At 44.0% G+C, this 60,396-nt stretch overlaps 2 protein-coding genes across 3 annotated transcripts; one reads left to right on the top strand and one right to left on the bottom strand.

The window, feature by feature from the left end:
- Positions 1-4,083: 4,083 nt before the first annotated feature.
- HMMR (hyaluronan mediated motility receptor) lies at positions 4,084-40,443 on the bottom strand. Of its 2 annotated transcripts, none has more exons than XM_069969744.1 (21): positions 39,567-40,443; positions 35,139-35,234; positions 32,875-32,957; positions 32,183-32,260; positions 31,368-31,556; positions 24,969-25,055; positions 24,637-24,748; positions 23,950-24,015; positions 22,986-23,059; positions 21,411-21,497; positions 20,346-20,443; positions 16,208-16,294; positions 13,885-14,063; positions 12,932-13,080; positions 12,614-12,828; positions 12,102-12,206; positions 9,224-9,823; positions 8,957-9,044; positions 8,396-8,572; positions 7,618-7,780; positions 4,084-4,306 (listed from the first exon to the last, which is right to left on the bottom strand). In XM_069969744.1, the coding sequence occupies exons 1-21, from the start codon at positions 39,610-39,612 to the stop codon at positions 4,227-4,229; spliced, it is 2,859 nt and encodes a 952-aa protein (XP_069825845.1). In that variant the 5' UTR covers positions 39,613-40,443; the 3' UTR covers positions 4,084-4,226. The 2 variants fall into 2 exon arrangements, with proteins under 2 accessions (XP_069825845.1, XP_069825853.1); XM_069969752.1 differs by lacking the exon at positions 4,084-4,306 and adding an exon at positions 6,094-6,268 and having other exon boundaries at positions 39,567-40,439.
- On the top strand, positions 40,167-53,097 carry NUDCD2 (NudC domain containing 2). Its single transcript, XM_069969762.1, has 4 exons — positions 40,167-40,406; positions 45,674-45,722; positions 46,133-46,284; positions 52,327-53,097. Exons 1-4 carry the CDS (start codon positions 40,218-40,220, stop codon positions 52,408-52,410), a joined length of 474 nt encoding a protein of 157 aa, XP_069825863.1. The 5' UTR covers positions 40,167-40,217; the 3' UTR covers positions 52,411-53,097.
- The last annotated feature ends 7,299 nt before the right edge of the window (positions 53,098-60,396 follow it).

The raw sequence follows: 60,396 nt of genomic DNA, 5'->3' as shown, positions 1-60,396 counted from the left end.
TGTTGCATAGAATTGAACATGCAGCCTGAAGTTATAGGACCCCGATCAAAGGCAATACCGACACCCCCAACTCTCTCATATATTGCATCACTGTATATGATGACAAGTTTATATAATCTATGGGGGATTGTGGTCTCTGACTGCTTAGAGAGACTGAACTCCTATTGCTGTGCTACTAGTGGAATCTATACATTCAATATAGTAAAGCGATAAGAAAAACGACACATATATAAAGAGTGTTTCACACTTTCATTAACTCATTGTAATTCTTGTAAAGTTGACAGATTCTCATATTGGGTCACACCACTATTGGTTTAGATATTTTTGGCTTCTGCGCTACTTTGTTGTAAGAAATTAGGGTAAATCTCTGTGGAGAGAAAAAACAATAACACTGCAGTCTAGCAATACAATGAACAGCTTCGAAAAGTACAAAATTCATTTTCTTACTTGGAATGTACCATCTAGATTTGTGACAGCTGAGTGTTCAGAAAAAAAACAGCCTACTGTAGAAAGTGGTCTACGCACCTTTATAATTCACCTGCACTTTAAAGTTAAAGAAGCACTCCAGATTTAATTTTCTTTTGCTTATATAGTGTAGCTAGGCCATTATTGAAGAATAATGTAGATGCTTTGGTGTATTCCAGCTTTAGTTAATGTGGCATGTATAGGTTGTCTGCCTCCATGATTCCTTATTCCCCTCTGATTACAGCTCTCCTATTGCATCCTACATTTCCCAAGACTCAGATGGGTTGGGTTTTATCACTGCATTTGTTCTGAGCCCTAAATGCAGCAAGTGATAGAACAGTGACATAGATCTTCTGTTCTGAACTTCAGTGTACGTAATCTTCTATGTCTTCTCTTAGGGTCCTATTAGATGGGCCGATCAATAATGTAAATGAGCGCCGATCTGCGAGATCTGCACTCGTTTACTGATCCTATTATACTGCTCAATAATGGTATAGCAAGAGCTGCACAGACATCGTTAGCCTAAACTGTTATATATTACCTGTCCGCTACTGGTCTTCTCCTGCCTTCTGCTCACTTCCTGGTGGCTGCAGCTTCAGAGCGGCCTGTGATTGGATAAGCAGCCTGTCAGCTCAGAGCCCAATTTTAAACTGCAGCCACTGGGAAGTGAGCAGAGGTAGGAGAAGACTAGGAGTGTGGACAGGTAATGTATCACAGTTTATTCAGTTATTAGCCATGCATCACTGCACATAGTGATGCGTAGTCTGCGGACGATGATTTTAGGTCCCGACCTAAAGACAAGATCAACTGATAATTGTCATTGGCTGATCGTTGTCTGTTATGGTGTGTTTACACAGACAGATTTATCTGACAGAATTTTTAAGGCAAAGCAAGGAACAGACTATAAAGAGGAAACATATCCTCTCTTCAAATCCATTCCTGGCTTTGGATTCCAAAATCTGCCAGATAAATCTGTCTGTGTAAATGCACCAATACACAAAGCAATAATTGCCGAATCGGCCCACTATCACTCTGTGTAATAGGGCCTTTACATACAGGGGAGATTAGTGTTAGGCTGCATCTCACAGGACACACTACACAATTTGTATACAGCAGAGACAGACAGCATGGTCAGGGGAGTTGTATAACTCTGCAGATAATTGCTGTTTGGACTAACCTACTATTACATATCACTTCTCTCTCAGTCCCATAGAGATAGCCGCACAATTCTATAGATTGTATTAAAAGGTAAAGCTTGGTGGGAAAGGTCCTGAGCTGCGAAGAGGGATCTGACAGGTGAAGATGTGATTATGTAGTTTACAGGGAGTCAGCTGATCCGGACAGGCCACTTCAGGTTACACATGAAGACATGTAAGTTTTGGGTTGTCACATGACCCATCTGCAGCAGTGAAATGTATGGATGCGGCTGAGCTGGAAAGAAATAGATGACACTGCAAGATATAGGAAAAATTGAGTGCTTCTTTAAGACTGAAATAAGGCATTAATCAAAGGCAGCAATGGATCCAAAAGGAATGGGAACTAAAGAAAAAGCAATAATTTCCTTGCTACTTTATCGACTTCTCACATGCAATGTTTTACATCTTTACTGTAGTTAATGGCTAGGTAGGGGGCCTTTCTATCAGCCTAAAATGCAGTCATGATATTTTAGAAATTATATTTGTCTAAACCCAACAACCCCGTGAATTCTAATATATGAAAAAGTAGACCCAGTTAATCAGGTTATACTACTTTACTGGTTTATGCAGTTTGTCACTACTACTACACTGAAAAGGCTGCTTTTCTAGCTTTACTCAGTTTTTAGTTTAGTTTTTTTTTTTACCTTGTAGTTCCAGAAAGGCATAAAAGGCTCTTAAACTAGTGTCGTAAGTTGCCAAGAATCTGCATTCAAAAGCCGCTGTCTAGGTTTGGGCCAGTTTCACACAAAGCCTATTACAGGTGCAATTGTTGCACAGTTATTATAGCCGAGCGAAAATGTTAGTTTACTGACTCAAACTGATGCCATCTGTTCCTGATAGAATTGTTTTGCTTTAGTGGCAAGGAAAAGGGTGTTTAAGGAGTGATAACACTAGATAAAAGCCGAAACATGGCTTTAGCTTGGTGGTTCACTTTATAGGTGATCTGCAGGTACACAATATAGATGTGTATACATACACAATAGAAACAAAGTATTTGCTGTTTCTAATATTTTATATAGCACAATGTCAAAACCTTTGATTTAATTTTGCTTTTGTGCTTTAGATGCTATATGTAACTAATACTTAATAAGCCCTATAACATAAAACGTATTAGGTAAACCAGATACTATACAGCTAACAAGACATTGTCTTTTCAGCAGCACCTAGAATTTCAGCAGAAGTCTTCTTCCTGAAACACTGGTATAGAAACAAGACAATCACAACGTGATAGTAATATATTAAGTTAGACCCATCAGAAGGTGTCCTGTATTGTTTTGTAGACATGTTATTGGCCTACAAGGAGCGTTCCATCTTTGATTTATAACAGCCTGCATGCGATTTTGTTTTCCCAAAGGCTTCTACTGCTTTTAATTTTGAGTTAAAGGGGATATCAAGGATTAGAAAGACAGTTACTGGCAAAAACAGCAACACTTTTGTCATCCGGTTGTGTGTGGTATTGCAGTTAAGCTCCATTCACACCAATAGAACTGCACAGCAAAATCACTGTTTTTGGAAGAAAGGAACTTTTTTTCCAAGCTCTTTAATGTGAATTATGTTGCCCTATGTGATAGCAGGATATGACAGTGCTAGAACTGATGTCAGAGATATAGGTATATGTGATATGAAACATCCTGACAGGACTCCTGCTTAATCCACCCACACAGGGTGATTAACAGCCTTCTGTATATTTAGATGCTGGTCCTAGGGTCCAGTCTGAATTTATTTAGCATCAGAGCGCAGCTTGCGTCTCATCCTGTTCTTTGGGCAGCATAAATCACCTGACAGATTTGTAAAGTGAATGTATCAGCTAGATTATATTTTTTTACTGCTTAGAGAAAGCTACCAAAACAGGTTTTTCCTAATTTATTTCTATTTTATGATTGTAATTTCTTTACTTTTTGTACATTACTATGGGGGCAGCTTTTTCTGTACAATTCTAACAGCACTTTGTGATATGCTTTACAGCAAGCCTCATAGACCTAGATGACAAGACAGGACCTGTCCCATAATTAGAGCGAGGAGGTTCTCCCTCCAGGTTACAGAACGTGGTTTAATTAAAGTGGTATGCACTTACAAAATAGCTTGTTGACCCACAATATGAAAGTGCATAACACTTGAATTGCATTCGGTCATTAATAGTGCAGCATCTGCTCTACAATACCATGAGGGCCATTCATGTCTGTCAGCCAGCCTGTCCTTAAAGAGGATTTAGTAGCCAACTCTGCCCATGTCTATTACATTAGGCATAGGATATACAATGATATGTAGACACTTGCCTCAATAACATTACTTATAGCAGAAAATCACAGCAGATCTCATTAAAGCAGTATAAAACAGCAGGGTAACCAATATCAAGGAATCCTATAGCAAAGTATAATATAATTTGTCCAATATTTTCTTTATGTAATGCTTTAATAGGCAACGTTGTAAGTATTGTATGTGCATATAAAATTATTTCATCTACTACAGTTTGTGGGCATTTCTTTAGAGATGGATTTTGCTCTTCTATACGGGCGGATCTGTCACTGTTTATCTGTCATCACAACCGGATCCAGCAATAGTAGGTCACATGAAGTTAGACAAGTAGCTTACGTGACAACAGGAAATAGGGTCATGATCGTTCATTTCACAACTATGTAGGTGACCTGATGCAGACAAAATTCAGTTAACCTTATGGTTATTGCGTGATGGTATCTTGGGATTAGATATTTCCCTTAAAGGGAATGTGTCACCTTTTTTTTTTTTTTTTTTTTTTTAATGATTAGAATCAGATACTAAAAGTTGCTGCTCTTTTATTCCAATGTTTCTATTTTCTGACTTTATTTCACTTTTTGTACATTGTTATGAAAGCTGCCATATTGCCTGAGCTGTTTTAACAGCATTTAGTGACATGCTTTACCGCAAGCCTCATGGACATAGACGACCATAGACAGTCTGTTCCTTTGGGATTAATATGAAACACCAAGAGTGTGCTCTGTGACCTTTGGAGAGGTCATGCTACAGGGATCTGTTATCTATTGGGAACTGCAAGATATCAGGGTTATTTTATAATAGATAGTAACATGGAAAAATTAGAAAGGGGGGAAAAAAAAAAAAAAAAAAAAAAAAAAAAGTCACCAAAAATTCTTTAAAAATGTTTAACATAAAAAATACAAATAAGTTAATTTTCTTATGACACATTCCCTTAATGCCATATAAGCTCTAAAACTTGAAGGAATCAGCCACGCAATGCAGGAAACAAATATTCACCTGTCGAATACTGGTTCAAACAGAATTTAGACCAACAATGGGCGAAAAGCCCTTGATAAATTTCCCCCAGTGTGTCCTAATGCAACAGGGACTGGAGGTAACATTGAACATTAAAAGGGTCTAAGTGTTAAGTGTGATTTTAAATGAACTGGTGCCAGAAAGTTATACAGACTAGAATTACTTATGTACTGAGAGATTTTTTTTTTTTATACTGATCAGCTGCTGTATTTCCCCTCTCCAGTTTGACACTGTGCTGCCTATTGCCACCTCTATCCCTGTAAGGAACTGTCCAGAACAGATGTTTTGCAACTGCTTTGCACTTCCCGACACATAGGTGGCAACAAAGAGCACCATGTGAGACTGGTGAAACTTTACTTTCTGCATGGCATACAGGGCCGCTAAGTACTTGAAGGCTAGAAGTGATTTTCGTTTTTAAAGTAATTTACAAGTATGTATAAGTCAACTTGTGCCAGAAAAGTAAACAATTCTTCTTTGGAGTACCCCTATATATAATCCTCCATGCAGACCAGTTTTATAATGTATTCTGTATAGATTTTGCCTGCTCACCTCCTGCATGCCAGTGTGTGAGTGTGTATATGTATGTGTATGTGTATGTGTGTAATATTACATATACACATCCACATCCAATTCTATTCAGTCTCTTTCCCAGTCAATTCCAAACTGCTGCTTTCTGCTAAAGACAGAAAAGCTCACACACAGATTTTTATGTCTCCCCCTCCTCCCCCCTCCCTTCTGGGACAGTAGATGTAAACAAGCCCCTGGCTGGCTTTATCTACAACATTGTAGCTTGTTTCTAATGCTGGGAGGGTTATTCTGAGGTAAAAATTGCCAATAATAAACTCACTAATTCTCCCAGAATTACAAAGAACTATAAAGTTGCAGATAAAGCCATACAGGGACTTTCTTACATCAGCTGTCTCAGAAGGGAGGGGAGAGGAGGGGGAAAACAGAGAAAGGCTCACACACCGATTTGTGTCATCAGCAGAAAGCAGCAGCTGAGAACTGGTGGAAGTAGACAGAGACCATGGGCAGCAACATATCAAAAGTTATGTTTCAGGGTAATACCCCTTTAAGCCCTGTTAAGAGACCAAGGAAAAAAAAAAAAAAAAAAAAAAAAAGTTAAACATACTGAATACAGCAATCATACGCTAACTGCAACAAGTCTTATGCACAGGTTAAATGTTTATTTAGACAACATTAAAATATAGTATGTGAAATTAAAACTCATTTACATGATTTTATATTATACTCCATGTTTTATGTGAAAAAATATACACAGTGATACATTTTACTGTACAGGTAGGAATTATTGGCTATTCAGCACTTGTTTCTGTTTCCTGTAGAGAAACATAGGGGGAAAAAGTGGATTTAAGACTTGGAACAATAGTATTTATAAACTAGAAATTTTACAAGTAATAAAAGGAAGCAGTCAAAACAAACACCCACTGTGCAGGCCGTGTGTGTGTGTGTGTGTGGGGGGGGGCACACGTTCAGGGAAGGAACTCTGATGTATACTCACCCTGTGCTCCTGAAGTGCCACATCACCACCTCCGACAGCCGCTAGAACTAATTATCCCCTGGCTTCCTGCTAAGTTATGAATTCGGGGTGGGGGGTACCGGACCTAATGTATTGCCTGCAGTTGTGTTCTGACTTCACTGACTTGCTGAGAATGCAATCCATCAATTGGGGTCTAGGAGTGGTCACATGGTGCTACAGAACAGGTAACTATAAATGTATTATTGTTACCAGGATTTTCCGCTCTCCACTTCCTGCTCCCTTTAGGGTACAAACACACATGACTGATCCGCAGCGGATTTCTTGCTGCGAATTCGCAGCGAGATCATCTGCAGGTCCCTGCCCTGTAATGTCTATGGGCAGACATACTTGCAGCAGGATGTCAATGTCGGAAGACAGTCCCCCCGTTAACCCCCCGCCTGAGCATGTACACTACCTGCTCCGCGATCCGGCTTGCTTTGGGGGTTCCTGACTAGACGTCCTGCTCAGCCAGTCAGTGTACTGCCCTGCCGCAGTACACCGATCGGTTAAGCGGGACGTCCACCTGGGAACCCCTGAAGCCGGATTGTTTGTACCCTTAAAGTGAATCTTTCGTCACAAATATGCTCTGTGAAGCGGTGGCATCTGTGCATATATGTTAAAGGGAAGCTTTCAGCAGGTTAGAAGTCTCTAACCTGCTGATAAGTCCCAATAGTGCACAGAGCCCTAGGATGAAGGCAAATTTCTCACCTTTATCCTCTGTGCTGTTTGGTTAATTTGTAGTTCAATACATATGTGAACGAAGCTGCCCTCAGGACACAGATCCACCTTGGCCAGCCCACAGCTTCTAATGAATTATGGGGGCGGCACTCTGCAGTGACGAAACGTCGGCGCTCATCACTGCAGAGCACTGTATAAATGCTAAATGAAGTGCAGTAGTCCCACCCCCAGTGCGCCAAGCCAGACATGGCAGCAGATAATAAAAGAGCCTTATCAGGATGTATAGTAGCTTGACAGGGATTTGTACATGACAGCAATATGAACAGTTAGTTCAGGCGGACCTCTCAGGTACACTATATGATTTATACATCAGCTTGGTGATGCTGCACATTATCTGGTCACAATCCCAACAAAGCGGTGACTTATAGAGTTCTAACAAAAAGGCTTATACTAGGCCTAGTCTGATCTTACCTTCTCTTAATGGGGCTTTGGGATACACATTTTCCTTGACATCATGCTGGAATGCTTTGGATGGATCAAATCTCCTTACACCTTGTAGCTCATGCAACTGGGATTGAAGCAGCTTTTCTGTTTGCTTCTCCTTGGAAAGCTGGGCCTTTAGTTTGGCCAACTCCTAAGAGGGAGAAAACCCACTAAGTTAAAAAGCTGTGCATTATTGTATAGAAAATAGTCTATTAAAACAACAATTTTTTTTTGAGGGGTGTACATTTCTATGAATTTTATTAAAGCTTTTTCAAGCTTTTTTTAGTCTGGTATTGGGACATGCAAACCCATGAGCCTACAAGACTCATGCATGCCAAAGCTAGTTATTAGAAGCTTTCACTATCAGACTGCAGGGCCTACAGATAGTCTTATCGATACTCTGTACAACCACCATTTAACAGCACTTGTTAAGTTAAGAACCTTAGAGTGCAGTAGAGAACATAAGACACAAAACCATGTAGTATGCATTCTACATCTCTCTATGCTCAATGTAAGATAAGTTAGGACCAAAAAGGTCTATAGATACTGTAAAATAAGGGCCTGTTTAGTGTCAAGTGCTACAATGGTTATTCATCACCAAGTAAACCTCAATACAACAGCCACCAGCATGTACATGGTTACTGGGATAGCAGCATTAGTCTGGGAAAAGGTGGCGACGAGGGGGGCCACCATCAAGCATATGGACAGTGGTTGGATTTACGAGACTATACCTTTAAAGCCATAGAGTGTACCTGCCAAACAGTACCTGCTTAAGCTGAGTGTTCTCAGTCTTGAGCTTCATGACATGCTTAATCTTCTGCTTCTGATTCTGGTGACCAAGCAGCTTGGCATATGCGTCACTGAGCTTGTTTAGTTCATCCTGAGCTGCACCTTGTTCACTAAGTAAGGCGTTTTTCTCAGCTTCAAAAGCATCCAATTGTTGCTGTAGGGTGTTAAGAGAGCCGTAAACGCAGGATCATCATGAGGTTAATGGGGCAGTCCAGTATTTGCAAACCACAAGAAAAGAACCACTAGCAGATTCCATATAAGTGAATGGGTGCCTTCTGATGTCAGATGCTGGATTTTAAATGTTGTTCCCCATTCATGTCATTTACGGCCACATAGTCAGAATGAGTAGAGGGACGTCATGCAGATTACAGGTTGATGTGTATACCAGTGCAACGTGGATAACATGTGATATGGGTGTCTGTTACATTTCAGTACTAGTGACAGGCCCAAGGCAATCCACTAATGAAGACAAATGTAAACTGGGAGTATGCCCTATACACAAACAGGTGTGCAAATAAATCCTAGTAAGAAAGCTTACCTGAAATGGACGGACTTTATTTTGCAACTCCTCAAACATTGTACGCCACTGGCTTGCTTCTAATAAAATAGCCTCATTAGATTCTTTACTGTGTGAAAGAACAGATTGAAAAAAAAAATAATATAATATATACACACACACACACAAAACTTATAGGACCTTAAGCATTCTTTTAAGCACTCTGTAATGGCCATATTCAGGACACTTTTACAGAGCGTTATATTCAACACTATCACACATAGAATGATTGAAAAAGTATAATATTACCTTGAACATTCCTCTTGCAGTTCTCTGAATTGAGATTTAAGCCTCTCCAGTTCACTATTTCGCTCATCTAGTTCACGCTCTGTTGTATCTAAGGTCTTCTCGAGGTCTCCAACTTGCTTCTCTAACTGGTCATTCGTTCTCTTTGCAGATTCTTGTAGCTCACAGAGTTGCTGCTCCAGTTCTTCCATGATTTTGTTGGATGTGATGCTTAGCTTGTGAACTTCTTCCGCCAACAGTACCTTGTTTCTTCTCTCCACCTCCTGAAGGTGTTGTGCCATCTCATCTTTGGTTTTAGAAGCCTCCTTTTGCAGCTCAAGTACCTGAAGCTCTAACTCAAATATGGTTTTGCTTGACGACTCTCGCAGATCTAACAGTTGTTTCTCTCTCTCAAGCAATTGGTTTTCTAGGTCTTCCTTCGTTTGGTTGGACTCTGCTTTCAAATTACAGATTTGCAGTTCCAACCCTTGCATGTCTTTTACTTTACTTTCAAGATCTTGTTTTAGACTCTTATTCTCTTCTTCTGCTACAGTAAACTTTTCAAGTAAGGAAACATTAGTCGATTTCAAAGACTCAATTTCTGTTGTTGCCGAAACCTGAAAACTAAAATAAGGGAAGTAATTAGAAGGAGAGTTTATAGCTGAATAAACAAGAAAACACAATGTTCCTGATTTGGGGGTTCACACTATGAAGTAACTTTGGGCTTTAACCCCTAGACGACCCTGGACGTAGGGTTACGTCATGGAAGTCTGTCCCCAGACGACCCATGACGTAACCTTACGTCACGGGTGTTATTCCCGCTATGAAGCGCGCTCCGGAGCGGAGCGCGCTTCATAGGAGGTGGGGGCCGGCTGCAGTGAGCAGCCGGGACCTCACCGGCAATGACACGCTGCAGCGATCGCGCTGCCGCGTGTCATTAACCCCTTAAACGCCGCGATCACGGCGCGACCGCGGCGTTTAAGTGTAAGTGACAGGGGGAGTCCCCTGTCACTTACCGATCGGGACCCCCGCAGTGTGACTGCGGGGGTCCCGATCGGTATAACGGACTGCTGGAGGTCTCTTACCTGTCTCCATGCGGTCCGATCGGCGCTCTGCTACTCTAAGCCTGCACAGGCAGGCTCAATGAGCAGAGCGCCGATAACACTGATCAATGCTGTGCCTATGGCATAGCATTCATCAGTGTAAAAATCAAACTAATCTATGTACAAGTCCCCCAAAGGGACTTCAAATGTGTAAAAAAAAAAAAGTTAAAAACACTAATACACTACCCCAAAACCCCTCCCCCAATAAAAGTTGAAATCACCCCCCTTTCCCATTATATAAATAAAACATATAAAAATAAATAAATAGATAAACATATAATATACCGTAGCGTGCGTAATTGTCCGATCTATTAAAATATAACAAGTGTCATTGTGACCGGTAAACGGCGTACACGAAAAGAGGGGGAAAAGTGCGCAGATTACCGATTTTATGTTACATTATATATATAAAAAAATTAATAAAAAGTGATCAAAACGTCCGATCTTCACAAATATGGTATTAATAAAAACTAGAGATCATGGCGGAAAAAATGACACCCCATACAGCCCCGTAGGTGCAAAAATAAAACCGTTATAAGCGTCACAATAGTCCCATTTTATTTATAATTAATTGCCAAAAAAAAGGATTTCATTTAAAAAAAATATATAACATTAGAGAATCTGTGTAAACCTGCATATGGTTGTGTTCGGGCTGACCTATAGAATAATTGTATCATGTCGCTGTTACCATATAGTGCATAACGTAGACACAGGAACCCCCCAAACCTTACCATATTGCATTCTTTTTTGCGATTTCATCAATTTATATCTTCATAAATAATATATTTGGGATTCCATCATACATGTTATGGGAAAATGAATGACGCCATTACAAAGTACAACTATTCCTGTAACAAATAAGCCCTTACATGGCCTGTAGATAAAAAACTGAGAGTGCTAGAGCTCTTAGGAGGGGAGGAGGGAAAAACGGAAACACTAAGATCAAAATTTGCGCGGTCCACTGGGTCATTTTGGGCCTGGTCCTCAAAGGGTTAAAGAGTCACTGTCGTATTTTTTTTTTTTTTGCAGAAATCAATAGTCCAGGCGATTTTAAGAAACTTTGTAATTGGGTTTATTAGCCAAATCTGCCATTATCTGCATGTAAAAAGCCTTTTCCCAGCCCCCCCCCCCTCCTTCCTCTTTTTCATCCACTCTGAAAAATCTGAAAATTGTGACTTGTTGCAGGAGACGTACCCTGTCTGCTCTAGGGAGAGGGGAGGGGGGAGGAGGAAGGAGGGAGTTAGCCGACAGCAGAAAGCAGATAACAGAGGATTACAGTTACAGGCAAGGAGCTGGGTGACAGCTGTAATCCGAGCTCAGACAGGTCACTGGTGACTGTCACAGGAGATATCCTGTGAGGGATTTGTAGATTAACTCTTTGTTGTCCTGTTTTGGTCTTTTCTTTAGCTCTCTCCATAGGAGAACAATGAAGACAGGGGGGAGAGCTTCAAACTGCTTTTTCATTATAAAAATGCATTTTTCGGATAATAAACCCAATTACAAAGTTTCTTAAAATCGCCTGGACTATTGATTTCTGCAAAAAAAATTTTCACGACAGTGACACTTTAAAGTATACCAGTCAAACAAACACTTCGGTCTAAGTGCTCACCACACTAGCAATATAAAACTGATAAACAAAACATGAATATTGTGGCTTATCAATAATGGTTTTGCCTCTCAGAACAAAAAAAACAAAAAAAACTGAAAATTAGGTATAGAAGGATGAACAGTTTTTTTTGCATCTATAACAAGTTATATATATTCCATAACACCAATAACACCAAGACTATTGTAAATACCTTTCAGTTTCTGAAAGTTTACACAAGGTGCTGGCATGTTCTTCTTTCAGCTCTGAGATTTTCCTTTTGTGCTTTTCTTTTGCATTTTCCAGCTCTTGGTTTTTCCTGTGAACACAAGTAGTGTAAAAAGGCTTGACCTGCAGAATTTTACTGAATTCTGAGAATCAGAGTTAGAGGGCCATCAATGAGGTTATCACAACTACTTGAACAATCTTCCTTTGTTTTCTCCACAACAACCATTTACCTTTCGTCTCATTTGGAAGCCAATGTTAGTGTCAGGACTTGCCCAGTAATATCCAAGTCAAAAAGTCTTGGTCACCAGGCAGACATGATTAACCCTTTAAATACAGGGGCAACATTTTCATTGGTAACCAGAAATAATACCTGCAAGGGAATACTTTAGATGATTTTATATTTGCTAGCCAGCCTTGTTGGGGGGGGGGGGGGGGGGGGGGGGGGGGGGTCTTGAGGACTGACATTAAGACACTGCTCCAGCCAATAGCACAGCTCACCCTTTTAAAGTTTCTTCCAGACGACCAAGCTCCTCTGCCCTCTCTTTGTTCACTTGCTCTAGTTTGAGAATCATTTTCTCAGCTTCTTCCTCCTGTTGTTGTAGTCTATCAAGTTCATCCAGCACCCCCTCCAGCTCATCTTCCAGAAGACTCCTCTCTTTCGCCATTTCCTCTTGCACTTTCTGCAGTTCCAGCTTAAGAGCACTGGAGGTCTCCTAAGGTGAGAGAAGATTCATAACTACATTCAGTACCATCAGAGGTGGTGGGCATCATACGTAAACTTTCCAACAGAACAGGCATCAGTGCTCCAGATCTCACCATTTCCTTCTGCAACTGCATTTTCAGTTCTTCTTCTCGCCTTTGTAAGGCCTCACACTGCCCATCTCCTTGGCTCACTTTCTCCTTTAAGGCTTCCAATTCCACATATAAACTGTTCTTTTTTGTGTTGCTTTCAGTTAATAGATTTTCTGTAACATACAGGAATAAAGCAAATCAGTTTAGACAATTGTCTATGACTTCTTAAGCCATACCCCATTCTACCATAGAATATATATTATACAGTACAGCCTGTACCGGACATATAACCAATGTCACCGTCTGGCAGGACACGTGCAGTACATCAGCATCAAATTGACATACGCTTGTTGTGTGCTGCAGATGTCTGGTCCAGCGAGGACGTCGGCTCAGTGAAGATTAGGGGACAACTCTTGACACAGCAGGCTACTACACCTGTTTATGCCATCTGTGACTACTTCAGCCCTGAGGACCACCCTGGCATCCCACACCAGCCACAACCTCTTCCCAATTACGGTGACTTGCTGATCCCATAGAACTGCCCTGCTCAGCCAGTCAGTGGCTGCAGTGGTGTTTCATTCAAGTCAATTGGCTGAAGGGGTCAGTCCCTGTAAAGTCAACACATCAGGTGGTGACTAGTGATGAGCAAACAGTGGAAAAATTTCCACCTTAGGCCATGTGACCGAACACAGTCAACTCCCAGCGTCTGGAGAAATTGGGGGCCTCCCTAGGGCTGCCATGAAACATGGCTTTATCCATGTTTTCCAGCACTTTCCAGGTGGCATCTATTTTCTCCAGACACCGGGAGTTGAATGTTCAGTTTGTGTTCGACCACATGACTGAACATGGACATTTTTCTGATTTTCGCTCATCACTAGTGGTGCCCAGTGGGGTACCAGAAGCCTCAGCACAGCATCTGACTGTGTAGTCTAATGGTATAGCTTAAGTAAACCTGCCAGACCAACTCTGCCACTTACCCTTTTCTTGCAGCATTACAGTATACTTGTCCTCCAGTTCTCGCATTTTGGCCAATAGTTCCTCTTCCTTTTGCCTGAAGTCCTCTCCTTGGCTTACTTGTTCTTGCTCTTTCTGCTTTAAACGCTCCTCAGCTTGGTCTATGAGCAGCTTGTAGTTTTCAGCTTTCAAAAGGACATCACTGAAAACAGAGCAACACATTTGTTCCACATCAGGCATAGTAGCTTTGTTTCACATGAGGCATAGCATTCTAAAGAAACTGGAACTGCAATTTTGGTTACAGGGACTCTAAGGGTCCTATTTCACGGGTCGATGGAGGCTTGATCAATTATGTAAACGAGCTCTGATCTGCTAGATTGGTGTTTACTGGGCCTATTACACAGCCCGATAATCGTTTAGTGAGGGCTGCAGGGACATTGTTACCGATGTCCTTGCAGCCCTTGTTTAAACACCATACATTACCTAAACATGTTGCAGGTATTCTCCTGGGCTCCTTCCTCCCGGTCCCGCGCCCAGCAGCTTTAGAGCGGCCTGTCTGAGTTGACAGACTGCTCCTGGCCAATGATTGGCTGAGCAGTCTGTCAGCTCAGACAGGCCGCACCAAAGCTGTTGATGCGGGCGGGACCAGGAGGAAGAAGGAGCGCAGGTGAAGACCTGCAACACGCTTAGGTAAAGCATGGTGCTTGTGAAATCGGTCGCCCAATTATCGCTCCGTGGAATAGGACCCCAAGTCCCCTGAAAGTGAATGGGCCTTATCTATTAAAACAAAAAACGTTATACACTCACCGGCCACTTTATTAGGTACACCTGTCCAACTGCACGTTACCACTTAATTTCTAATCAGCCAATCACATGGTGCATTTAGGCATGGTCAAGACAATCTCCTGCAGTTCAAACCAAGCATCAGTATGGGGAAGAAAGGTGATTTGAGGGCCTTTGAACGTGGCATGGTTGTTGGTGCCAGAAGGGCTGGTCTGAGTATTTCAGAAACTGCTGATCTACACGCACAACCATCTCTAGGGTTTACAGAGAATGGTCCGAAAAAGAAAAAACATCCAGTGAGCGGCAGTTCTGTGGGCGGAAATGCCTTGTTGATGCCAGAGGTCAGAGGAGAATGGGCAGACTAGTTTGAGCTGATAGAAAGGCAACAGTGACTCAAATAGCCAACCGTTACAACCAAGGTAGGCAGAAGAGCATCTCTGAACGCACAGTATGTCGAACTTTGAAGCAGATGGGCTACAGCAGCAGAAGACCACACCGGGTGCCACTCCTTTCAGCTAAGAACAGGAAACTGAGGCTACAATTTGCACAAGCTCATCGAAATTGGACAGTAGAAGATTGGAAAAATGTTGCCTGGTCTGATGAGTCTCGATTTCTGCTACGACATTCGGATGGTAGGGTCAGAATTTGGCGTCAACAACATGAAAGCATGGATCCATCCTGCCTTGTATCAACGGTTCAGGCTGGTGGTGGTGGTGTCATGGTGTGGGGAATATTTTCTTGGCACTCTTTGGGCCCCTTGGTACCAATTGAGCATCGTTGCAACGCCACAGCCTACCTGAGTATTGTTGCTGACCATGTCCATCCCTTTATGACCACAATGTACCCAACATCTGATGGCTACTTTCAGCAGGATAATGCGCCATGTCATAAAGCTAGAATCATCTCAGACTGGTTTCTTGAACATGACAATGAGTTCACCGTACTCAAATGGCCTCCACAGTCACCAGATCTCAATCCAATAGAGCATCTTTGGGATGTGGTGGAACGGGAGATTTGCATCATGGATGTGCAGCCGACAAATCTGCGGCAACTGTGTGATGCCATCATGTCAATATGGACCAAAATCTGAGGAATGCTTCCAGCACCTTGTTGTATCTATGCCACGAAGAATTGAGGCAGTTCTGAAGGCAAAAGGGGGTCCAACCCGTTACTAGCATGGTGTACCTAATGAAGTGGCCGGTGAGTGTATATTGCCCATACCAACCACTTTTATTTCACCAGAGCAGTTTTGAAAGTAAGAGTGACAGGCTGTACAGAGTAGCTTTGTACATTTACCGGGTTATCCAGGCAAAACATATTGATTAGCTATCAGTATGCTCAGTGACCAGCCAGGTGCAGCCACTACACAGTGGGCACAGACTACTGCTTCCGGCCCCATTGACTGTATTCCTCAGTATGTATTGCTTAGAAAACCCCTGTACCTTTATGTACATTATATAACAAGAAATGAGCAGTAAAACATTGCAAAACTCTGCAAAAAAAAGACCCCCCCCCCCCCCCAAAAAAAAAACGAAAAAAAAAAACCAGAACTGTGAGGCTCACCTCATCTGCTCTAGAGTAGCATTCAGTTTCTTCTCAGTCTCAGTTTTCTCCTGGACCAACTTCCTCTTTTCCTCTTCTGTTTCAGCACTGTGTGAAGGAACACCACATTCCTTACATTAGTGAATGATGGATAAATAAAGCTGGGTCTACATGTAATTCCCTTTAATAGTTACTTTACTTCATAGAACACCAATAGTGATGAGCAAGCATGCTCGTCCGAGCGTGGTACTCAATCGAGTATTAGGGTACTCTATGGTACTCGTTACTCGGACGAGCATCTTGCGATACTCGAGGAAATCTCATCATCCGTTTCCTGTAAGTTTGGGCGCTATTTCTCAGCCAATCCACATGCAGGAGACTCTTTGGTACATCCTGCGATCACGTGGGACCCATACATGTCGATAGCAGCGATTGGTTGGCCAGATCAGATGACCCTGCCATATAAAACGCGCAGCCAGCAGTGCTCGCTTCAGACGTGTGCTGGAAGAGATCAGGGACAGAGCTGTTGCTTCTCAGGGAGAGCGTCAGTGTAGGATTTAGCGTTCCAGTAGGCATGGAATACTAGCAATACAAACAGCCATTTCCAGGGCTTCAAATAGTTTAAACCCTTCCCGCTAAAGTCAGTAAATGTACTGACTTGTAGGATAATAGTTCCAGCACCAGTCAGTACATTTACTGACCTGCTTCCAATGCTCGCTGTTTACACAAACAGAGCCCGGGAGCTGCAACTAAACTGTCAGCTGATAGCTGACAGTTTAGTGTAACTGCCTCTGGACCCCCAAAGGGGGTCCAGCATCGGCAATCGCAGGCATTGGTGGATCAGTAACTGTAATCGGTGTGGTAAAAAACACATAGGATTACATTGGAGTCTCTGGAAAGAAAATGACAATGTTAAACTTTTTTTACTCCTACTTTGCATTTATTCCTGTGAAATGCCTTAAGGGTGAAAAAACGGTATGAATGTCAATTTGAATACTTGAAAGGGTGAAGATTTCAAAATGGGGTAAATTATGGGGGTTTCTAGTATACAGGCCTTTAAAATATACTCCAAAACTGAACTGGTGCCTAAAGCATTTCTAAATTTGAAATTTTCATGAAAAATTAGAAAATTGCTACTAAACATTTATGGCCTCTAACATCCTAAAAAAAGTAAAAGCATGTTCACCAAATGCTGTTAATATAAAGTAGACTTCTTATAGATATGAACTAATAAATGACGTATTACTATTTTCCTTATTTGCAGAGACTTTAGAGAAATGCGCTTTTTAAAACATTTTTAACAATATTTTGGAGTTATTCACAAAAAATTTTAAAGACATCAACTAGGGCTGGGCGATAATGGCCTAAATAAATATCGCGGTTTATCGTACATGTAGCCGCGGTAACGATAAATTGACCGATAATTATAACACGCCCCTTTTAAAAGCCACACCCCTTTTGAAAACCCCATTTTCTGATGGTAATACAAACGTGAATTTATTCCATATAACAATGTGCAGCAAACTTTATAAGTAATACACAACGTTTTGGCATCTCCTACACCATTTTCAAGTGCCACTTGAAAATGGCATAGGAGATGCCAAAACGTTGTATATTATATGTGAAGTTTTCTGCACATTGTTATATGGAATAAATTCACGTTTTCACGTTTGTATTATCAGAATATTTTTTACTAGCTGATTTTTTTACGTCTGCTGGCACCCACAGTTCGTTTAGTGTGCTACCTATATTTTTTGCTATACCTATCTATCCATCTCTCCTATCTGTCCATCTATCCATCTCTCCTATCTGTCCATCTATCCATCTCTCCTATCTGTCTATCTATCCATCTCTCCTATCTGTCTATCTATCCATCTCTCCTATCTGTCTATCTATCCATCTCTCCTATCTGTCTATCTATCCATCTCTCCTATCTGTCTATCTATCCATCTCTCCTATCTGTCTATCTATCCATCTCTCCTATCTGTCTATCTATCCATCTCTCCTATCTGTCTGTCTATATCTATCTGATATCTACCCCCAGTCACTGTCACGTGCTGTTCTAACCCCCACCTCTCCCGCACATACTGTTGTTGCAGGGGTCAGGTATAGGTTGGCACCTCCTTGCTCCACCGGGCACCGCTCTCTCTCTCCCGCACAGGAAGGAATCCTCTGCGCCCCGTCACTCAGTTTTGTAGCACATATATCTGCCGGCAGCGTCCCGGGCAGATCACACATGGCTGGTTCCAACACTGCCAAAAGATAACGGGACGCCGAGGATTCCTGTGCGGGGACAGAGTGCGGTGCCCAGTGGAGCGAGGATGTGCCGACCCATACCTGACCCCAAATGTATGTGCGGGAGAGGTGGGGGCAGGGCACACCGTGCAGCTTCCAGAGAAGCGAGTGAGCCGCCCGGCAGCAGCAGTGCTGAGCACACAGCACGCCTGTGCGCAGCCTGTCAGATCCCCAGTCCTCCTCTTCAGGAAGATTAACTGAGGGGAGCAGAGCATGCGGCCGCAGGGTGAGGGGAGGAGGAGGGGGGGGGGGGAAATACCGCAGATACCGTCCTGACAGAGTTGAGGTCGGTTAACCGACGCCAGTGACGGTATCGGTATTTTGACGGTGTTACGCCCAGCTCTAACATCAACTCATTTACCACTAACATAGTGGAATATGTAACTAAAAAAAAAAATCTTTGAATCACAAGGCTAGGTAAAAGCATTCCCAAGTTATTAATGAATAAAGTGACACGTCATATTCATAAAATTTGCCTTGGTCCTTAAAGGAGACCTGTCACCCCCCGTGCCGGGGTGACAGGCTCCCGACCCCCCGTTACAGCCCCCTATACTCACCTGATCCCGCTTCCTGAGCCGGTCGGGTCACTGAGATATGAGCGCCCGAAGCACGGCACGCGCTCACAGGAGAGTCCGACACTCAGAGAATGAATGGGGAGTCCGATGCTCAGTCATTCTCTATGGACATCGGACTCTCCTGTGAGCCCGCGCGCCGGGCTTCGGACGCTCATATCTCCGTGACCCGACCGGCTCAGGAAGCGGGACCCGGCGGGATCAGGCGAGTATAGGGGGCTGTAACGGGGGTCGGGAGACAGGTCCTCTTTAAAGCCATTTCAGGCCTGGTCCTGAAGGTGTTTAGTATTACTACAGACTGCTGGCTGGGACTTTCTGTGCTTTTTTTTTTATTTGTATAGCGCACACAGATTCCGCAGTGGAGTACCCGGAGGAAACACATGCAAACACGGAGAGACCATACAAACTATTTGCAGATGTTGTCCTTGGTCGTATTTGAACCCAGGACTCCAGCGCTGCAAGGCTACAGTGCTAACCACTGAGCCACCATGCTGCCCTTGCCTCCATGTTGGCTACTGCTGGGTCTTTACTGGCATCCATGTTGACTACCGTTGTGCCTGCCCTTGCCTCCATGTTGGCTACTGCTGCTCCCGGGAGTTCTGTGTGCTCAATACCATGCAGTGTCTGGCCTAATTTTGGGGAGGCTCACTTGCTTCCTCACTCACTTTTAATGGTTCTCTGTGTGCTCACTGCCATGCTAGGTCTGGTTTAATTTTTGGAAGGCTTACTGGCTACCGCTTCTACCTTGTTCACTCTGTCCTCACCGCCATGCTGTGTCAGGCTGAAATTTATGGCTGGTTCATGATATGCTACCTCTGTTTTAATGGTTCCTTGTGTTCTCACTGCCATGCTGTGTCAGGCTGAGTTTTTGGGTGGTCCATATGCCTACCTCTGTTTTAACCAGGCTGTTGCACAGAATTAGGCATAATGGTGCCATTAGGCAGCTTCAGAGGCATGCATACATGCTGCCCCTGCTGTTTCCTGTCCATTTCCGTGGTGTTTCCATCATTTTCTGAGGTTGACAGGTTTTCACACGACTTTCCCCCTACCGAACTTGGGTCCCCTGCAAAAATGCTCGAGTCTTCAATTGACTTCAATGGGGTTCGTTACTCAAAACGAGCACTCTAGTATCAGGAGATATTAGTCTTGAGTAACGAGCACCCAAGCATTTTAGTACTCGCTCATCACTAGACACCAACTTATTCTGCAGCACACATCAGTCCCTGTCCTCTTTAGGTCTCAGTCTACATCTCCCCATCTGTAGGTTTTGGAGTGTGGGAGGGGGTACTTACAGCTGTTCTTCAAGCAGAGAAACCTTTTGTAAAGTTTCTTCTAACTTTGCTTCAGCCTCTCGTAGTTTGCGCTCAATGTCTTCAAGCCGAGAAAGGGCCTGCAAAAGAGGTTTCAAGCATATTTAGTTTAGGAAAAACTCATTCCTAGTAAATCCTAGTATTGCAGGCAAAGACTGTAGCAAACATAAGTGACCATCTCTATGTAGTCTTACGAATATCCATCACCGAAATGCCTTATCCTCCAAAGCACAGTGCCCTCCAGTGGCCGCTGATGAAAATGTAAGAACAGTTGTAGTTTAGAAGGTTTGGCCATCATATAATAATTTAGTTGTTTTATCTTCACATTTCAAACAAAACTTGGAATGACAGGTTGCAAGATTTAAAAGATAAAATGTCATCTAGAGTATGTTTTTGCCAACTACAGCAGGTAGAAACAGATATAGAATATCTCTGAAAGATTTACAGTCTGCAAATACTCATTTCTTTTTTATGTTATAGAAGCAGCCATATTGCCAGCACTTCTGTTAAAATATTATGTGGTATAGAAAACTCATTTTGCAGTATTTTTCTTTCCCAATAATATTTATCTATTGAATTTCATTTAACTATTAGACCCTGATCACTGCAGAGACAAACAGCAGACATCCCACTGTGTTATTTCCACAGGTGTTATAGCTACATCACAGGGCAGTAAGGATTGATGGGACTGAAACGGTATCTGAGGAAGCCCCCTCTGAGCTTTGCCACAGATTCAGTTTAATATGCTGCAGATAAGCCACATACAGCATTAAAGGGGTTATCCAGGATTTGAAAAAGCAGTTACTGTCTTGCCAAAATAGGATCACCCCTGTCCCCAGGCTGTGTGTGGTATTACAGCCCAGCTCCATTAACTTCAATGGAACCGAGCTGCAAAACCCACACCCAAACTGAGGACAGGAGAGGTGAAAGAAAACAGCTATATTTTTAGGCCTGGAGAACACTTTAAAGAAAAACTGCCCTTTTTATAGTTTAGTTGCAAACTTATAATGTACATGAATAAAGGAAATACTTTGGTGGTGCACTCACCAGGCTCTGCTCATGTATCTGAGATGCTGCACTTTGTAGCTTACTCTTGTATTCTTGTTCTTGGGCAGTCATTTGCAGCTTAAGATCCTGGAGGTAAAGTTAACAGATAAATAGGTTATTCTGTACATGTAATCTCAATAGCTATTCAGGATTGACAATCACATCCTAAAAAAAGGCAACTCCGGCAGAAAAAAAAAAATTGTTTCGAATAAATTGGTGTGAGAAAGTGCCAGAGATTTGTAACTTACATCTATTAAAACAATCTCAAGTCTTCCATTATCTTTTCAGCTGCAGTATGTCATAGACATGTAGGACATACAGCAGTTGATAAGTACTGGAAGACTTGAAATTTTTTTATAGCAGTAACTAACAAATATCGGACATTGACACCAGATGATTTGAAAGAATTTTTTTTTTGCTGGAGTTGCCCTTTAAAGCATACATGTGTTTGTACACAACTATAAAAGTGTTAGGGACCTTTTACACCACCCAATCTGTGTCAAACAAGCGATCAGAAAGATCAGCGCTCATTACCAGCGCCTTCACAGGGGTCATTTAGTCATGCAGCCAGATTACACAAACAGCCGTAGGATTATTTGCGCAGCCATTTAAATGCATTATCATCAGCTACATGTCCCAAGAGAGATGGCTGATATTTTATGGCCGCACAAAAAGTTTACTTGTTTGTCGGCTAATTGCTGGTTCTTTCAATAGAGCCATGTATCAGGTTAATGAGTGATCATATAAGCACTCATTACCAATAATCGGCCGGCATAAAAAAAAAAAAAATTCAGATTTTGCATTTGCAGATTGCCCTCACCAATAAAGTTCAATTAATCTGCAAATATGAACATGCGTATGCTTGTTGGGGGTAGTGAGCTAAAGTCCTTAGGGCTGATGCATGCAGAGTATATATGTCTGGCACAGAACTTAAAGTGTCAAAGTAGTTTCATTTTTTTGTGTAGAAATCACTAGTCCAGGCGATTTTAGGAAACTTTGTAATTGGGTTTATTAGGCAAATATGCCATTATCTGCATTCAAAAAGACTTTCCCCCCCATCTCCTCTCATCCACTGCTCATTATCAGGAAATCACGTCTTGTTACATCAGTGGGCCCTGTCTGTTCTATGGAGAGTGGAGGAGAGAGATAGTTTCCAGCAGAAAACAAAGGATTACACAGCGGGACCTGTGTGAAAGTGGTATTCAGAGGTCAGTGCTGACTTGAGATAGCCCGATAATGTAGTTGTAAATTAACTCTTTGTTGTCCTGTTTTGGTGCCTCATCTCCCTCCACCCCTCCCCTCTCCATAAGAGAACCATGAAGACAGGAGGAAAGCTTCAAACTGCTTTTTCATGATAAAATATGTTTCCAGTTAATAAATCCAATTTAAAAAAAAAGTTTCTTAAAATGTACTTTTGATTGCTGCAAAAAAATAAAAATAAACGACAGTGACACTTTAAGCCTCCTTTAGGCTCTGGATTCAATATTCACGAAAAAAACACACACAAAAAAAAAAAAAAAAGACAAAAAACAAACCCTACCCAATACAACCAAGTCTGCCTAATGATTCCTATACCTGCATCCTTTCATGGGCATGCGATAGGTATTCCTCAAGATTCTTGTTCTCTCCTTTCAATTCTTCAATTAACCCTGAAAGAGATGCAATATACTATAACTGCATTGAGCAAACAAATATCTTATATTGGATTATATCCTCCTTATGGTCCATCAGACTCTGCTCTATGTTTCATTCTGGATTTGCTTTGTACTGCAGCTTAGTCCATTCACTTCTATGAGAGCTGTAATACAAGGCCACTACTGAGGCCTTATTCGCATGTCCTGTTTTACGGGTGCTTCCCAGTCCGAACTATCTATAATATACGGAACAAGGGAAAATCACTACGGGGAACATTTATCATTGGAAAAAAAAAAAAAATGAGTGAAAATGGCCAGATGCAAATGGCCGTTTTGCGAATATTTAAATCTGGCCATTTTACGCCCGGTATGCCAGGCGGGCGGGGAGGGGGCGTGGAGGGACGGAACGGGGGGCAGTACTCCTCTACATAAATCTCCGTACTGTCGAAGCCACAGGGACATTTTTTTTTTTTTTTAAAGTCCGGCACAGAAAACGCCAGACTTAATAAATGTCCCCCTAAAAGATTTAGAGCTGTACTTAGTTAATAGTTAAGGGTGTGTGGAGCTTTGTAGCCCATTTGAACAGCTGCCCAGAATTGTACATCCACCAGTCTCATATTGATAATTTACACCGCATATAAAAATTTGCTCATGTAGACCACGCTATTTTACATTTTCCAGCTTTTAAATTTGTCATAGTCAATGAGCCCCCATGGTCATCACATTCAGCGGCTGGTGTCTTCAATAACCAGATACAAAAACTGAATAGACAGCTCAAAACACATAGCAACTGCAATACAGCAATAAGTGTTCTAATGGCGTAACCATTATACGTGTTTACTGGCAGAACTGTGCAGGCTATGGAAAAATACAAACACTAGGAGAAATGGTGGCAAGTGGGTTACCTTGTGCTTGGTTAAGCTCCTTGTCCAAGACTTCATTGTGTACAGCTGCTTCCTGCCGACTCTCTTCTACAGTGCATGTGAAGAGGACAGAAGGAGTATTATTGAATCTTGTGGATAGGTGAGGTGTGTGAATACTGGCTACTAGCAACTGCCAATGAGTACAATTCTTCTCCAATGGGTCTATCATATCATATGCTTGACCAACTCCTTGTGGTGGCACATGGGAATAAGGGGAACTGAGACAAAACAATCTAAGACATTCAAAAACATAAAAAGGGAACCAATAAGCACAATAGTGCAGATAAAGGTTCTTATCCTGGCATATTGGTTATGCATGGTGGCGACCTAGGCATTGAGGCAAAGTCCAAGCCATAGCTAGTCATGGCTTTCTGCCAATCAGTGCGCTTGTGCAGGGATAATAGACAGGCCTCTTTGTCAATCATCCCTGCAGAGGTCGCCGACTGGCAGAGAGTAGTGACTAGTTACGGCCCAGATGACTAGCCTCTATCCTGCCAGAATAAAACATTTTCTCCTACATACCCTCTAGGAGGACAGCAAACAAAGTGTGGTAAGAGACTGCTTTAGCGACTATTAGGAGCTGCTAACAGCATTATAGTAGTGATTGGTTCCCTTTAATAACCTGTAATGTAGGACCAGAACATTGGTTTAAAAACCATTCCTACATACCTAGAAGTTTATTTTTTTCTCTCAGAGATTGCACATCAGCCTTTGATGCAGCCAAGCTTGCCTGTAGCTTCTGGATTTGCCCTTCAAAGTTTGCCTGAAGACCATGAATTTCCTTAAAAAAAAAAAAATAAAATAATTAAAAAAAAATTGATATAGGAATACCCATGTTATTTACACAAAGTTTTTTTTATATAAAATACTCCCAGGTTGCATGATAACAAAAGCCTCGGCGGCTCCATTATGACAGCGGCATGTTAAAGGTTTTGACTGATAGGGTCTGGATGCCAAGATCCCCACTGATTGTTCAAGTAGAAGAAACGTTACAAACCAACCTTGTCTTTTGCATCCACTTTATTTTTCACTTCCATCAGTTCCGCACACAGACTGGTAATTTTTCGCTTCGAGCTGTCGTCAGAAAACTAGAAGTGGGAGAATATAACATTATACATATTATGTACTACTAATTTAATATGTACATATATTGTACAGCGCTAGTGCGGCAGTGAGTAGTATGCTGCTATGGATGTCAGATAGGGAAGGGTCCCCTTCCCTTCAAAAAAAGTGAATCTCTGGGAGAATACTGGGCACGCTCCCAGTAGTCACCACAGACATCTTGCATATTAGAAACCGATAGAAGAACCTGAACCGATGCTACTTCCAGTACTAATAGATATTGGAGAATATAACATTATCCAGAGGTTGACAATCAGGATTTAACAAGTAAGAAAGTAAGCTGCAGGCCATAAAGTACAGATGTTGGAGGGAGATATGATCTCATAGTCACTGCTTAATGGTGCCCAGTAGGAAGGCACTTGCACAGTGCTCCCTACATTGACTTTCCCCAGCCCTACTCAATCTCAGCTATGATTGACAGCTCCAATGAGAACACTTCAAGCACCATCAAAGCTTAGGGTGTCTTTACACAGATCTATTTGACAGATTAAAAGCCAAAGCCAGGAACAGACTAATTTATAAAGGAAAGACGAGATTTCTCCTCTTTTAAATCCATCCCTGCCTTTGGCTTCAAAAATATATGTCAGATAAATGTCTCTGTGTAAAGGAACACTTAAGAGGGGGACCAGAGGGGGAAAAAAAAAATCTCTAGATACAAGGAGCTACATGTCTTGTGTAATGCACAGCAAACCAACCACATCAATCTAGACATGTGCTTTTTGGATACTAATAAGCAGCCACACTCTGAATGACAACCTTTTACATACATAAGAAAGAGAAGCTGTGTGTGGTAGGTGGGTGAAGAAAGAGGTAAGACACTCATCCTGGTCCAGAACATATAAGCACTGAAAGGAGGAATTTGTAGACTGTGTTGCAATATGAAACTGGAGAATCATGCACAGCTTAGCCCATGAGATTTAGGACTGTCAGGTCTTTGCTTGTGCACAGTGAGATAAAAAGTATTTGTGTAAGGGCAAGGTGCTTGGTTTGTTTGGCACAACTCTTTACACCTGCGAGTAATTTTAACCCCTTCATGACTTGATGCAAGGATGTCCGGGTCAAATCAATGCAATGTTCCTCCTCGACTTCTAAGAGCCATAGAACTTATTTTTCCACCTACAGGGCTGGTTGGGGTGTTATTTTTTGCACCATGTTCTCTGGTTTTTATTAATAGCATATTGGTGTGACATGGTCCCACAAGCATTCCAAGCCAAGGTGGAGGCCTATGTAAATAAGACAGGCCTCCCGACACTCCCCCTATACGTGGCGTCCGGTTTGGACGACCCGTTCATGGTCAATGAACTGACGGCTGTCAAAGACACATCCAATGGCAAGAGCCCGGGCCCGGACTGGTACACCGCACAATTTTATAAGCTTTTCGCCCCACAACTGATCCCTTTCTTAGCCAAAGTCTTTAACCCCTAGACGACCTAGGACGTACCGGTACGTCCTGAGCTATGAAGCTCCGGAGCGCGCTTCATAACAGCCAGCATCTCACCGTTAATGACTTGCTGCAGCGCGATATTAACTCCTTAGACGCCTGTCACCTACTGATCGGGACCCCCGCAGGGTCCCGATAGTTAAAACGAACCGCCGGAGGTCTCTCACCTGCCTCCGTGCGGTCCTATCGGTGCTCTGGTCACTGAGCCTGCACAGGCAGGCACAATGAGCAGAGCGCCAATAACACTGATCAATGCTATGCCATAGGCATAGCAATGATCAGTGTAAAAAAATGAAAGTAATCAACGTGCAAGTCTCCCAAAGGGACTTAAAATGTCTTAAAAAGTTAAAACACACTACCCCAAAACCCTTCCCCCAATAAAAGTTTAAATCACCCTCCTTTCCCATTATATAAATAAAACATAAAAATAACTAAACATATAATATACCGTAGCGTGCGTAATTGTCCGATCTATTAAAATATAACAAGCGTCATTGCGAACGGTGTAGAAGAGGGGGAAAAGTGGGCAAGTGCCGAAAAAAAAAAAAAAAAAAAAAAAAAATTCATTAAAAAGAATGAATATATAATATATTTGTTGCATCGGATGTACCCAGTCTGGTCTATAGAGAGGGGAGGGGGAGGAGGGAGTTAGCCGACAGCAGAAAGCTGAGAACAAAGGGATTGCAGGCACGAGCTGGGTGAACACTAATCAGAGCTCAGAGAGGTCAGTGGTGACTGTCAGAGGAGATAAAGGGTGATGTATTTGTAGATTAACTCTTTGTTGTCCTGTTTTGGTCTTTTATTTAGCTCTCTCCATAGGAGAACAATGAAGACGGGGAGAGAGCTTCAAATAGCTTTTTTATGATAAAAATGCTTTTTTCGGCTAATAAACCCAATTACAAAGTTTCTTAAAATTGTCTGGACTATTGATTTTTGCAAAAAAAAAAACAAAAACAAATTCACGACAGTGACACTAATTCCATCTCCCCCTCTCGTCCCTTCCCCTGACAATCCCTAATGCCCACGATAGTGGTGCTTCCTAAGCCAGGAAAGGATAGCTCATATTGCTGTAAATACAGGCCAATCTCCCTCATTAACTCAGACATAAAGATGTTTTCAAAAATGATAGCAAACAGATTAGCCCCACACCTCGCCACATTGATCCACACTGATCAAGTGGGTTTCGTTCCAAAGAGTGAAACTAGGGACAATTTAAATAAAACCCTCCTGCTGCTCACCCACGCACAAAAAGCAAAGATCCCTGCATGCCTTGTCTCGGTCGACACCGAAAAGGCATTCGACCAAGTACATTGGTCTTTTCTGCGTTCCACTCTGCGCCAAGTAGGCCTGAGGGAAGGCCTATTAGGGAAGATCATGGCCCTTTATAATGACCCGACCGCTAGAGTGAGGGCAAATGGCCTCATGTCCACTTTATTTGCCATTGCGAACGGCACCAGACAGGGGTGCCCTTTGTCACCCCTGCTGTATGTCTTGGCAATGAAGCATTTAGCGGTGGCCCTGCACAGACTTCACGGGTATTCCAGTAGCCTGTTCCCAATATAAATTAGCATTATATGCAGATGACCTGCTTCTTGATGTTACGAAACCACTCGTCTCTTTCGCGGCCCTCCTAGGGGAGAGTTCGAAAAATTCGGCCAGGTCAGCAATTTTAAAGTGAACTACTCAAAGACAGAAGCACTTAATGCCTCCCTGACACGACCCCTAATACAACAGCCAAGGACCGCCTTTTCTTTAAAAAAAAAAAGGATAAAGCACTTAAATATTTGGGGGTGTGGGTCCCCACTGACCTCACTACTATTTTCACACTGAACTTCCCACCCCTCTTGGCACGCACAAAATCAGAACAGACGGCCTATAAATCGACCTTAGTTGTCCTGGTTTGGGAGGATGAGCGTCATTAAAATGGATATCCTCCCCAGATTTATATTTTTTCCAGGCCTTGCCTATCATTGTCTCTTACTCTTTTCTGAAACACCGCCAAGCTATTTTCACAAAATTCGTGTGAGCGCCATGCGACCTCGGCTGAAATTCAAAACGCTCACTCGGCCTAAGCTGTCAGGGGGAGCCAGCATGCCAAATCTATCTCTATACTATAAAGCGGCTGTCCTGATGAGAGTGGTGGACTGGTCCCATAGTGATGGGGCCAAGCAGTGGGTCAGCCTGGAGGCGGCGCTGTCTCAGATAGCATTACGATCTTCAACTGGGGTCTGTGGGTGGGCAAAACCCATGGTAAGAGTCTTTTCCGCATCTGACGCGCTGCTTTCTCCAAATTTGGGACAGACTACTGCCTCTATACTCTATTTCATTGCCCGGGCATCATGAGCCCTCTATTTGGCAACCCGGCTTTTCCCCCTGCGATGGGCAGGGACACTTCTTCTGTGGTCCACGTCGGAGGGTGCCAGATTGAGTCAGGTGTTGGGGGGGGGGGGGGGGGGGGGGAGGCCCCTCCCTGCGCCCCGCCTGAATTACAGCAGACCTGCCCGAAGAGAACTCTCTTGGTTCAAATACGAACGGAAAGCCTTCCTGCGACTTCATTTTCCCTCTGGGATTCTGGTGACCTCTTCCACTGACCTGGAAACACTGCTGTTGCAGTCCTCCCCACCGGATAAGGTAATCTATCAATTGTACCAGCTGCTACTGAACAGAGATGCTGACAGAGACCTTCAGTTTGTCTCGGCATGGGAAAGATCTTAATATCACCTCGTCTGAAGCCGACAAATTAAAGATGTTCACACTGACCCACAAGTTGCCTGCTGCCTGTATTGCTCAGGAAAAAAAAAATTCAAAGTTCTAACAAGGTGGTACAGATGTCCTCAGCTCCTGCACAGCTTTTACACGACTGTCCCTGCCACCTGCTGGCGCTGCGAGGCGGAGGTAGGCTCAATACTCCCATGTTTGGTGGGATTGTGCGGCGATACAACCATTTTGGACAAATGTTTTTGAAATTACACACAAGTCACTGGTAAAACGCTCTCACCCACACCTAGCATTGCTTAGCTCTCCTTGATCCCCGGCCCGATCGCAATAGTCAGGAAAGGACTGCTATGTCACTTCCTGACGGCCACTAGGGCAGTCATACCCAGACACTGGAAGTCCACAGCTCCCCCATCCATCGCGGAGTGGGCGACCGAAATTACTTCTTGTTCCGCATGGAATCTCTGATGGCGGAGGATCACGACCGGGGATCTGGGGTGGAACGCTTATGGCTTCCGTGGTCTTCTTTTAGGGAGAATCAGGGCCTTGCAGCTCACCTCACATAAATCGCTTTTGGATTGCCTCATCGGCCGTCCCAGCTGACTGGTCCCTACTCCTCTGGATAGTGTCCTCATCTCCCCCCCCCCCCCCCCCCCACTCCTTTCCTCCCCATCTTCTCCCTACCCTTTTGCCCCCTGACCTCCCAGGCCCTCACCCCCGTCTGAGTTTCTTATTCTTTTTCCTTTTCGCTTTTCCTTTCTTATTCTAGGGGTCTGTCTCCTGTGTTGTTGTAATAAACTTTTGATTTACAAAAATAAAAAAAATATAGCATATTGGTGTAACAGAAACATTTTGATCGCTTTTTATTAATTTTTTTTCTGATATATAATTTATTAAAATCAGCAATCCTGGTGTTTTTTTCCCCGTTACGCCGATCACCGTGCAGTAACAATAATGTAATATTTTAATAGATCTGACAATACCACATGCTAAGATATAATATGTTTATTTACTTATTTTTGTAATATACCATAGCATAGATCAGTGTTATCAGCAATCTATGCCTAGAGCCTGCCTGAGAGCAGACTCTATGCATGGATGGCAGATTCGACAGGACGGAGGCAAGTGACTTACCCTCGGCCGTCAGCACAAGCGATAGGGGGTCCCGATCACTCAGTGACAGGAGCCTGTCCTGACACAGAGTACCTTAAACGGTTAAACCTTTGAGTGGTTAATAAGACGCAACTGCCATTTGATTACCTCTGGCCCCGGACACTCTGATGTGTGCAGGACCGCTCTCACTGCAGTGGTCCCGCACACATCAGTAAGCCCCTCAGTCAGCAACTTATATGTACATTCCTACTGCACGGGGTATGTCAGCTGCCAACTTGAGTCTATGATCCCTGTACAGCAGCATCTATGCTCAAAGAAGTGAAGCTTAGGGCCCTATTTCACAGTAACGATAGTCGGCCGGATCAGCCCGATTCGGACGATTATCGTTCGGTGAAATAGAGAGAACGATCAGCTGATGATCAGGTCATCGGCTGACAGTTTATTTAGGGCCAGACCTACAATCATCGTTCCCCCACCGCGCATCGCTACGGTTGAATAGCGGTGCGCAGTGGGTGACAGACGAATTGACAAGCAGCAGCAGCATACATTACCTGTCCAAGCTTCTTCTCCGTGCTGCCTTCATCCCCGGGTCCCGCGCGCTCTATCTTCAGAATGGCCGGTCAGCTGACGGAGCGCTCAGCCAATCACAGGCCATTCTGAATATAGAGCGTGCGGGACCCGGGGATGAAGGCAGCACGGAGAAGCCTGGACAGGTAATGTATGCTGCAAGGACATCGGTAACGATGTCCTTGCAGCCCTCGCTCAACGATCGGGCCGTGGAATAGGCCCAGTAAACGAGCGGCGATCTAGCAGATCGCCGCTCATTTACATCGTTGATCGGGCCCTCCTCGGCCCGTGGAATAGGACCCTTAGTGTGGGTCTAGTAGAATAATTAGTGTCCATGTCCTTATGCTGCAGCAGGTCAGAATTGGGAATATTGAGAATGTTTCAACCAGCAAATAGCTGATAGAGAGTCCACATGTGACTACTAGAGATTTTGTGCATTTACCTTGGTTTTCAGTAGCTCATTTGCTTTGTTCAGGTCAGCCATTTGCCTCTCCAGGGATGCAATGCCTGTAGTAAGTGACGTCTTCTCGCGCACAGCAGAGACCAGTTTCAGCTCAGTCTTTTTGAACTCTTCCTCCAAGAGTTGAAGCTTCTTGTCTTGCTCCGCACGTTCCTTCAGGAGGGCACGAATCTGAAATAAACCAAAGTAAGGATGAATGAGGTAACTGGTTGGGTGACTTATGCTGCCGTATCAGAGGCAAGGTATGATGAGGCAATAGAAGCAGAGCTCTGATATAGAGGCTGCTGCACAAATCTGATTAAAACCTGAAGTATACACCAAAAGGACTCCTGGGAGAGACAGCGGGCCCCGATTACTCTACCCACACAAGCAGACAGGCAACCTTCTCTGTACACACATCGGAATAGGGAAAGCTGGTGGCCTCTAGGTGCCTGTGGGGTAACCAGCTGGTCCCAAAACAGCCAACTATTCTTTCACCCACAAATACACGTTAATGCATCTTTACTGAAGCTAAATAAGTATCACTAATGAATAAAGAAATTGTTCAGGACAAGGCTAGGTTCAAGTCCATGCAGGAGGCTCAGTTCAGTGCTTCTGCCGCACATAACAGGTCCGATGCACGCAAATGTCATTTTCACTGAGCCAAACATATAAATATATTTATTTTCCGACTATATATATTTGTCGGTTATCTGAATCTATAGACTTTGTGGCCAGTAGATATTCCTTTAGTATGAGGTTTTAGAACCATACATATATAATGCCTTCACCCCCCCCCCCCCCCCCCCCCCATTTACCTCTTTCTCCATTGCTTTCTGCTTCTTAATCTCCCTGATGAATTCGGTGTCTCTCTCCGGTTTCTGCCTCAGGTTTGGCTGTCAAAAAGGCAGTGTATTAGTACAACGTCACCATCCTGCACAGCTTATAACCGCAATCAAAAAGCAAGTATAACAAATGGATCCTGCTTCAAGGTAAAAGGTTTTTTACGGGGAAAGCGCTCGGAAGTGGAGACCGAGACCAAAACTATCACAGTATCAACAAGTCCCCCCCCCACAACACACACACACCATGAATCTCTGAATTATCACTGTCACTTCAAAGAAGCCTTGACACATCAAAAGTTCTAGTGATTGGCAGGTCAAATCAAAAAGAGATCATCAGGTTGTGTAATGATGAAGATTAACGTGAGCAGATCAAGCAAACACACTGTACTACATAAAGCTGCTTTCAGATGTATTAAACGACTTCTACACACATTTCTGTACCCCCCCCTCACGCAACACAGGATCAGTGAGAACATTGATAACACCACTGATAGCACAATCATCCAGACCACCGACTGTAGTTACAGCAGAATCCGGTGTGTTTCGGGCCCCATCAAGGTTGTAAGACGCAGTAATCGCCAACAGGGGATGAGATTCCTGAGCGCTCCTGGCGTCTTGGAATGGGGGCAATGTTTGGGGGAGAGTAAAGGATATTATTCACTTACTGTTGATCCAAGAGAAGAATGCTTGCGAAGCCGAGGTGGGGAGATAGGATCGTTGTCTCTCTCCACACTTTCAGAAGACGTATCTAAATGGTAAAGTGAACAACTTTCATATCATGTTACTGTATAAGAATGCAAACTGACACACCCAGAATACACTGTATATGACCTGAATAGATCAGTCATCACAATTCTCCACCTGCAACCTGAGCCATATACACACCATTTAATAGTTTATACATAAGAATTGATATGTGAACTAAATACTTGTTCTTCATGGTCGCAGTTAGTCTGCAGCAGCAACTTCCACTGATTAGAACCAGACATCCCAAACTCCCTGAACGCTCTGTTATTGTTTTTTATTTACTGCAAGATTATTTTAGTTAGAATTCTGAAACTCTAGGTATTCCTCAGGTAAATAGTTGTTAGTCATTTCCAGTTGTTCATATATTTTTATGTTACAGGCATTTCGGTATAACAACTCTTTTTTGTGAATACCCCATATTCACATACCTGGGGCCTTGCAGGCCCGTACTAGGTTTACATGTGATCCTACGTCTTTGTCTTTACTGTTGTCCCCATTAGCTACATCTGGAATCTTTTTATCAAGAACTGTACTAAGCATTACCATTCTAGTGAAAATGTGACAGTGAATGAGCAACTTCTTGCATTTAGGGGACGTTGCAAATTCATTCAGTATATACCCAGCAAAAATTTTAAAAATTTTTACATTTTCTGGATGTGTGATGCTGCAAGCTATTATGGAATGAATTGTCTGATTTACTGTGGCAAAGATGTGGACGCTCCAGTCCAGAAGGACCTATGTTCTGATGTAGTAAAAACACTTGCTAAATCAATTTTCCATTCTGGAAAAAAAAAAATGTCTTATAAAGCTAAGAAAGAAAAATCGGTGATATTACTGAGTACAATGCACCATGATGCAAGTATAGACACCAATAACAGGAAACTGAAACCCAAAATAATCTTGCATTATAATAAAACCAAAGGAGCAGTTGACAAGATGGACAAAATGATTGGAGAGTATACGTGCAAGAGGCAGACAAAATGTTGGCCTGTAGTTCTTTTTTATAATATGCTAGATGTGTCAGCCCTCAATACCTATATTGAGACTCATCCAGAATTCCATGCTAACAGAAAGGACAAGAGATGTCTATACTTGACGAAACTTTGCTATGAACCTTCCATGATGGAGAGAAGCAGCACAAAATGCTTGCCAAGGCAAACAGAAGCTATGATCAGATGTGGTATACGTTTTCAGGAACATACAGAGCCAAGAGATAAAAAAAGAAAGCAATGTTACATTTGTCCAGCAAAGAAGGACAGGAAATCGGAGCGTGTCTGTACTACTTGTGGACAAAATATCTGCAAGGATCATTCTTCCGAACAGATAACGTGTGAAAGATGTTGCATTCATAAGTAAATTTGAAAAGGAAACTTTGAAAAGAGATATTCTTAAATCAGCATGTTTACTGCAACTTTTATATAAAAAAAACTTTTAGACAAAAAAACATTATAAAGAGTTATATCGAATGTGTATATTGGGCGTTTTAAACCTGTTCAGTTACTTTTTTGTTGTTTTGCACGTAATAATGTTTCACATCTTAGCGCTGGTGTCTGCCAGGAGGTGATCCATAATGGATCTGATCTCTTGGTAACTGCAGTTAAGGCTGCCGGAATGCCCGGATTCTACCAGCCTTAGCTGGGGTCACCAGGTCGTCAAAACCATTACAGATCCCCTCCTGGCAGACAGCAGCGCTAGTGGGAACGCATCTTTACTTTGCAATTTTCAAATAAACTTTGAAGAGTATTTTTATTTGAGTTATTCCATGTTATTTGCACACTGGCCTAAAAGGCCCCAGGTATGTGAAAAGTGTAGATTTTTATGGTCATGCATTCTAGGGCAAACTACAGGATTGAGTCACTGGTTAAAGAAGTGGGTGAGAACTCCTTTGGAGAAAGGCCTCCTTTGAATTGGCGGCCGAAACACGTTGTCACCTGCGCCCATCGCAAGCCGGGATCCCTATGGTTCATTAGTCCTCAGTGGCTTACACACACACAAAATTATACTAACACACACACACACACACAGTCCATGGGGCCAGCTCTGTCCCGCATTATAGCCTATGGGGCCACAGATGGGTCACTGGATGTACAGGATCCTGCATGGTGCCTGATCCCAGGGTATATGTAAACCCAGCTTATGCTAATAGGTGAAGAATTCCCCTTACAGCATATGATATACGCACCTTTCTTTCTAAACCGCTGGGACTTCTCAAATGACACTGGTCCTTTAAGGCCCTCTGAAAGCTTCACATCATAGGATCCTGGAGCTGGAGTACAGCCTGGAATCAGATCATTGATTTAGTCATATGAGTTTTCAATAACACAAGTTGCCGGTATTCACTTTAATATAGGGCAAAAATAAAAAGGTTTTAGCCTTAATCAAGTCAAAGATAAATATCCAATAGCCCATTAGTTCATGGTAAAGTCCAGAATAAACACAAACCTCTTACTACAATTCCCATGATCCTGTTTGGTGGATAACTACACTGGGAGAGCTTACATAAACTGTGCCAAACAGATTCCCCAATGCTAGAATTCTGATTGGGGGTTACCAGGGACCCAGGGGGGCGGTGGAACAACTGTGGCAGGTGAGTAACAGCGCTTTATAATTCTTAAGAGAACCCTTTACATCAAGGATTGGGAACCTTTGGCCCTCCAGCTGTTGCAAAACTACAATTCCCCATCATGCCTGGACAGCCGAAGGTAAAGCTTTGACTGTCCAGGCATGATGGGAATTGTAGTTTTGCAACCGCTGGAGGGCCGAAGGTTCCCTATCCCTTCTTTAAATTGTAATGCAGTTCAACCTGAATCATATTATAGAACGGGAAGATTTATAGATTTGAAGGGTTATTTATGCAATTCTGGAAATCTCGGGGCGGTCACTGACTGGTCAGCACAGACACTGAATTACATGGAGGTCGTGGGCATTTTCATCATGTAAGGTGGGTTACCAAGCATACCCAACACTCTGCCTTTGACTCCCAGTGGCTGGTGAAGTCAGATGCCACCCTAGGGCTGCCAGGAAAGCACTATAGCTGTATCCATGTTTTCCATAACTTTCTAGGGCTGTATCCAACCTTCTCCGGCCACCAGGAGTCAAATCCAGAGCGTTTGGGCGAACTTGAGTGTTTGCTTATCTCTAGTGACCTAAGTGTTTTTTTTTTTTGACAGCTTATAACTTTTAAATCAGGGAGTGTTCAGACCTCCAGCAATCTGTAGCTGAGATGCAGTCAGGTCAGAGCAAAGACGGAGACCATAGATTGGAGCGTGTCAGTGACACATGGGGGGGCAGAGATCAGACAATGGGGAGCGTGCCAGGGACATACTGGGAGGGGGATATAGGTCAGACAATAGGGAGCATGCCAGGGACATATTGAAAGGGGGATATAGGTCAGACAATGGGGAGCATGCCTGGGACATATTGGGGGGGGGGGGGGGCAGAGATCAGACAATGGGGAGCGTGCCAGGGATATATTGGGAGGGGGATATAGGTCAGACAATGGGGAGCGTGCCAGGGATATATTGGGAGGGGGATATAGGTCAGACAATGGGGAGCGTGCCAGGGATATATTGGGAGGGGGATATAGGTCAGACAATGGGGAGCATGCCTGGGACATATTGGGGGGGGGGGGGGGGGGCAAAGATCAGACAATGGGGAGCATGCCAGTGACATATGGGGGGGGGCAGAGATCAGACAATGGGGAGCATGCCAGTGACATATGGGGGGGCAGAGATCAGACAACGGGGAGCATGCCAGGGATATAGGTCAGACAATAGGGAGCATGCCAGGGATATATTGGGAGGGGGATATAGGTCAGACAATAGGGAGCATGCCAGGGATATATTGGGAGGGGGATATAGGTCAGACAATGTGGAGCGTGCCAGGGACATATGGGGGGGGGGGGGGGGGGGGCGGCACATGGTGTCAAGGATGTAATATAGCTGTATCCATGTTTTCCATAACTTTCTAGGGCTGTATCCAACCTTCTCCGGCCACCAGGAGTCAAATCCAGAGCGTTTGGGCTAACTTGAATGTTTGCTTATCTCTATTGACCTAAGTTGTTTTTATTTTTTCTCAGCTTATAACTTTTAAATCAGGGAGTGTTCAGACCTCCAGCAATCTGTAGCTGAGATGCAGTCAGGTCAGAGCAAAGACGGAGACTACATACCTCCCAACTTTTGCTCGGAGGAAAGAGGGACAGTCACGGCAATGTGCCACGCCCCTATGGTCACGCCCCCATAGCCACGTCCGCATTACCTATTACCATTATATAGGAAACAAATATTCCCACCAGATCTTCACCGCATAGTGACTTATCCCACCCATACTATTACTGCATAACATCCACTATACACAGAGCAGTCCTCTCCCTCAGCACTGACCATATAGCGGTAGATTAGACCGTACACCTGCAGACCTTATAGGTGATTATAGTGCAGTTATTCAGTGACTCACAGGGGACGTCTTCTCTTGTTGATCACTTTTGGGTTTCTTCCAGTATCATCCTCATCTGCTTCACAGTAACTCTGTGCCCCCATATGGTACAGACCCCTCTGTGCCCCCATATGGTACAGACCCCTCTGTGCCTCCATATCTCATTGTAATAACCCCCATCTCCCCATAGAATACAATATAGTAACCCACCCCCCCCTAGGACACACTGTAGTAACCCCCCTCCCCAGTTAATCCCGCTGTAGTAATCCTCCTCCCCAGTTAATCCTATTGTAGTAATCCCCCTCCCCAGTTAATCCTATTGTAGTAATCCCCCTCCCCAGTTAATCCCACTGTAGTAATCCCCCTCCCCAGTTAATCCCACTGTAGTAATCCTCCTCCCCAGTTAATCCCACTGTAGTAATCCTCCTCCCCAGTTAATCCCACTGTAGTAATCCCACTCTCCCAGTTAATCCCACTGTAGTAATCCCCCTCCCCAGTTAATCCCACTGTAGTAATCCCCCTCCCCAGTTAATCCCACTGTAGTAATCCCCCTCCCCAGTTAATCCCACTGTAGTAATCCCCCTCCCCAGTTAATCCCACTCTCCCAGTTAATCCCACTGTAGTAATCCCCCTCCCCAGTTAATCCCACTGTAGTAATCCCCCTCCCCAGTTAATCCTATGGTAGTAATCCCCCTCCCCACTTAATCCCACTGTAGTAATCCCCCCTCCCCCAGTTAATCCTATGGTAGTAATCCCCCTCCCCAGTTAATCCTATGGTAGTAATCCCCCTCCCCAGTTAATCCCACTGTAGTAATCCCCCTCCCCAGTTAATCCCACTGTAGTAATCCCCCTCCCCAGTTAATCCCACTGTAGTAATCCCCCTCCCCAGTTAATCCCACTGTAGTAATCCTCCTCCCAGTTAATCCCACTGTAGTAATCCTCCTCCCCAGTTAATCCTATTGTAGTAATGCCCCCTCCCCCAGTTAATCCTATGGTAGTAATCCCCCCTCCCCCAGTTAATCCTATGGTAGTAATCCCCCTCCCCCAGTTAATCCTATGGTAGTAATCCCCCTCCCCAGTTAATCCCACTGTAGTAATCCTCCTCCCCAGTTAATCCTATGGTAGTAATCCCCCCTCCCCAGTTAATCCCACTGTAGTAATCCTCCTCCCCAGTTAATCCTATTGTAGTAATCCCCCTCCCCAGTTAATCCTATGGTAGTAATCCCCCTCCCCAGGTAATCCTATGGTAGTAATCCCCCTCCCCAGTTAATCCCACTGTAGTAATCCCCCTCCCCAGTTAATCCCACTGTAGTAATCCTCCTTCCCAGTTAATCCCACTGTAGTAATCCCCCTCCCCAGGTAATCCTATTGTAGTAATACCAGTTCATCCCAATGTAGTAATCCCCCTCCCCAGTTAATCCTATGGTAATAATCCCCCTCCCCAGTTAACCCTATGGTAATAATCCCCCTCCCCAGTTAACCCTATGGTAATAATCCCCCTCCCCAGTTAATCCTATTGTAGTAATCCCAGTTCATCCCAATGTAGTAATCCCACTGCAAACCCATCCCTGACAGAAAATAATAAAAACTACATATACTCACCTAGTCAGGAGCAGTCAGATCCCAGCTGGTCACAGATCAGGGACACTGCAGGAGAGGAGCAGGCAGCCTCACACACGGCTCAGCTGCTGCCCCTGCAGCTCACAGCTCCAGCCCCGTGGTATCTGCTTTCCTCTTCTCTCCGACCTGTCCCTGATCTGTGACGTCACCAGCAGCAGCCGCGGCAGCAGAAAGGAGAGAAGAGGAATGCAGGTACCGCACGGGGCTGGAGCAGAGAGCTTCCGGGGCAGCAGCTGAGCTGTGTGTGAGGCCGGCTGTCTGCTCCACAAGCTCCCTGATTATGCAAACCGCGTCCCTGAAGCCATCTGACACTGTCAGCAGCCGCAGGAGCCGCTCACACTGTCAGATGGCTTCAGTGATGCCTGCGGGACACAGGGGGGCGGCGGGACACAGGGGAACCTTCCCGGGACAGCGGGATCGGTGGAGGTATGAGACTATGCACTATACAGAAGGCCAGCCTCACAGCAGAAGCAGGGGGATCTAGGAGATAAGACGTCACTATCAATCAAGCCATGTACACACTGAAAGGATAAACCGCACATGCGCTGATACATACCAACGTGCTCATTAAACCGCTTCAGAGGCGCCTTAGGAAAAGACATGCTTACAGTCTCCGGTACCGGCTCCCGGTCACACTCCACAACCCGTCACTGATTAGACACAAGTCTCCGCTTTCTTCTCCACTCTCCTCTTTAAAAACAGCGCAAAGCAGCAGATAGCCAATAGCAGAGCGTCTCCCGACCAGCAACGGGCGAGGCAGCCAATCAGAGATGAGCATCAGCCGCCCAATCACGTGACAGACCAGCAGTTTCTGTCGGTGGGCAGGGTCTAAACCGCTTGAGGGGTGTGACAGGAAGTGAAATCTAGCAGCCGGGCTCGTACAATTTTTTTAATGAGTAAACAAGCGCTACTATTGGTTGGAATTATGATAGACATCCTGAAAAGCCAATAGGAGCCGCGGTAACGAAAGCACCTGTCGCCATGTTGGGTGAGGGCTCCTTTTCCCGTGTAACATCGTTTATCTCTTTATAGAATCCTCGTTTCAAACTATAGGAAAGAGAAAAAATTGAAAGTGAAGCGTCTCGCGCGATTCCTTGTTAGTTTGATCAGAGACGAGATTTATTTGATGGCGTCGTTGTGGTACTGCGCATGCGCACAGCGCCTCCGTGCCTTTTCACGTTGGTTTCAGTATCTGGAGTTGCACGTGATGTCGGGGAATTTCGAGGAGAGGAGCGGGGTGGTGCCGTGCAAGACTCCCTGGGGCTGCTGGTACCAGACCATGGAGGAGGTGTTCATAGAAGTCCAGGTGCCTCCGGGTACCCAGAGCCGGGATATACGCTGTAAACTGGGGATCAGGGACATAGCGCTGTCTGTGCGGGACTCCCACATCCTACAGGTGCTGCTACATGGGGCACGGCTGCTGGGGGGCTATTACTGCACTGTCACCCTATGAGCTCAGGGGCGGGGCCCCCCCCTTCATGTTACTTCTAAATTCAGAACTTCTCCCCTTGTAATATCCAATCAGACTACACCTTTTGTTTTTCCTTGAAAATGAAAGCAGCGCTCTGATTGGTCGGATGAATGACGGAGGCGTGTTTTGATAACGTGACAACTTTAAAGGGGTAGTTAAACTGAAATTTTTATTTTTTTTTTCAAATCAACTGGTGGCAGAAATTTGCCATTTACTTACATAAAAAAAATTCCCAAGTCTTCCAGTACTTATCAGCTGCTGTATGCCCTGCAGGAAGTGGTGAATTTTTTCCAGTCTGCCACAGTGCTCTCTGCTGCCACCTCTATCTGTGACAGGAACTGTCCAGAGCAGTAGCAAATCCCCATGGAAAACCTCTCCTACTCTCCAGCTGCTGTAGGATGTACTAGAAGACTGAAATCTCTGGCATTTTCTGGCACCAGTTCATCTGAAAGAAACTTTTTGGGGGTGAACTACCCCTTTAACCCTTTAAGGACGGGGCCACTTTTCGTTTTTGCGTTTTCATTTTTTTCCTCGTGTTTAAAAGGTCATAGCACTTGCATTTTTCCACCTAGAAACCCACATGAGCCCTTATTTTTTGCGTCACTAATTGTACTTTGCAATGACAGGCTGAATTTTTGCATAAAGTACACTGCGAAACCAGAAAAAAATTCAATGTGTGGTGAAATTGAAAAAAAAACAACACATTTTGTTTATTTGGGGGGATTGTGTTTTTACGCCATTTGCCCTGGGGTAAAACTGACATGTTATATATGTTCCTCAAGTCGTTACGATTAAAACGATATATAACATGTATAACTTTTCTTGTATCTGATGGCCGGTAAAAAATTCAAACCATTGTTAACAAATATACGTTCCTTAAAATCGTTCCATTCCCAGGCTTATAGCGCTTTTATCCTTTGGTCTATGGGGCTGTGTCAGGTGTCATTTCTTGCGCCATGATGTGTTCTTTCTATCGGTACCTTGATTGCCCATATACGACTTCTTGATCGCTTTTTATTACATTTTTTCTGGATTTAATACGACCAAAAATGCACAATTTTGCACTTTGTGATTTTTTTGCGCTGACACCGTTTACCGTGCGAGATCAGGAATGTGATTAATTAATAGCTCGGGCGATTACGCACGCGGCGATAGCAAACATGTTTATTTATTTACTTTTATTTAAAACCTGGGAAAAGGGGGGTGATTCAGACTTTTATTAGGGTAGGGGGCTTTTTACTAATAACAATACTTTTTTATTTTATTTTTTTTACACATATACTAGAAGCCCCCCTGGGGTTAGGGGTATTACCCCCTGGGGTTAGGGTTATTCCCCCTGGGGGACTTCTAGTATATACACTTTGATCTCTCATTGAGATCTTTGCTGTATAGTTATACAGCAAAGATCAATGAGATCGGCACTCGTTTGCTTTCGGCTGCTGCAGCCGAAAACAAACGAGTGCCGACCCGGGGACGGCGCCATCTTGGAGCGGTCCCCGGCCGGCTTCAGTAACGGAGATCGCTTCTCCGGGATAACCAGGGAAATGCTGCATCCAGTAATCGGAGGCAGCTGTCATGTTTGACAGCTGCATCTGATTACTGTATTAGCGGGCACGGCGATCGGACCGTGCCCGCTAATACCCGCGGTCCCGGGCTACAAGGGGCACCCGGAACTGCGGCGGTTCATAGCGCGGTCGCCGCGACCCGGGTACGTCATGCGTCCTTAAGAGGTTACCACAGTGTGGCTGTGGACCAGTCATTTTCTGGACTAATTCCAATTTACAGCCAGGTCAGCACCCAGCATTGATCTATATGTCACCTGTACACTTTAAGGCCCCGTTCACACGTAGCAAAACTAGCGGAATTCCGCGGCGGATGCCGTTAGCCTCCCTCTCATAATTGGAGTCTATGGGAGGCGCGCGCTGCTGTTCTCACAACGTCTCTCCGCACTGAAGAATGAACATGTTCATTCTTCAGCGCGGGGAGAGCAGCAGCACGAGCCTCCCATAGACTCCCATTATGAGAGGGAGGCTAACTGCATCCGCCGCGGAATTCCGCTAGTTTTGCTACATGTAAACGTAGCCTAAGGGGGTTTCCTAGGTTGGGGCTACAGGGTGACATGTTAGTGAATGTGTTGCATTGCGGCTGTGATATGACAGTTTTGGTCACGTAACTTTGCCAACATAGACCTCAAAACACAGTTTGTGTGACTTCAGTATTTTCTTTAAATCTGATACTTATTGATGATGTATGTCAGTCGTGGAGACGATACCCCCCCCCCCCCCCCCCCAATATGTGTGAAATTGGACTTGTGCATTAAAGGGGTTTCCTGATTTGAACTTGCTTGTCCCCTATCCAAGTATGAGATTGCGGGGTTCGATCCTTAGGGATCTCCCAGGTGTCCTGGCTCCTCTGTTTTGGATGCAGCCACGGTTGGCGCATGACCCACAGCTCCATTTATTCTCTATGGAGACGCTGAAAAGAATGCTGTACTCAACTCTCTCCGGTGGCTCCATAGAGAATGAATGAAGCTGCAGGTCACGCAGTTCCATTCAAAACAAAGCTGATATAGAGCCCTATTACTCCAACAGATAGCTGACAGATTTTTGCAGCCAAAGCCAGGAACAGACTATAAAATAAAGAACAGGTCATATAGGAAAGTTTGAGGCTATGTTCACACAACGGCCATTGTTTGGCACTCAAAAACAATGGCTGTTGTATTGAGTGTCAAACATTGGTCGTTATTACATAGCAAATTGCATTGAAATCAATGCACAGCGGCCAGAAATAATTGACATGTCAGTCATTTCACTGGCCGTAGCAAAGAACGGCTGTTGTTTGCATTGACTTTGATGCATCACATTTCTCTATGAAAAGAATGGCTGTTCTTTTCATAAAAATATACGTTGTGTGAACATAGCCTAAATTGTGAAAACCTCTTTGAAGGGATTAGCCCATGAAATAGCAGCAAAATATAGTTCTGGAGTAATACACTATATTACACTAATACACTAATACAATATCACTATTCTAACACTATGGGGGAGATTTATCAACCATGGTGTAAAGTGAAACTGGCCCAGTTGCCCCTAGCAACCAATCAGATTCCACCTTTCATTCCTCACAGACTGTTTGGAAAATGAAAGGTGGAATCTGATTGGTTGCTAGGGGCAACTTTACACCATGTTTGATAAATCTCCCCCCATGTGAAAACAGCCGCTCTCCAGGGTCACGTCCCCCTCTGTAGTCTATTTATTTACCTCTCTTCAGCTCTGGTCTCTTTCAGTTTCTGGGTCCCAAAGTGATTAGCAGGCCTCTGTATTTCTCAGAAGCCCAATGCAGTGTGGCCCTACCTAAGGACCTATTCATGTCTTCTGTGTCCTTCCGCTGATCTATATACAAAGGAGTCCCTCACACAGCTGCTGAGATCTTACTAATTCATAATGTTATGGAACCTTATTCCCTGATTTTTTTCTCAAAATGTTCTAGTTGTGCTTCATATACATCCTTCATGCACTTGTATAAGGGTGTATTCACACGGGCGGGCTCGCAGCGAGATTCTCGCTGCGAGCCCGGCAGGTCCTGTCAGTTCCCATAAACTACATACTTGCTGCGGTCTAAACGACCGCAGCGAGTATGTAATTATACCGCGCTTAACCCCTTCTACTCCCGCCGGCTGTAAGCAGCATACATTACCTGTCCTTGCTGCACGGGTCCGGCGTCCTGCTCTCCCATCCGGCCAATTAGTGTGTTGCCCAGCCGCAGCCACTGATTGGCCGGGCGGGAGAGCAGGATGCCGGACCCGTGCAGCGAGGACAGGTAATGTATGCTGCTTACAGCGGGGGAGCCGGCGGGAGTAGAAGGGGTTAAGCGCGGTATAATTACATACTCGCTGCGGTCGTTTAGACCGCAGCAAGTATGTGGTTTATGGGAACTGACAGGACCTGCCGGGCTCGCAGCGAGTATCTCGCTGCGAGCCCGCCCGTGTGAATATACCCTGAGCCTGTAAAGTTAGCACTGCACAGAGATGCATTCTCTGTGAGGGAGATATATTTTTGTATAGGATTTTGGTTTTACAGGTTTATGGAAATGCGTTAAATGTCTACCCAGGTAACATTGCGCCTGGTGAGAAGACCAGCAACACAACTTGTGGGTCCAAACATCAACAGAACAAAGAGCAGCAGGGGGCGCTAGCACTGACATCAATGTATGATAGGTCAGAACACATTTTTAAAGGGGCAATATGAACAGGTTAGACAAATCCAACCAGCTGATAGCCCCCCTATTGCACAGGAGACACAGAGGAGGAAGGTAAGGTTCTTACTTTCATCCTCTGTGTTATTCCTGTGCTCTTAGCTTTTACTCCTCAGTCCAATGAGACCAATACGAGCACTAACTGTCTTACCGAACGAGGAGTAAAAGACTAAATGCACAGGAATGGTGACGAGGATGAAGGTGGGAGACATATCTTCCTCCTCGGTGCCTCCTGTGAAATAGGGGGCTATCAGCTTGTTGGATTTGTCCAACCTGTTGATAGTTCCCCTTTAAAGGGTTACTCCTACGAAAAACAAATTCCTTTCAAATCAACTGGTCTTAGAAAGGTATACCAATTAGTAAATTACTTCTATTTCAAAATCTCCAGTCTTCCAGTACTTATTAGCTGCTGTATGCCCTGCAGGAAGTGGTGTATTCTTTCCAGTCTGACACAGTCCTCTCTGCTGCCACCTCTGTCCAAGACAGGAACTGTCTAGAGCAGCAGTAAATCCCCATAGAAAACAGAGGTGGCAGAGAGCACTGTGTCAGACTGAAAAGAATACACCACTTCCTGCAGGGCATACAGCAACTGATAAGTACTAGAAGACTGGAGATTTTTAAATAGAAGTAAATTACAAATCTATATTACTGTTTGAAACCAGTTATTTCTTTTTACACACCTTGAAATGCGTTGTTTTGAAATCCCAATAAAGAACAGTTGGATTCAGAAGACGTCTCCATTTCGTCACTCGTGCCTCTCTGGTTGCAGGTAATGCTATGATCACATTGCAGCATATTCCTGTCCATACATACTACCCTATGGAGGGCCGCAATCTGTCCCAATGACTTGGTCATTTCTTGTTTTGTGAAATCCCAGATCATCCTGCTATTCTGCCCAGAGCTCTAGCACATTCTTGATGTTGTTCTGTCTTTAATAGGGGCGGTTGTATGACTCCACCATCAGCGATGAAAGCACTTGGACATTAGGTAAGATTTCGTTTATTTATTTAACCCTTTCACGACCATGGGTCATTGATTCCTCAATGTCCAGGTCGTTTTTTGGGAAGAAAGGATATGCAAAATAGCTCTCACACCTCTTGAGCAAATACAGGATACAGGTTCTCTATATGGTCACCGTACTTTCAGCAGATTTTACATACATCTCCAGTCCATTGTGGATTTTTTTCAATTCTCTTTAATAGGAAAGTCAAAATCTATAACAAACGTCCGGTGTCAGTGATTTTGTACAGAATTGTGAATGGCTTTATGGTTGCCTGTACATTGGTTGCTGGCCTTTGCACATACATTCATTGTACAAATATATTCTAAGAATACATCTCTATGCAGTTGAGTGTAATTATTTTCTCTTTCATGAATTTTTTTTTTGCCGGATGAAGAGGACAAAAAACTTATTCGTATAGTTCTAACTAAGTCTAACCGAGATGCTGGTAATTGTTGGCCATCTTTACTAGAAGGAGAGTACTCTGCCGATCCTTGGGTTCAGGATGAGATGCAGAAGAAGCTGACACTGGAGAGGTTCCAGAGAGAGGTAATGGAGGAGGCTGTAGGGCTGGCTCTTTTGTTTGGTTCCTCATCCTCATGCTTCGCAGTGACCATACCCTGTTTCAGAAAGCAGCCGATATGCTTTAAAATTTCAGACCAGGCAGCTAAGGCAGGGTTCACACTGCGTTTTTGCAATCTGTTTTTTTTTTCATCCGTTTAATGTAAAAAATGGATGCAAAAATAGACACATTTGTGTGCATCAGTTTTGATCCGTTTTCCATTGACTCCTATTATAAAAAAAAAAAAAAGGATGAAAACGCGTCCCTATTTTTAGCGCACAAAATATGTGGTTGACCACATTTTTGTGTACACTAAAAAAAATGGATGCATAGTCATCTGTTTTTTCATCCATTTGTTTTAAAATAATGGAAGACAATGAAAACATGGATGTATAAAAGATAAAATGGATGAAAAAAACGGATTGCAGAAACACAGTGTGAACCCAGCTTAATGCAGCATTCACACGGAACGCGGATATGGAATGCCTTTCCCCACACGGGCAGCATCTCTGATATGATGCTGGCAGTGGGGGAACTGCATGAATATGTGCCACACTGTAATGACAGAGCTGCACGGTGCATATTCATACAGTTCCCCCACTCCCAGCATTGTATAAGTGGTGCTGCCTGTGCGGGGTCATTTCACGTCCATGTACCATGTAAATGCAGCCTTAAGGCCCTATTTCACGGAACGATTATCGGCCATATGCGGCCAATAATCGTCCCGCGGAATAGAGGGCAACAGTCAGCTGGCATTGTTCATGTCGGCTGATCGTTGTGTCGCTTGTTTTTCAAACATGTTGAAGAACAAGTTACTGATATAGCAGCGATCGGCTGGCGTCGCTCTGTGGAATAGGAGCGGCAACAGCAGACCGCCACTATCCTCTATGGGCTGCCTGGACGATCTACCGATCACCCGGCCAGCCCCCCCGCACCTCCCATACTCAACCGCTTGCTGCCGACACGTGGAATAGCTGCGTCAGCGAGCCGGGAAGGAGAAGCAAACAAGTGCTGACAGCGCTCGTTTGCTCCTCTCCGTCAGCCTGTGGAATAGGGCCTTTTCTTGTACAGATTTAGATGTCTGGTGTCATGTTACCCAGCCTCCTGACCCCCAGCTCTCACTCAGGAGGGCAAGCTGATGTACAGGTCCCAGGCTTAGGGCCCTATTCCACAGGAGCGATAATCGGCCGAATCGGCCCCATTCGGCCGATTTTTGCTCCGTGGAATAGAGAGAACGATCAGCCGATGATCGTTCATTTAGGTTCAGACCTAAAATTTGTCGTTCGCCACCAGCGCATCGCTACGGTTGAATAGCGATGCGCGACGGCGACCGTCGATTTCAGCATAACCATACATTACCTGTCCGGGCTGCAGGTCTTCTTCTCCCGTTCCTGTGCAGCAGCATCGGCTTCGAAGCGGGGCTGTTTGAACTTACAGACCACTCAGCCAATCACTGGCCGGAAACTCCACGGCCAGTGATTGGCTGAGCGGTCTGTCAGTTCAGACAGCTCCTGTCCGAAGCCGATGCTACCGCGCGGGACCGGGAGAAGAAGACCTGCAGCCCGGACAGGTAATGTATGAAGCAGGGGCTGCAAGGACATTGGTAATGATGTCCTTGCAGCCCTTGTTTCACGATCATCGGGAATAGGGCCAGTAAACGAGCACCGATCTAGCAGATCGGCGCTCGTTTACATCGTTGCTCGGCCCGTGGAATAGGGCCTTTACCTTTCCACTCCAAACCTTTCAAGTGTTGTACACGTTATCTGCAAGAGTTAATCTGCGTACGATGTCTACACCAAACACATTCACATTTATACACATGCAATTAGGGCTGGGCGATTAATCAAATTAATTTGATTAATTCGCCCACAGTGTTTGAATCGATTAGATTTTTTGTGAAAATCGTAAAATTCGATTTTCACAAAATATTATTGCGGGCGGACAGTCCGGAGACGGGCAGTATGGGGCTGGCGAGCGCTGCTGTGAAGTGCAGGGCGGGCCGGCAGTCCGGAGAGGGGCGGTGCGGGGCCGAGAGGGGCGGATCGGGCCGGCAGTCTGGAAAGGGGCAGTATGGGGCTGGAGTTAGGCGATGGGCGGGCAGTCCGGAGTTATGCGGCGCGGGCGTCCTCCAGCACAGCGTCCCACTCCCCTGTCAGCCACAGTTACAGCTCCCCGTTCTCTGGAGGAGGCAGCAGGGACTGCAGGGTGATAGTGTCGCTGCGGGTCCCGGGTCCGGGTCAGATCCCACTGTACAGCTCCAGGAATCACCCTGCAGTCCCTGCTGCCTTCTCCAGAGACTGGGGAGCTGTAACTGTGGCTGACAGGGGAGCGGGACGCTGTGTGCCTGGGTGAGAGAAGGAGGGCTATGTGCACACCTGCTCCAGTCACCTCCAGCCCCCCCTCGGTCCCCTTCCAGTCACCCCCAGTTGCACCAGTCCCCCCCAGCTGCCCCAGTCCCTGTCAGTCATCCCCAGTCCCTGTCAGTCATCCCCAGTCCCCGTCAGTCATCCCCAGCTGCCCCAGTCCCTGTCAGTCATCCCCAGTCCCTGTCAGTCATCCCCAGTCCCTGTCAGTCATCCCCAGCTGCCCCAGTCCCTGTCAGTCCCCCTCAGTCACAGGGGAGCACTGTTACACTGGGAAGCAATACAGTTGTTGTCTCAAACATCATTAAAATTGTATCTGACGCTGTGAGAAAAATTTTGTTTATTTAGCAAAATAAAAAAATCGACATTTAAATCGAGAATCTTCCAGATTTCTAAAAAAAATTATTTTTTGGCCATATCGCCCAGCCCTACATGCAATATCAAGTATCCCTGAGCGTCCATCTAAGGTACCAGACAGCTATTTACATACATTTTATCCTCCCCTCTCACACACTATTGGTTTTAGTGTGACATAAACCTATGTAAAGCTTTGGCGTTCAGGGTTAGGTGTCTATATGTTCGAAACCAAGGCCAATCAGCTTTCATGATATGGAAAAATATTTCCAGCCAAGATTCCAGGATGTAGAGAAATGCTATTATTTTCTGGTACAAGGAGTCAAAGAGGCTTTCCCAAGCTCCTGATAAGCAGCATGTTGGGATACCCCTCCCTTACCTGCCTGACACCTGGTTTGGCAGTGTGAGTAAGGAGGTGTTAGAGCTTTAAATCATTAGCAGGGATCAGAAGACTCATGCCACAGTGTATTTATTTACAGTGTCAATATATGGTGTTCATAACATGGTGAGATTAACCTGGCATATGTCATAGGGAGCACCTGAATACCTTATGATGCTCAGTCTCTTTCACAGTCTTTGTTCTATGAGCATTTGTAAGCAAAAAAAGAGGTTACCATAGATCTGGTGTTCCTAGTGTGATGACTCTCATCCTGAGGCTTCTTTTGCCCAACGTGTTTCCTGTGTAGTCACAATCATCAGGAGCTGGTGAGCGTGGTGGGCAAGGTACATTTATTAGGTCAGCCTACCAAACAGCTATCTAACAGTGTCAGTGTTTGGAGCGTGAATTGCAGCAGATTTCCTTTTAAAGGGGTTATGCAGCGCTACAAAAACATGGCCACTTTCTTCCAGAGACAGCACAACTTTTGTCCCCAGTTCAGGTGTGGGTTGCAATTAAGGGGGTTATCCAGCTCTACAAAAACATGGCCACTTTCTTCCAGAGACAGCACGACTCTTGCCTCCAGTTCAGGTGTGGTTTGCAATTAAGCTCCATTGACTTCAATGGAACTTAATAACAAAACTCTGGAGACAAGAGTGGTGATGTCTCTGAAACAAGCTGGCCATGTTTGTGTAGCACTGGATAACCCATTTAAGCTCCATTCACTTCAATAGAACTAAGTTACAAAACTCCACCCAAACTGGAGACAAGAGTGGTGCTGTCTCTGGAAGAAGGTGGCCATGTTTTTGTAGCACTGGATAACACCTTTAAGGTCCCTTTTATAAGTGCATGGTCTATGATTGTGGACAGTCCATGAACTGTTATCTGTGGGCTGTCCGCAGTCATGGGCAATGCATTATAGAGGCATACATGGATGTCTTGACATTTTAAAAAATATATTGCTGTTTTTCCAGTAAAAAAAGTATGACGTTTCAGCCACTAGGTGTCTCCCTTCCACTGTTCTGCCTATTTCTGTGTACTGGATTGATCTTGCTGGCTTCCCTGCACTTTTATTTTTAAAATAGCATCACTGGATTTCTTTAAGTTTAAAGTATGAAGAAACATAGCTGAGAAATACAGAACACAGCAAGTAGGTGTAGCTAAAACAACCCCAAAATCAAATCCAGAAATGTGTTTACTATAGTATACTTGTGTGGAAAAGAGGATGGCCATGGTGCCAATGCAGCATTGTGGAATTGTTTATGGTAACCAGCACATGTGTTTATTACACGGACCCCATTTCTATTAAATCGTAACTGTCACTTTTAACATATCGCAGAGACCTGTGAAAAGTTTTGATCAGTCAAGATCTGGGTGTTTAGATCCTAACCCGCTGAGCACTTCTCTCCCTGCTGTCTGTGTGCATCATAAGATGGTCCCATAGACTTCCATTCGGAGTCTGTCTTGGTCACAAGCATATAGCTGGAAAGAGCAACTAAGAGAATCCCAGCACTCACCTAGAAGAGTTATGCTTGTTTATTTATGTGCAAAACATCATAAAGTACAGGAGGACGCGTTTCGGCATGTGGCCTCTATCGGCTCCATGCTGAAACACGTCCTCCTGTACTTTATGATGTTTTGCACATAAATAAACAAGCCTTACTCTACTGGGTGAGTGCTGGGATTCTCTTAATCGCTACGTCTGTGACGCCACCCCACTACGAGCATCACCACCACAGAGTGCCATCTCATCTACAATACATGATAAAGCTGGGAAGAGAACACGCTTAGCACTCATTGTCTCATTTTAGCAATCAGACCAGGTGTTAACACTTCAATCCCCACTGAGCAAAAATGTCTGTCAAAAGTTTGTTATAGTGCCCTTTTAACAATTTACTGTGTTAGTCTATGGGTGATTGATGTGACTTTTACATGGTGTAAAGTGAAACTGGCTCAGTTGCCCCTAGTAACCAATCAGATTCCACCTTTCATTTTCCAGTCTGTGAGGAATGAAAGGTGGAATCTGATTGGTTGCTAGGGGCAACTGAGCCAGTTTCACTTTACACCATGTTTGATAAATCCCCCACTTAAAGGACAACTCCGGCCGGACCCCCCCAAAAAAAAAAAACACAGACACCATACTCACCATCCCTCCGGTGACGATCGCCACTCCATTCGCCCGCCGTCCGCCTCACCGTCACCTGCCTCCGCCGTCCAGCGACCGGGTATTTAACCACATTACAAAGTTATATAACTTTGTAATGTGTGTTAAATAAGCCAAAAAAAATTTTCGCCGGAGTTGTCCTTTAAGGCACTATTCCACGGAACGATTATCGTTCATAAACTTGCTCCAACGACCGCTTGTTAACGATAATCGCTTCGTGGAAGAGGTGTAAACGAGCGAACGACAAAAGGCGAAATCTTTATATTGTCGTTCAAAATTGTTTTTCAGCGTGTTAAAAAAATCGTTGGTCTTTGAAAGATAATTCGCTAATCAGTTCGTAAAATTAGAAATCTTTCAGTCGTTCGTAAAAAGCTTTAAAAAAAGTAGGTGTGTATGTATGGTCATGATCACCTCGGTGAACGTTTTAAACGACCATGTAACGATCGCAAAATAATCGTTACACAACATATATTGTTAAAGTTGCCCACGTGTGTTTATGTGTTACTGTTCGCTAAAAAAAAATCGTTTAGTGATCGTTAACGAGCGGTTGTTGGAGCGAGTTTATGAACGATAATCGTTCCGTGGAATAGGGCCTTTAGTTATCAGTTGCAGCCTCCATTTTATGTGGTGGTCAGGAGCTTTTCCCAGTCTATATAGTAAATGAAGGAAAATTGTAGCGTTATTCCACCCTACATACCCAGCCTGGGACGCTTTTACATTGTGTGAATTATCAATTCTTATTACCATTAACCCATCTATGTTTCCTTTTCAGAACCCTGGATTTGACTTTAGTGGAGCAGAAATCTCAGGAAACTACAGCAAAGGGGGGCCGGACTTTTCTAGTTTACAGAAGTGAACCCAGTTATAAATGGACTATATCATGGACTGGCAAAAGATTTCTACAGAACATGAAGTATCCGCTTATTATTAGGCCAAGTGACCTAAATCACCCAGAGCCTTAACAGCCATAGTAAGAGCAACCTAATCCGGGAGCTGAGAGGAGTGAATACGTTGGGGGAAATTTATCAAACATGGTGTAAAGTGAAACTGGCTCAGTTGCCCCTAGCAACCAATCAGATTCCACTTTTTATTCCTCACAGATTCTTTGAAAAATGAGAGGTGGAATCTGGTTGCTAGGGGCAACTGATTTCACTTTACACCATGTGTGATAAATCACCCCCATTGTGTGTGCAATGCTGCAGCATATGTCAGTGCCATATTAATGGGAACTAAATGGTAAAATACGATGTATGTTTCTAGAGGCTATTTGGATTTCACCAACAAAAATTGTTTCCTTTTCATAAAGAGTGTTATCAATCAGAAGTTTTATTGTCCACTAGGTAGAGTCAGTTCTGTTAGTTTATTGTAAACCAGAGCGAGCAACCTCTTAGACAGGGATGGGGAACCTGTCTCCCTCCAGCTGTTGCAAGGCTCCAACTCCCATCATGAATATGCAGTAAAAACCAAAGCATGATTGGAGTTGTAGTTTTGCAACAGCTGGGGGGGGGTGTCATTTCCCCCCTCTTTGTCTTTGGCTCTTGTTGGCTAAAGGCCCTATTCCACCAACAGATCTGACGACAGATTATCTGCCAAAGATTTGAAGCCAAACCCAGGAGTGGAGTTGAAAAGAAGAGAAATCCAGTCTTTCCTTTATGACCCGTTCTCTGTTTGTAGTCTGTTCCTGGGTTTGGCTTCAAATCTTTGGCAGATAATCTGTTGTCAGATCTGTTGGTGGAATAGGGCCTTAAGGATGGTGTATTTTACACCAAAGTGAGAGGGTAGTTGTCAGGATTTGTATGAAATTTGTTACATGGTACACACCTCATTGATGCATTTTTACCTGGTCAGGAGAAAAGTTGCAAAAAAAAACACATTTTTAAAAATAAAAGTTTGATGCCATTATAGAAATAAAGTGCCACTTATTTGTTATCATGGTAGTTTTGAGGAGTTCAAGTATGAAAATACCAGTTGGATTTAAAGTGTCACTGTCATTAAAAATTTTTTGCAGAAATCAATAGTCCAGGCGATTTTAAGAAACTTTGTAATTGGGTTTTAGCCGAAAAATGAATTTTTATCATGAAAAAGCAGTTTGATGCTCTCACCCGTCTTCATTGTTCTTGTATGGAGAGAGGGAAATCAGACACCAAAACAGGACAACAAAGAGTTAATTTACAACTACATGACCCAGCTATCTCCTCTGACAGTCAGCACTGACCACTCAGACCTCTGAATAAACTGTCGTCCAGCTCCGTGCCTGTAAGCCTGTAATCCTTTGTTCTCCGCTCTGGCTACCGACTAACTCCCTCCTCCCCCCTCCCCTCACTATAGAACAGACAGGGTTGTGTCTGATGCAACAAGTCCCAATTTCCTGATATTTTGCAGTGAATGGAAAAGAGGAGGGAGGGGCGACCTGGGAAAAGTCTTTTTAAATGCAGATAATGGCATATTTGCCTAATAAACCCAATTACAAAGTTTCTTAAAATCGCCTGGACTATTGATTTCTGCAAAAAAAACCAAAAAAAAAACCTTAAGGACGGAGCCCAAAATGGCCTTAAGTACCGGAGCAAATTTCAGGAATATGACCTTTGTCACTTTATCCATTAATAACTTTGGGATACTTTTACCTATCCTGCTGATTCTGAGGTTGTTTTCTCGTGACATGTTATACTTTATATTTCTGGTAAAATTGAGTCGAAACTTACAGCCTATCTTTATGGAAAAACCCCTAAATAATGTGAAAATTGAGAAAAATTGCATTTTTCAAACTTTGAAAAGTTGAGCTTGTAAGGACAATGGATATGACACATAATCAGATATTAAATAGCATTAGCAAGATGTCTACTTTATGTTGGCAGCATTTACTAAACTTGCGTTCACTTGTTTAAGACAATAGAAAGCTTCAAAGTTTAGCAGCATTTTTCCAAATTTTCACAAGAATTTCAAAATCAGATTTTTCAAGGGACCAGTTCAGGTTTGCAAGGCTGCGTTCACACTACGTATATTTCAGTCAGTATATTTCAGTCAGTATTGCAACCAAAACCAGGAGTGGATTAAAAACACAGAAAGGATCTGTTCACACAATGTTGAAATTGAGTGGATGGCCGTCATATAACAGTAAATAACTGCCATTATTTCAATATAACAGCCGTTGTTCTAAAATAACAGCAAATATTTGCCATTATATGGCTGCCATCCACTCAATTTCAACATTGTGTGAACAGATCCTTTCTGTGTTTTTAATCCACTCCTGGTTTTGGTTGCAATACTGACTGAAATATACTGACTGAAATATACGTAGTGTGAACACAGCCTTGAAGTGGATTTGAGGGGGCTGTATTTTATGAAGCCCCACAAAGCACCCCATTTCAGAAACTGCACCCCCCCCCCAAACTGTTCATAATCAATTCTAGAAAGTCTTTTAACCGTTTAGGTGAGTCACAGAAATAAAAGCTAAGTGTGTTAATTATATTGTGATCCAATATCTCTCTCAAAGAAGAAGTCTGGCAAAAATTTTTATTAAAGTATTGTATTGCCCCCCAAAAAGTTATATAAATCACCAATATACACTTATCACAGGAAATGAACATGAAGTACTTTTTTCCCTGCATTTACTACTGCATCAAGGCTTCACTTCCTGGATAAAATGGTGATGTCACGACTTGACTCCCAGAGCTGTGCAGGCTGTGGCTGCTGGAGAGGATGATGGCAGAGGGACACTGAGGGACACTGGTTACTGGAGGGACACTGAGCACCCCTCTGCCATCATCCTCTCCAGCAGCCACAGCCTGCACAGCTCTGGGAGTCTGGTCGTGACATCACTATGTTATCCAGGAAGTTAAACCTTTGATGCAGTAGTAAGTGCTGTGAAAAAAGCACTTTATGTGCATTTCCCGTAATAGGTGTATATTGGTGATTTGTATAACTTTTGGGGGGCAATATAATACTAAAAATTTTCGCTGGACTTCTCCTTTAATAGAAAACCTATTTCCAGAGAAATGCACAATTTTTATCGCCCTATGTCTGCAGTTTATAGAAATATACAATATGTGGCCATATTGAGCTATTTGACGCAACCACAAGCCTGAGATGTAAAGGAGTGCCTAGTGAATTTTGAAGCCTCCTTACAATTGCCCAATTTTCAAAGTACCACTTCTGGTTGGCAGAGGCTCTGGGGTGCCAAAACCTAACAAACATCCCGATAGGGACACCATTTAGGAAACTACCCCCCTTGAGGAATGTAACAAGGGATATAGTGAGCACATGGACCCCACTGGTGACAGACACAATGTGCCATGAAATTGAAAATTTTAATTTTTTTACACTAAAACTTGGTCTAGCCTTAAATATTTCAGGTTGACAAGGGGTTAAAAGAAAAAATAAACCACTAATCGTGTACAGCAATTTCCCCCCCGATTACAGAAATACCCCACATGTGGACACAAAGTGCAAAGCCGACGCACGGAAAGTGTCCAAAGGGAAGGAGCGCAATTTGGAAGCTGGATTTGGCCAGAATGAAGGACGAAAGCCATGTCGGGTTTGCAGAGCCCCCGTGCTGCCAAAACATTGTAAACCCCCCCACAAGTGACCCCATTATGGAAACTACACCCCTCAAAGAATGTAACAAGAAGTGAGCATATGGACCCCACTGGTGACAGACACAAATGTGGAACAATGTGCCGTAAAAATGAAAAATTAAATTTTTTACACTAAAACGTTGGTGTAATTTTGAATTTTTCATGTTCACAAGGGGTTAAAAGAAAAAATAAACCACTAATAATGTAGAGCAATTTCACCCGATTACAGGAATAATGCCAGCGCATGGAAAGCCTCCAAATGGAAGGAGCGCAATTTGGATTTTGGAAGCTGGGATCCAGTGTCAGTGCGTTCCTCTGAGAATACATACAGCGTGTGTATTCTATTTACTATTTTTACATTTAATTTGTGTTATTAACTTTTTTTTCCGTTTGGGGTACACCGGGGGGAAAGGAAAAAGAAAATTTACACTAAAAAAAAAAAAGGAAAAGAAAATTTTACTGTAAAAAAAAAAAAAAAAAACAGAAGAGGGCAGAAGGAGGGGACACTATTTACCACCGATTCAGGGTTGAGGGTGGCAGGAAAAAGGAAAGGGTGGCAGGAGAGGGTAAGAGGAGAGGGTGGCAGGATGGAGGGGAGAGGAGAGGGTGGTAGCAGAGAGGGGAGGCAGGTAGTAGGGGAGAGGGTAAGGGAAGAGAGGGTGAGAGCGGAGAGGGTGGGTGACAGCAGAGAGGTTGGGTGGCAGGAGAGAGGTCGCAGGATGGAGGGGAGAGGGTAAGAGACGAGAGGGTGGCAGGACAGGCGGTGGCAGCAGGGAGGGTGGGTGTCAGCAGGGACGGTGGGTGGGTGGCAGCAGGGAGGGAGGGTGGCAATCAGTAGAGGGTGGGTGGCAGCAGAGACAGTGGGTGGCAGTCAGGAGAGGGTGGGTGGCAGCAGGGATGGAGGGTGGGTGGCAATTAGGAAAGGGTGGGTGGCAGGGAGGTAGGGAGGGTGGGTTTCAATCAGGAGAGGTAAGGTGGCAGCAGGGACCGTGGGTGGCAGTCAGGAGAGGGTGGGTGGCAGCAGGAGGGAGGGTGGCAGCTGGGAGGGAGGGTGGCAATGGAGGCACGGGGGAGGAGACAACACAGGGATGCCAGCTAGCAGCAGGGAACTGCTAGCTGATCTCCCTAGAACAAAGGCAGCACGGGGGGAAGGCGGAGGAGGAGGCGCCCGGCACACCATAGGTACACGCCGGGCTCACTGCACGCTGCTCCCATCATCTCCTTCTCAGCTTGCCGATTCTGGCAAGCAGAGAAGGAGATTATGGGAGTAGTAGTAAAGATCGCCCGTGATTGGCCGGCTGGTGGTTACCGGCCAATCACGGGCGATCTGGGGAGCGGATTCACGGGCAGGTGGTGCCCAATCTCAGACAGCACCAATTACAGCTTAGTGCCGGGGTCCGGTTCCGGAAACCAAGGGAATTGCTGTGATTGGCTGATGAGAAGTCATCAGCCAATCACAGCGATTGTCGTCATGGGGGGCAGGGAAACTGCCCCCTACGTGACAAAGGAAGATGGCTGCTGTAAGAATCAGCAGCCATCTTTACCGGAGCACCGCGCCCGTTTAAAGGGCCCGTGTACCGATACGTCATGGGTCCTTAAGTGACAGTGATCCATGATGTACCGGTACGTCATTGGTCCCCAAGAGGTTAAAGCATCATGTGAACATGCTCACTCACTATAAATGCAGCTGGCACCTTCCTACTGTCTTTGGGCCCTATAACATTGAGTGATAATCCGCTAAGTAATAGCGATGCACGGCCAGCGGCTGATGTATCTGTAAATAAAATAAATTACCTCTCCATGCTCCCTGGTGTTCTCTTTGCTTCTGTCCGCAGCCTAAGGTGGAATTTCAGACCCGTTCTTTTATTTACAGATTCATCATCCGCAGGCCGCACATCGCCATTACACGGCAGATTATGTAATAGGGCCCTAAGGCAGTTGGAAAGTGCCAGCATTTTTATAGTGTGTGAGTGCTCTCTAGCAGATCGGCGGTCATTTACTATAGTGATTGGGCCGTCTGACTGCATGTAAGCTCCGACTGTATGTAGCCACAAATATTAATTTGTGTCCTTATTATATTTTGTGCAAAATGTATATAAATATGACACGATGTACACAAAAAAATATTCTACATTTTAAGAGGACCCTGTGCCCTCTTCTAAAAAATAAAAAACTTACACCAAGGGTCATCTTGGAAGGAAAAAAAATATTTGAAGAGTACCTGTCAAGAACAATAACTGTTGACATGTCTGATCCCATCTCAGCGCTTGATTACTATGGGCTCCTGCTGTAATTGAGCACTGATGTCAAAGATCAATGCAGTGCACATGTACTGAATTGCTCTCTATGAGAGATCGGTGTAGTAATGATAGAAGTACCCGAGGGGACTTCAAGTTAAAGTCTGTATTAAAAAAAAAGTTTTTCATTAATAAAAATCCCATCCCATAATAAAAGCTTAAGGGTGCCTTCACACCTACCACATTCGCAGCGGATCTCACGCCATGAGTTGCAAGATCCGCTGCGGGTCAAGTCCCGTTCATTTCTATAGAGAACATACTCGTAGCGGGATTGACATCCCACTGTGAGTATATGCTTTAACCCCCTGTCGCCCACAGCCCCTCAGCTTGTAGCCCCAATCTGGTCCCGCTCAGCCAATCAGTTCACAGCAGCACTGATTGGCTGAGCGGGACCGGACCCGGGAGCCTGACATGCAGCCGCGTCGCCAGAGTAGGTAATGTATGCTCTCGGCGGCGGGGCTGCGGGCGACAGGGGGTTAAAGCACATACAGCGGGATGTCAATCCCGCTGCGAGTATGTTCTCTATAGAAATGAATGGGACTGGATCTGCGGTGGACCTCGCTGCAAACTTGCAGCGGGAGATCCACTGCGGATACGGTAGGTGTGAAGGCACCCTTAATCACCTCCCTTTTCCCATTTTATGAAATGATCAGATTTCTGCTCTCGCATGGTAAGCGGCACCGCCAAAGTGCAAAATTAGTGATTTTTGGTCGCATGAAATCCAGAAACATTTTAATAAAAAGTGATCGAGAAATTGCTTATACACAAGCAAGGTACCAATAGAAAGTACATATTATGGCGCAAAGAATAACACCAAAAATAGCCCCATTACCAAGGAGGAAATTTCAGCTGTCATAAAAGCAATCAAATAAAATAATAAAATATATTATATAAAATTATATAACTTGACTATCATTGCAATCGTACTGACTTGGGGAACATATATAACATGTCAGTTTTACCACAGGATGAATGCAAGCCCTCCCTCCCCCCCCCCCCCCCCTCCATTTTTTTTATTTTTTTGCTTTTCAATTACACAGTGCAAATGTTTTTTTTCTTCGGTTTTGCTGCATATTTTATGGAAAAATTAAAGGGGTTTTCCAGGATTTTTATGTTTTTTCAAAAATCATCCAGCATGATTGCCTAAGTCAAGACAAACCTCCCCATATACATTTTTCTTCTCTATCAGCTTCTCATGAGATGAAAAAGTTCTTTTTATATCTTGTATTGTTTGTTTACAAGCTGCTCAGTTTGTTTACATATGCAGCACACCCAGTGGCCAGAGTTGGAATTGCAGTTTGCCGGGGTTAGCAGGCATTGCATACACTATTAACACTGCCTATTGCCTCTCTTTCAAAAACTGGCATGGATAATTTGCATGTATTTCTTACCTAACCAAAATAAAATCATGTAGAATTGTAGCATTATAATAAACTGATAAAAATATTTTATTTTATTTATTTATCATAGAACTAGATCTTTTTTGGGACTATTTCCCTCTTGCTTCTACAGCCTCCTACTATGGTGCAGTGGTAAGTGACAGGTTTACCGTGTAAACTGACCAGGGTTCACATCCCGCCAGAGTACTTTTTTTTTTTTTTTCCAATTATGACTTGTGCTAGATATTATGGTGATTGTAGTTCCTCTGCAAACAAGAAACACTGAGGGTAATATACAAACAAGATGAATTTTCTAAGAAAATAATGCTCTAATGACTATTGCTCCATGTATAATTGTATGCATGTATCACCTAATCAAAATAAAATCATATCTATTTGCCACAATGGAATAAAATATAATTTATTATATTGTGGACAAAAGATATGATATGATTTTATTTTGATTAGGTGATACATGCATACAATTATACATGGAGCAATAGAGTCATTAGAGCATTATTCATCTTGTTTGTATATTACCCTCAGTGTTTCTTGTTTGCAGAGGAACTACAATCACCATAATATCTAGCAC

Source organism: Dendropsophus ebraccatus, chromosome 1 (assembly GCF_027789765.1).
Source record: "Dendropsophus ebraccatus isolate aDenEbr1 chromosome 1, aDenEbr1.pat, whole genome shotgun sequence".
NCBI lineage: Eukaryota > Metazoa > Chordata > Amphibia > Anura > Hylidae > Dendropsophus > Dendropsophus ebraccatus.
Note: the sequence above shows the minus strand (reverse complement) of the source record. Positions and strands in the feature narration are given on the sequence as shown.

Coding starts and splice junctions, on each gene's coding strand:
- HMMR (XM_069969744.1), bottom strand. CDS start 39,612: ATGTCTTTTCCTAAGGCGCCTCTGAAGCGGTTTAATGAGCACGTTG. Junction 20,444..21,410: donor AGATACATGAGCAGAGCCTG/GTGAGTGCACCA, acceptor CCTCTTTTGCAG/GCCCTTTCTCGGCTTGAAGA. Junction 13,081..13,884: donor TGTAATGCTGCAAGAAAAGG/GTAAGTGGCAGA, acceptor TGTATGTTACAG/AAAATCTATTAACTGAAAGC.
- NUDCD2 (XM_069969762.1), top strand. CDS start 40,218: ATGTCGGGGAATTTCGAGGAGAGGAGCGGGGTGGTGCCGTGCAAGACT. Junction 45,723..46,132: donor TGAAAGCACTTGGACATTAG/GTAAGATTTCGT, acceptor TGCCGGATGAAG/AGGACAAAAAACTTATTCGT. Junction 46,285..52,326: donor TGGAGAGGTTCCAGAGAGAG/GTAATGGAGGAG, acceptor TTTCCTTTTCAG/AACCCTGGATTTGACTTTAG.